This window comes from Lolium rigidum, chromosome 1, assembly GCF_022539505.1.
Source record: "Lolium rigidum isolate FL_2022 chromosome 1, APGP_CSIRO_Lrig_0.1, whole genome shotgun sequence".
Taxonomy (NCBI): Eukaryota; Viridiplantae; Streptophyta; class Magnoliopsida; order Poales; family Poaceae; genus Lolium; species Lolium rigidum.
Genome location: NC_061508.1, coordinates 131865092 through 131937180, shown reverse-complemented (window position 1 = coordinate 131937180; position 72089 = coordinate 131865092). Strand labels below are relative to the sequence as shown.

The following is a 72089-nucleotide window of genomic DNA, read 5'->3' as shown; positions in this document are numbered from 1 at the left end:
ATGGGGTGGGACCCCCAGGCGCCCTCCTGCGCCGCCTCTTCGCCTATATAAGCCCTTTCGACCTAAAAACGCGATACCTGATGTCTACGGGAGCTTCTATTCTTGTAGACAGTGTTGGGCCTCCAAGAGCAGAGGTTTGTAGAACAGCAGCAAGTTTCCCTTAAGTGGATCACCCAAGGTTTATCGATCTCAGGGAGGAAGAGGTCAAAGATATCCCTCTCATGCAACCCCGCAACCACAAAGCAAGAAGTCTCTTGTGTCCCCAACACACCTAATAGGTGCACTAGTTCGGCGAAGAGATAGTGAAATACAGGTGGTATGAATAAGTAGTAGCAACGGCACCAGAAAAGTGCTTTGCCCGAGGATAGTAAACAAGCGGTAGTAACGCAGTAAGAAACGAGTAAACAAGCAGCGATAGCGATATTTAGGAACAAGGCCTAGGGATTACACTTTCACTAGTGGACACTCTCAACATTGATCACATAACGGAATAGATAAATGCATACTCTACACTTTTGTTGGATGATGAACACATTGCGTAGGATTACACGAACCCTCAATGCCGGAGTTAACAAGCTCCACAATAATGCTCATATTTTAGTAACCTTTAGTGTAAGATAGATCAAAAGACTAAACCAAGTACTAGCATAGCATGCACACTTGTCACCTTCATGCATATGTAGGAGGAATAGATCACATCAATATTATCATAGCAATAGTTAACTTCGCAATCTACAAGAGATCATGATCATAGCATAAACCAAGTACTAACACGGTGCACACACTCGTCACCTTTACACACGTGCAGGAGGAATAAAACTACTTTAATAACATTGCTAGAGTAGCACATAGATAAATTGTGACACAAACACATTGCAATCATAAAGAGATATAAATAAGCACCTCACTATGCCATTCAACAGTGAATAAGTATTCTGCGAAATATAGCCTAAGAGACCCACACGGTGCACACACCGTCACCTTTACACACGTGGGACAAGGAGTCTCCGGAGATCACATAAGTAAAACTCACTTGACTAGCATAATGACATCTAGATTACAAGCATCATCATATGAATCTCAATCATGTAAGGCAGCTCATGAGATTATTGTATTGAAGCACATAGGAGAGAGATGAACCACATAGCTACCTGTTATCACCAGAATTTGACCGAGTCAGAGGTGGGCCGCGATCAAGATGGAGTCGAAGAATATACATAGAAGGAATACGTGAATCGGCCTTTTATACCAAGTTGGGCTAGACTGCCCATGTATCTGTAACATACTAGATCGCATCTTAGTTTAGAAGTTAGAGTTTTACCCGTGCACGGTTTAGTGCACGCCCACATTAGAAAGTCCGCTGGACTATAAATATGTATCTAGGGTTTATGGAATAAACAACCAACGTTCAACACAAACAAATCTCGGCGCATCGCCAACCCCTTCGTCTCGAGGGTTTCTCCGGTAAGCACCATGTTGCCTAGATCGCATCTTGCGATCTAGGCAGCACAAGCCTGCCCACGTTGTTCATGCGTTGCTCGTGCTGAAGCCTTTTTGATGGAGAGCAACGTAGTTATCTTAGATGTGTTAGGGTTAGCATTGTTCTTCGAATTACATGCTTTCGTTATGCAACCCTTGCGCATCTAGCCGCCCTTACACCTATCTTAGGTGTAGGGGCGGCACCCGCTTGATCATAGTTTAGTAGATCCGATCCGTTACGATTGCTCCTTGTTCATCAAGGATTAGTTTAACATCCGCAATAGTTAGGCCTTACAAAGGGTTGGAGGATCCAGCGGCGTGTAGGGTGACGTTTGCTAGCCCTAGAAAGGATGTTCCGGGGATCAACCTCGTGTTGGTTTTTAGGCCCTGTCTAGGATCGGCTTACGGTCACCGTGCGCGAGCGCGAGGCCCAATCGTGAGTAGGATGATCCGATTATGCGGTGAAAACCCTAAATCGTCGTAGATCTAATTAGCTTTATCTTGATCAAGCAGGACCACCATATATTCGGACACCTCGTTCGAATCATGGGTGAATCGGCTCTTTGAGCCGATTCACGAGATAACCTCGAGAGCCGATCGAGGCTCGTATTTAATGTTTACGTGTATGCCATGCAGGAAACTAAGCGAGGCATCATCCACACCTTCCCGACCAGGTATAGGTCGGGTGGCACGCCCTTGCGATAGCATCGGACGTGCGACCGGGAGGCTTTGCGGGCCGTCGCTGCGAGGGACCGGGGCCAGCCGCAGCCCTAGTTGTTCCCGGATCTACTGTGTTGCCCGTCTCTGCCCGCCAGGGGGTTTCTGACGTCAACACATTCTGGCACGCCCGGTGGGACCACCTTCGACATCCACGACATCGCCATCTACATCCGAGATGGCGGAAGGCACTCCGGTCAAGTACGAGGATCTGCCTGATGAGCTCAAGAAGAAACATGACGAGACCAAGGCAACCCTCAAAGCAGAACTCATCGGCTCCTTTGAGAAGACCCGTCCGCACGATATCAAGCTCGGTAGAAGCTCACGTCCGTTGCCTGGCGTCAACATGGTGGATCTCAGCCACTCCATATGCCAGCCAGAGTTCTCCGTTGGTGTCAACATGGCAGGGTTTGCAAGCCGCCATGGCAAAGATGAAGCAGAAAGCGGCCACTCCCATGGCAAGGATAAAGAGGAGGCCGATCCACGCGACCGGCCCCAAGATGATGACAGACGGTACCTGACAGAGGAGGAAGTGAGAAGCGTGCGGTATCAACGTCCACTCTCCGAGCATCTCCTCAACAAATATGAGCAGCAAGATCGACCGGCGTCGGCGCTACGACGTAGATGATGAGAGAAATTGTCGGTCTGATGCAGAGGACAGGAGGTACCGTCAGCGTGATAGAAACAACGACGGGTACAATCGTCACGCTGAAGGAAGGTCGAGGGGGCAGGATGACATGGATCGGCACTGGGACTGTCCTTTCTTCAAACATTGCTGGGACTCAGGAATGAGCCGATTGCCAACAATCGAGAACTGCCCAGAATGCAAACAAAGGAAGAAGGATGCCACTAACGTGTCCGTGTTCAAGCGTCTAGGGCCTCTCCCGCCTCGGAACAAGCATGTTGAGTCCGCTCGGGTGGAAGATCTCGAGGAACTAGAGGACGATGATGAAGAAGACAAATATCATCGGCCCAGGTGGTGCCCTGATGGGCTCAGCCGTTCCCGTAAGCGAAGGGTTCAGCGTCCGCGTGGGTTGGAAGAAGCTGAAAGATTGTACCTGCACACGCTGAGGAAGGCACGGCCTGATCTGGCCGCCAAAATTCAGCGAACCCTGGACGAAGAAGGTCGGCCACAAAGAAAAGAGTGGCGCCCCAAGCAGAGGAAAGCCGATGATGATACATAGGCTGGCACAAACATGGTCTTCATTCTTCCAACGGAGTTTAGCGCTCCAAGATTATATGAAGCACCTGTGGCGCAATTGGACTGCGGCCCGCGGCCGGTCATCTTCGAGAAGCCGAAAGAAAGAAGTTACAGGCATTTGAAGGCCCTGTACTTGCGAGGTTACATCAATGGGCAGCCTGTCAACAAGATGTTGGTAGACACCGGAGCGGCAGTTAACATTATGCCATACTCCATGCTACGTCGGTTGGGACGCTCCAGCTCGGATCTGATCAAGACCAATGTAACACCGAGCGATTTCAACGGCCAAGCATCCGACGCACAAGGTGTTCCGAATGTGGATCCGACCGTAGGAAGGAAAACTGTCCCTACGACGTTCTTTATTGTCGACAGCAAGAGTACCTACGCTGTCCTACTAGGGAGAGGTTGGATCCACGCCAACTGTTGCATTCCATCCACGATGCACCAATGCCTAATACAGTGGGATGGAGATGAAGTAGAAGTCGTCCAAGCAGATGATTCAGTTGAGGTTTCAACAGCTGGCATGGACGTTTGGGAGACATCAGGCCAAGAGCCGCTCTCAGGCATCAATTTGGACGACTGCGAGCGCATCGACGTGACAAAGAACGGGGTTAGGCTAGTTTTATCCACCGGCCTGACCGTGTAACAAAGCAAACGTCGATGGACGAACGTGGCGAGGCTGATCCTTGTGATCGGCCCCAAAAATTATGAAGGGACATTGTAAAACCTTCACCGAGCAAGCAACGTGGAGGCCGATTCCAGCAATCGGCCAAAATTATCCTCACCATCCCTTCTGCCTGGGTTCAACATGTTATCCAACAGAGCCGATACCATCAATTCTCTTGACAGAATCGGCTCGGGGGGGCACCCAGGTGGATAAAATACGAGGGTATGCAGTAGAAGTGTCTCATCCTTTGGTAATGAGTATTAAAGTATGAGGGCCGATGCATAAATCGGCCGTAAAAAATTCAAAAAATTCGAAAAAATTTGAGCACAGCCGATGCAGCAGACATCGACTTAAGGATATAAAAGCCGATGCATGGCCATCGACTCAAGAGGCATAACAGAGGGTCAATGGAGCACGAAGAGAGACTATGATGGGAGAACTCCTCAATGGAGTGGTTCAATAGTTCAATGGCTCGGATCCTCTCTTCAAGGACAATGCCGAGAGCAGCGTGGATGCGCAGATCAGGCCAAGGGTGGGGAGCCGAACTAATCAACAAGGCGCAAGGAGTAGACCGAAAAGCTCGGGGGCAGCTCACCCTGAAGTTTCTCTGCTCTGAAGAGCCGATTTTGCTGGGAATCGGCTGGCTCTACATGAATGTTCTCTCAGACATTGATCTAGCCTAGGCCCTTTTGTCTGAATGGCATGCCCTACTGAGACTCGGGGGGCAGCTGGCCTGATAGATACTCTGTTTGTTGAAAGCCGATTGGGTAGCCATCGGCTAGTTCTGTGCCACGATTTGCGTCAAGGGTGATAACCTGGTGGAACTCAAATTCATTGTTTGAAAGGATGAAGGATAGTTCATGAAGATTTGATGCGCTGGCGTCGACTTCTGAGTTTTAACCAAGATTGCAGTCAGCCTGTGGTCGAAGAGAGGGAGAATGGATTATGAGAGACCGATGCGTGGCCATCGGCTCATTGAGAATCGGTTTAAAAAGAAATCAGCAAAGTCAGATTGGGGAAACTTCTTCATTCATAAAACAGGAGCTTCTTACAGAGAAAGAGCCGATTGCTCAAAGAAGGAAGAACAAAAGAAGGGTCTATTGACCAATCTACTACTGCTAGGCCTACACTAGTGGATCCTAATCTATGGGCCATCACTGCCCTCGTCGGCATCCTCGGAACTCTCATCGGCACTGTTGCCGATGGGCTCCTCGTCGCTACTCCCGTAGCCCTCTACGGGAGCTTCATCCCCGTCTTCATCATCGCTGCTGTCGTCGTCCCACCACATGCGGAGGCGTTTTGCCGGCGGGTAGCCCTCGAGGGAGTCGTCGTCGTCGTCTTCCTCTTCCTCTTCTTCGGAGGTGAGGCCGTCGTCCCAGGGGAACCGGTCGTCCTCGCTTTCTGACTCCAGTTCCCCGTCGGCGAGGAACTGAAGATTTTCATCTCCACTGGTCAAGGACTTGTCGTCCTCGGACCAAATGGAGGAGGCGTGGCTCTCCTCGTCCCATTCTTCTGGGGCACGGATTTCTGGCGGCGTCTCACGGGAGGAGGAGGACCCGTAGGAAAGCTCGGAGGAGGAGGAGGAAGAGGACATGGTGGCACAGAGGGTTTTTTGGTGCTAATGCAAGGAGGACGAAGGAGGCGCAAACTGTTTAGAACGGTTAAATAAAGGGGATATGAGAGGGATTCAATGCCACAGCAGTTTCCGAGGAGATGTTGCCCAACAGGAAAGTTTTGCGGCCACGCGGAGAAGTGGAAGGGGCAAGGCATCATGATGAGGATTCTGCGGCAGTTTACGCTCCGCCACGACATGACCCGACGAAAGAAGAGCATAATGATTTTGGAAATGTCATTTCCAAAACCAGGGGGGCATGTGTTATCACCAGAATTTGACCGAGTCAGAGGTGGGCCGTGATCAAGATGGAGTCGAAGAATATACATAGAAGGAATACGTGAATCGGCCTTTTATACCAAGTTGGGCTAGACTGCCCATGTATCTGTAACATATTAGATCGCATCTTAGTTTAGAAGTTAGAGTTTTACCCGTGCACGGTTTAGTGCACGCCCACATTAGAAAGTCCGCTGGACTATAAATATGTATCTAGGGTTTATGGAATAAACAACCAACGTTCAACACAAACAAATCTCGGCGCATCGCCAACCCCTTCGTCTCGAGGGTTTCTCCGGTAAGCACCATGCTGCCTAGATCGCATCTTGCGATCTAGGCAGCACAAGCCTGCCCACGTTGTTCATGCGTTGCTCGTGCTCGAAGCCTTTTTGATGGCGAGCAACGTAGTTATCTTAGATGTGTTAGGGTTAGCATTGTTCTTCGAATTACATGCTTTCGTTATGCAACCCTTGCGCATCTAGCCGCCCTTACACCTATCTTAGGTGTAGGGGCGGCACCCCGCTTGATCATAGTTTAGTAGATCTGATCCGTTACGATTGCTCCTTGTTCATCAAGGATTAGTTTAACATCCGCAATAGTTAGGCCTTACAAAGGGTTGGAGGATCCAGCGGCGTGTAGGGTGACGTTTGCTAGCCCTAGAAAGGATGTTCCGGGGATCAACCTCGTGTTGGTTTTTAGGCCCTGTCTAGGATCGGCTTACGGTCACCGTGCGCGAGCGCGAGGCCCAACGGTGAGTAGGATGATCCGATTATGCGGTGAAAACCCTAAATCGTCGAAGATCTAATTAGCTTTATCTTGATCAAGCAGGACCACCATATATTCGGACACCTCGTTCGAATCATGGGTGAATCGTCTCTTTGAGCCGATTCACAGGATAACCTGAGAGCCGATCGAGGCTCGTATTTAATGTTGACGTGTATGCCATGCAGGAAACTAAGCGAGGCATCATCCACACCTTCCTGACCAGGTATAGGTCAGGTGGCACGCCCTTGCGATAGCATCGGACGTGCGACCAGGAGGCTTTGCGGGCCGTCGCTCTGAGGGACTGGGGCCAGCCGCAGCCCTAGTTGTTCCCGGCTCTACTGTGTTGCCCGTCTCTGCCCGCCAGGGGGTTTCTGACGTCAACACTACCGGTACAGCCCCGAGCCTCGATGGAGAACTACTCCCTCCTCATGGGAGCAGCAGCGGTGATGAAGATGGCGGTGGAGATGGCAGCGGTGTCGATGGAGAAGCCTTCCGGGGGCACTTCCCCGCTCCGGCAGGGTGCCGGAACAGAGACTCCTATCCCCCAGATCTTGGCTTCGCGATGGCGGCGGCTCTGGAAGGTTTTCCGTATCGTGGTTTTTCGCGTCAGGGTTTTCGCGACGGAGGCTTTATATAGGCGAAGAGGCGGCGCAGGAGGGTCGAAGGGGTGGCCACACCATATGGCGGCGCGGCCAGGGCCTGGGCCGCGCCGGCCTATGGTCTCGGGGCCCAGTGCCCCCATTCTGGTCCTTCCCGGGTGTTCTGGATGCTTCCGGTGAAAATAGGAACCTGGGTCTTGATTTCGTCCGATTCCGAGAATATTTCGTTACTAGGATTTCTGAAACCAAAAACAGCGAGAAAACAGAATCGGCACTTCGGCATCTTGTTAATAGGTTAGTTCCGAGAAAATGCACGAATATGACATAAAGTGTGCATAAAACATGTAGGTATCATCAATAATATGGCATAGAACATAAGAAATTATCGATACGTCGGAGACGTATCAAGCATCCCCAAGCTTAGTTCTGCTCGTCCCGAGCAGCTAAAACGATAACAAAGATAATTTCTGAAGTGATATGCCATCATAACCTTGATCATACTATTTGTAAACATATGTAGTGGATGCAGCGATCAAAACAATGGTAATGACATGAGTAAACAAGTGAATCATAAAGCAAAGACTTTTCATGAATAGTACTTCAAAACAAGCATCAATAAGTCTTGCATAAGAGTTAACTCATAAAGCAATAAATCAAAGTAAAGGTATTGAAGCAACACAAAGGAAGATTAAGTTTCAGCGGTTGCTTTCAACTTGTAACATGTATATCTCATGGATAATTGTCAACATAGAGTAATATAACAAGTGCAATATGCAAGTATGTAGGAATCAATGCACAGCTTCACACAAGTGTTTGCTTCTTGAGGTGGAGAGAGATAGGTGAACTGACTCAACATAAAAGTAAAAAGAATGGTCCTTCAAAGAGGAAAGCATCGATTGCTATATTTGTGCTAGAGCTTTTATTTTGAAAACATGAAACAATTTTGTCAACGGTAGTAATAAAGCATATGAGTTATGTACGTTATATCTTACAAGTTGCAAGTCTCATGCATAGTATACTAGTAGTGCCCGCACCTTGTCCTAATTAACTTGGACTACCGGATCTTTGCAATGCACATGTTTTGACCAAGTGTCACAATGGGGTACCTCCATGCCGCTTCGTACAAAGGTCTAAGGAGAAAGCTCGCATTTTGGATTTCTCGCTTTTGATTATTCTCAACTTAGACATCCATACCGGGACAACATGGACAACAGATAATGGACTCCTCTTTAATGCATAAGCATGTGGCAACAATTATTATTCTCATATGAGATTGAGGATATGTGTCCAAAACTGAAACTTCCACCATGAATCATGGCTTTAGTTAGCGGCCCAAAGTTCTTCTCTAACAATATGCATGCTCCAACCATGAAGGTGGTAGATCTCTCTTTCTTCAGACAAGACGTACATGCATAGCAACTCACATGATATTCAACAAAGAATAGTTGATGGCGTCCCCAGAAGCATGGTTATCGCACAACAAGCAACTTAATAAGAGATAAAGTGCATAAGTACATATTCAATACCACAATAGTTTTTAAGCTATTTGTCCCATGAGCTATATATTGCAAAGGTGAATGATGGAATTTTAAAGGTAGTACTCAAGCAATTTACTTTGGAATGGCGGATAAATACCATGTAGTAGGTAGGTATGGTGGACACGAATGGCATAGTGGTTGGCTCAAGGATTTTGGATGCATGAGAAGTATTCCCTCTCGATACAAGGTTTAGGCTAGCAAGGTTATTTGAAACAAACACAAGGATGAACGGTGCAGCAAAACTCACATAAAAGACATATTGTAAACATTATAAGATTCTACACCGTCTTCCTTGTTGTTCAAAACTCAATACTAGATATTATCTAGACTCTAGAGAAACCAAATATGCAACCCAAATTAGCAAGCTCTAAGTGTTTCTTCATTAATGGGTGCAAAGTATATGATGCAAGAGCTTAAACATGAGCACAACAATTTCCAAGTATCAAATTATCCAAGACATTTTAGAGTTACTACATGTGGCATTTTCCAATTCCAACCATATAACAATTTAACGAAGAAGAAACTTCGCCATGAATACTATGAGTATAGCCTAAGGACATATTTGTCCATATGCTACAGAGGAGCGTGTCTCTCTCCCATAAAGTGAATGCTAGGATCCATTTTATTCAAACAAAACAAAAAAACAAAAACAAACCGACGCTCCAAGCAAAGTGCATAAGATGTGACGGAATAAAAATATAGTTTCGGGGAGGAACCTGATAATGTTGTCGATGAAGAAGGGGATGCCTTGGGCATCCCCAAGCTTAGACGCTTGAGTCTTCTTATAATATGCAGGGGTGAACCACCGGGGCATCCCCAAGCTTAGAGCTTTCACTCTCCTTGATCATATTGCATCATACTCCTCTCTTGATCCTTGAAAACTTCCTCCACACCAAACTCGAAACAAACTCATTAGAGGGTTAGTGCATAATCAAAAATTCACATGTTCAGAGGTGACACAATCATTCTTAACACTTCTGGACATTGCATAAAGCTACTGGATATTAATGGATCAAAGAAATTCATCCAACATAGCAAAAGAGGCAATGCGAAATAAAAGACAGAATCTGTCAAAACAGAACAGTCCGTAAAGATGGATTTTATTAGGCCACCAGACTTGCTCAAACGAAAATGCTCAAATTGAATGAAAGTTGCGTACATATCTGAGGATCATGCACGTAAATTGGCTTAATTTTCTGAGCTACCTACAGGGAGGTAGACCCAGATTCGTGACAGCAAAGAAATCTGGAACTGCGCGAGTAATCCAAATCTAGTACTTACTTTACTATCAAAGACTTTAATTGGCACAACAAAACTCAAAACTAAGATAAGGAGAGGTTGCTACAGTAGTAAACAACTTCCAAGACTCAAATATAAAATAAAATACTGTAGCAAAATAACACATGGGTTATCTCCCAAGAAGTTCTTTCTTTATAGCCATTAAGATGGGCTCAGCAGTTTTAATGATGCACTCGCAAGAAATAGTATTTGAAGCAAAAGAGAGCATCAAGAAGCAAATTCAAAACATATTTAAGTCTAACATACTTCCTATGCATAGGAATCTTGTAAATAAACAAGTTCATGAAGAGCAAAGTAACAAGCATAGGAAGATAAAACAAGTGTAGCTTCAAAAATTTCAGCACATAGAGAGGTGTTTTAGTAACATGAAAATTTCTACAACCATATTTTCCTCTCTCATAATAACTTTCAGTAGCAACATGAGCAAACTCAACAATATAACTATCACATAAAGCATTCTTATCATGAGTCTCATGCATAAAATTGTTACTCTCCACATAAGCATAATCAATTTTATTAGTTGTAGTGGGAGCAAATTCAACAAAGTAGCTATCATTATTATTCTCATCAAGTGTAGGAGGCATAGTATAATCACAACAAAATTTACTCTCCATAGTAAGTGGCACCAAAAGACCACTATCATTATAATCATCGAAATAGGAGGCAAAGTATCATCAAAGAAAATTTTCTCCTCAATGCTTGGGGGACTAAAAATATCATGAAAACCAGCTTCCCCAAGCTTAGAACTTTCTATATTATTATCAACAATGGTGTTCAAAGCGTTCATACTAATATTACTACCAAGCATGCAAATAAGATTCCATAGGTTTTTTAATTTTCGCATCAAACAATCCATGTTTTAAATCAGGAAATAGAATAAGAAGCTCATTGTTGTCCATTATGCCAAACTAGTGTAAACAAGAAACAAAAAGATGCAATTGCAGGATCTAAAGGAAATAGCTTCGAGCACACACACGACGGCGCCGGAAAAATACTTATACACGGGACCGTAGTATGAGAGCCTTTTACCTTTCCTCCCCGACAACGGCGCCGAGAAAAGTGCCTGATGTCTACGGGAGCTTCTATTCTTGTAGACAGTGTTGGGCATCCAAGAGCGAGAGGTTTGTAGAACAGCAGCAAGTTTCCCTTAAGTGGATCACCCAAGGTTTATCGATCTCGGGGAGGAAGAGGTCAAAGATATCCCTCTCATGCAACCCTGCAACCACAAAGCAAGAAGTCTCTTGTGTCCCCAACACACCTAATAGGTGCACTAGTTCGGCGAAGAGATAGTGAAATACAGGTGGTATGAATAAGTAGTAGCAACGGCACCAGAAAAGTGCTTTGCCTAGGACAGTAAACAAGCAATAGTAACGCAGCGATAGTAACGCAGCAAAGCAAGCAGCGATAAGCGATATTTAGGAACAAGGCCTAGGGATTAGACTTTCACTAGTGGACACTCTCAACATTGATCACATAACAGAATAGATAAATGCATACTCTACACTCTTGTTGGATGATGAACACATTGCGTAGGATTACACGAACCCTCAATGCCGGAGTTAACAAGCTCCACAATAATGCTCATATTTTAGTAACCTTTAGTGTAAGATAGATCAAAAGACTAAACCAAGTACTAACATAGCATGCACACTCGTCACCTTCATGCATATGTAGGAGGAATAGATCACATCAATATTATCATAGCAATAGTTAACTTCGCAATCTACAAGAGATCATGATCATAGCATAAACCAAGTACTAACACGGTGCACACACTGTCACCTTTGCACACGTGCGGGAGGAATAAAACTACTTTAATAACACATCACTAGAGTAGCACATAGATAAATTGTGATACAAACACATTGCAATCATAAAGAGATATAAATAAGCACCTCACTATGCCATTCAACGGTGAATAAGTATTCTGTGAAATATAGCCTAAGAGACCCACACGGTGCACACACTGTCACCTTTACACTCGTGGGACAAGGAGTCTCCGGAGATCACATAAGTAAAACTCACTTGACTAGCATAGTGACATCTAGATTACAAGCATCATCATATGAATCTCAATCATGTAAGGCAGCTCATGAGATTATTGTATTGAAGTACATAGGAGAGAGATGAACCACATAGCTACCGGTACAACCCCGAGCCTCGATGGAGAACTACTCCCTCCTCATGGGAGCAGCAGCGGTGATGAAGATGGCGGTGGAGATGGCAGCGGTGTCGATGGAGAAGCCTTCCGGGGCACTTCCCCGCTCCGGCAGGGTGCCGGAACAGAGACTCCTGTCCCCCAGATCTTGGCTTCGCGATGGCGGCGGCTCTGGAAGGTTTTCCGTATCGTGGTTCTTCGCATCAGGGTTTTCTCGACGGAGGCTTTAAATAGGCGGAAAGGCAGCGTCAGAGGCTCGAAGAGGCGGCGGCACCATAGGCTGGCGCGGCCAGGGCCCGAGCCGCGCCACCCTATCATCCGGGGCCCACAGGGCCCCCTCTCGGCGGCTCTCGGGTGTTCCGGATGCTTCCGGTGAAAATAGGAACCCGGGTCTTCGTTTCGTCCAATTCCGAGAATATTTCGTTACTAGGATTTCTGAAACAAAAAACGAGAAAACAGGAACCGGCACTTCGGCATCTTGTTAATAGGTTAGTTCCAGAAAATGCACGAATATGACATAAAGTGTGCATAAAACATGTAGGTATCATCAATAATATGGCATAGAACATAAGAAATTATCGATACGTCGGAGACGTATCAGCCTGTCGGAGGATGAAGCCCTACGGCTGGCGCTACAGGACTCGGCCGCGCCGCAACCGCCGCCGTACAACCCCTGGGCTCCTCCACCGCCGCCACATCCCTGGGCGCCTCCGCCGTCGCCAGAGCCGCAGCCCTGGGCGCCTCCACCGCAGCCACAGCCCTAGGCGCGTCCACCTCAAGCTCCGCCGACGCGCCCGGCGTACGTTCCGCCGGTATCCAATTGGCCCTGGACGGTTCGGGAGCTCATCGTGCTCGACAGCGACGAGGAGCAGCAGTAGGCGCAGGCGTTTAGGGTTTATTTTCATGTGTTAAACTATGTAAATTTATGTTTTCATGTTATAAATAAATGATTCGAGAAAAAAAATGCGTCGAGCCGCTGGAGCCACCCCCCGACGCAAAAGGACGCGCGGTCGATTTCGACCATTTCGGCCGACGCAAACGGACCCGCGCGGACATTTTCGGACGCTAAAATGCGTCGCGCCGCTGGAGATGCCCTTACCCTACATACATAGCATTTAAGCGAAATTTTAAAAATGTCTAACCTTTCAGCCAACTTTCAACAAGCTATTGCTCCTCAGAGCATCCCAGCCGTCTTCCCGGCGAGGCCTCCAGGACGCTTTTTTTTCATCCGGATGGACGAAAATGGTCCAGTCGCGCCCCAGGTTCCTCGTTTTCGTCCGGATTAGGCCTTTCATCCGTTCGGAGAGCCCAGGCCATCCCCAGCCCCCCGTGGTGCGATCGGGGACTCCGAACGAGAGAAAAGCGGGGACAGTCCCGCTCTGTCGACGAGAGAACAGAGGAACCCACCACTTTGTCGACGCAAATCCCTCCTCCCCTCCCGTTGCTCTGTCGCCGCCGGCACCACCCCTCGCCAATCCCCCGGACGGTTGCCTCAACTCCGCCGTTCCTCCACCCAGCAGCCTATATTCCGCCGCCCGTCGTGCCCTCATCCTATTTTCCGTCACCGGCCAGCTCCCTCGCGTCGCTCCTCGTCGACACACCCGGCAGGTGTTCGTCCAATTGCCTGGCCGGACATGGACTCCGACGAGGAGGAGGAGAGATATTCGCCAAGCTTCTTGAAGAAGAAATGGCAGCCGCCGCCCAAGACGAGGAGCATCTGCTGATCCTAGCTTGCCTGTTCGGCTTGTACGTCGATTCGATCTTTGGTCGCCGTTGTGGGTCAGCACCAGGTCGTCATAAGTACAAGCCGAGGCAGCGAATGGAGGGCTACTGCATGCTCTAGGTTGACTACTTCGCCGACGATCCATTGCACGGTGTGGCTATTTTTAGGCATCGTTTCAGGATGAGCCAGAAGCTCTTCCTGAAAATTGTGTATGCCCTTTGAGAGTACGACTCCTATTTCAGATGCTAGTTGAATTGTACCGGCATGGCAGGGTTTTCTGTAATATCCCAGGTTTAGAGGCAATAGAATGAGAGAACACCAAAGTGTGCATTGCATTCATGCATAGAAAATCCAGGGAATTTTCGCGCTTTCAAATAAAACATACCACGATCCATCGAAGTTTCACTTGACTTGCTGGAATTGAAGTAGATCATCAAGTCAAGCGCTATAAACTTCATCGTGATCTTTGCTAAAACCTTTTTTTGGGTAGAGATGATTTGATCTATGGATTAGATCAAATGGAATTAGATTTACAACAACACATTCTTTAAGAATCAAACCCTAACTTATTAACACTTAAAAGTTAGCAACTACCTTTGTGTGTAATTTAATTCATTCTAAACTTATTACCAAATAAGGTAAACCACAGGGTCTAAAGTGCATAAAAGCCACACATTCTTATTTAAATCATAATTTATTAAATACATGGAATATCATAAAACTAAATCCATTTACATTACGAATTATAGTTCCAACTATTTGAATAAAACTAACTATGAGTGTTTTGAAACTCATATGACCATGCCTTGGTGAAATCAAACCCAACTATCCAAAATTGAGGAATAACCTTCAACCTTAACCTTTTGACCAATATTATAATGTAAATCCAATCAAAGATGGTATGATGACTGATACGTCTCCAACGTATCTATAATTTCTGATGTTCCATGCTTGTTTTATGATAATACCTACATGTTTTGTTCACACTTTATATCGTTTTTATGTGTTTTCCGGAACTAACCTATTGACGAGATGCCGAAGGGCCGATTGCTGTTTTCTCGCTATTTTTGGTTTCAGAAATCCTAGTAAGGAAATATTTTCGAATCGGACGAAATCAACACCGAAGATCTTAAAATTCCCGGAAGCTTCCAGAGCACCGAAGAAAGGCCGGAGGGGAGCCGGGGGGCCCCACCCCACGAGGCGGCGCGGCCAAGGGGGCGCGCCCCTAGTGTGTGGGTCCCCGGTGGCCCCTCCGACTCCGCCTCTTCGCCTATTTAGTCGTCCCCGACCTAAAACCTCGACCCCGTTCGACGAAACCGAGAGAAAACCTTCCGGAGCCGCCGCCATCGCGAAACTCCAATTCGGGGGACGAAGTCTCGTTCCGGCACGCTGCCGGGACGGGGAATTGCCCCGGAGTCATCTCCACCGCCGTCTCCACCGCCATCTTCACCGCCATTGCTGTCTCCATGATGAGGAGGGAGTAATTCACCCCTGTGGCTGAGGGCTCCGCTCGTAGCTATGTGGTTCATCTCTCTCTTTATGTGATCTAGTTGAATATCATCTATGTGCTACTCTAGTGATGTTATTAAATTACTCTATTCCTCCTGCACGGTGTAATGATGACAGTGTGTGCATCGTGTAGTACTTGGCGTGGGTTATGATTGTAATCTCTTGTAGATTATGAAGTTAACTATTGCTATGATAGTATTGATGTGATCTATGCCTCCTTCATAGTGTGATGGTGATAGTGTGCATGCTATGTTAGTTCTCGGTGTAATTGTGTTGATCTATCTTGCACTCTAAGGTTATTTAAATATGAATATCGAATATTGTGGAGCTTGTTAACTCCGGCATTGAGGGTTCGTGTAATCCTACACAATTAGTGGTGTTCATCATCCAACAAGAGGGTGTAGAGTAGTCCTATTATGTGATCATTGTTGAGAGTGTCCACTAGTGAAAGCGGGATCCCTAGGCCTTGCTTCCAAGCATCGAATCTCCGTTTGTTTACTGTTTTGTTGCATGTTTACTCGCTGCCATATTTTATTCAGATTGCTATTACCACTCATACTCATCCATATTACTTGCATCTCACTATCTCTTCGCCGAACTAGTGCACCTATACATCTGACAAGTGTATTAGGTGTGTTGGGGACACAAGAGACTTCTTGCTTTGTGGTTGCGGGGTTGCTTGAGAGGGATATCTTTGACCTCTTCCTCCCTGAGATCGATAAACCTTGGGTGATCCACTTAAGGGAAACTTGCTGCTGTTCTACAAACCTCTGCTCTTGGAGGCCCAACACTGTCTACAAGAATAGAAGCACCCGTAGACATCAAGCACTTTTCTGGCGCCGTTGCCGGGGAGGAAAGGTAAAAGGCACTCATACTCCGGTCCCAGGTAACTAAGTACTTTTCTGTTGCCGTTGTGTGTGTGCTCGAAGCTATTTCCTTTAGATCCTGCAATTGCATCTTTTTGTTTCTTGTTTTACACTAGTAAGGCATAATGGAATACAACTATGAGCTTTTTAATTTATTTCCTAAGTTAAGACATGAATTGTGTGATGCGATAATTAAAGAACCTATGGAGCCTCAATTGCATGCTAGTAGCAATGTTATTAGTATGAACGCAATCACTGCTAATGCTATGGATAAGTCTAAGCTTGGGGAAGCTAGTTTTTGTGATCTTTTTAGTTTCCCATCTTTAGGGAGAAAATTTGTTACGATAATGCTTTATCTCCCATATGCGATAACTCTAATGATGCTTGTCCACCAACTGCAAGTACTTGCTTTCAAGATACCCATGAAAATTATTGAACGTGTTATTGATAACCGCTATGAAGGGGATGGAACTGTCCATCCCGGAGATCATTTACTTGTTTTTGCATGGATTATGCGGGTTATTCAAGTGTGCAGGTATCTCTATGGATGAAGTGAGGAAGAAGCTATTCTCTTTTTCGTTGTCTGGTAAAGCGGCGCATTGGTATAAATTGTTGAAGAATAGTCATTCTCTTGGTTGGGAGGAAATTGTACCTCTCTTTTATTCTAAATTTTATCCTCCTCATGAAGTGCATATTGATAGGAATTATATTTATAACTTTTATCCTCGTGATGGAGAGAGTATTTCTCAAGCATGGGGGAGATTGAAGTCACTAATGCTCAAATGTCCCATTCATGAGCTTCCCGTAATGTTATTGTTAACAATTTTTATGCGAGGCTTTCAGGACAACACAAGGACTATCCGGATGCCTCGTTCGGAGGGATCTTTCACAAGCAAGGAGGTTGAAGCTAGGTGGGATCTTCTTGATCGGATTGAGGAGAATGTCTGAAGGATGGGAGAACAACAAAGGTGAAGAGTCGGGTATAAATTATGATTATGAATGCATTGAAGCTTTTATGGATACTGATAAATTTCGAGATATGAGTGCTACTTATGGTCTTGACTCTCAAGTTGCTGCAAATCTTTATAAAGCCTTTGCTTCTCATTTTGAATTGCCTAAAAAGAATTTTGATAAGTATCATGAACCTTTTAAAGAGGCTTGCATGAAGGATGAAATTGTTGTTAATGATTGCAATAAGCATGCTCAAACTCCTAAGAATGCTATTTCTTATAAGCATGTTAATTTTTGTGGAATGCATAGACCATGTGGAATTAATCAAATCAAAGATGAATATTGTATCCATCATATTAATGAAAAAACTAGAAAGTGGGCTAGGGCTCTAGATGATCTTGGTAAAAAAGTTTGTGCCCTCTATCCTTTTATTGTGAAGTTTGCCATGAAGTGGGTCATTTTAATTTTCAATGCTCCACCAATGATAATTTGAACCCAATGAGTGCTGAAAATTTGTATTGTGATGATGAAATTACTCCTAATCAGCATGATGAACTTACTTTATTTTTATGGTGTGAAGAGCTATCAAGAAAAATCTCTTTGTTACATATGAGTGATCTTGATATTGATGATGTCCTTCATGGGTGTTTTTCTTATTGCATTGATAATAGCCATACAAATACTTACATACAAAATATTTTAGAAGATGACACCTTGCCAAAATATGATAGGACCGTTGTGTGTTTTGAACTAATTAATGAAAAGGAGGAATCCTCCCAAGTTTCTTCTATTGTTTCTGAAAGTAAATCAGGTTATGCGGACAAGCCACCCTTCAAGCCTCTTCCTCCTAAAGAAGGGAACAAGGAGAAGGAAGAGAAGAAGAAGAAGAAGAAGAAGGGAACGAAGAAGAAGAAGAAGAAGAAGAAGAAGAAGAAGGAGAACAAAGAGAAAGAGGTAACGGCATATCCCTGCGTGAATGAGATAACGCTAGGTAACCGTAAGTATGTTGCTCCTAATGATTATTATGATAATGAATCTGAATACAATGATCTTCCTATGCCCTTTACATACATTAGTGATCATGATTTGAATGAGCACACTACTTTTGATATTGCAAATCTCTGGAAACTAATTCTGAAAATGATGATGATAATAATTGCCATAGTATCAGTGCTATCCATGCTTCCTCCCGTAATGATATAGAAAGCTCTAATCTTGGGGAAGAGGTGTTTGAAAATCTTTTTGCTACTGATAATTATGTGTTTGATACATCTCCTTCTAATAACAATGACGGTATGGTCACAGATAAACCGACTGTGAAAGATAACTATTCTATTTCTTATGATGACATTATGCCTCCGACCTTTGATGATTATTATAAAGAATGCTATGATATAGGTTATAACTATCCTTATGAAACTTGTCATAGTCATGATTGGATTACCAAAAACAATTCCCTTAATATGCAACTTGTTTACCATGTTCAAATTCTTGACAATAATCTTGCTCCAATTACTATTAATGAGAAGAACTCTTCTTATGCCAAAATTAATGATACTTCTATACATATGAGCCATGATAAGAATGTTTTAAGTGATGGGTATATTGTTGATTTCATTAATGATGCTACTGAAAGTTATTATGAGAGAGGGAAACATGGTTATATGCATCTTAATAATATTAAGTTTCCCCTCTTTATGTTGAGAATCTTGAAGTTACTCGTGTTTTATCCTCTTATGCTTGTCACTTTGTTCTTCATGAATTCATTTGTGTACAAGATTCCTTTGCATAGGAAGTGGGTTAGACTTAAATGTGTTTTGAATTTGCTTCTTGATGCTCTCTTTTTGCTTCAAATACTATTTATTCCGAGTGCATCATAAAAACTGCTGAGCCCATCTTAATGGCTATAAAAAAAGAACTTCTTGGGAGATAACCCATGTGTTTATTTTACTACAGTACTTTGTTTTATATTTGTGTCTTGGAAGTTGTTAATACTGTAGCAACCTCTCCTTATCTTAGTTTTGTTGCATTGTTGTGCCAAGTAAAGTCTTTGATAGTAAGGTTCATACTAGATTTGGATTACTGCGCAGAAACAGATTTCTTCGCTGTCACGAATCTGGGCCTAATTCTCTGTAGGTAACTCAGAAAATTATGCCAATTTACGTGAGTGATCCTCAGATATGTACGCAACTTTCATTCAATTTGAGAATTTTCATTTGAGCAAGTCTGGTGCCTCAATAAAATTCGTCTTTACGGACTGTTCTGTTTTGACAGATTCTGCCTTTTATTTCGCATTGCTTCTTTTGCTATGTTGGATGGATTTCTTTGTTTCATTGACTTCCAGTAGCTTTGGGAAATGTCCAGAAGTGTTAAGAATGATTGTGTCACCTCTGAACATGTGAATTTTGATTATGCACTAACCCTCTAATGAGTTTGTTTCGAGTTTGGTGTGGAGGAAGTTTTCAAGGGTCAAGAGAGGAGGATGATATACTATGATCAAGAAGAGTGAAAAGTCTAAGCTTGGGGATGCCCCGGTGGTTCACCCCTGCATATTTCAAGAAGACTCAAGCATCTAATCTTGGGGATGCCCAAGGCATCCCCTTCTTCATCGACAAATTATCAGGTTGCTTCTCTTGAAACTATATTTTTATTCGGCCACATCTTATGTACTTTACTTGGAGCGTATGTGTGCTTTTGTTTTTGTTTTTGTTTGAATAAATGCTTGTGTGGGAGAGAGACACGCTCCGCTGGTTCATATGAACACATGTGTTCTTAGCTTTTATTTTTCATGGCGAAGGTTGAAACTGTTTCGTTAATTGTTATATGGTTGGAAACGGAAAATGCTACATGTAGTAATTGGTAGAATGTCTTGAATAATTTGATACTTGGCAATTGTTGTGCTCATGTTTAAGCTCTTGCATCATATACTTTGCACCTATTAATGAAGAAATACATAGAGCTTGCTAAAATTTGGTTTGCATAATTGGTCTCTCTAAGGTCTAGATAATTTCTAGTAAAGAGTTTGAACAACAAGGAAGACGGTGTAGAGTCTTATAATGTTTACAATATGTTCATATGTAAGCTTTGCTGCACCTTTCATACTTGAGTTTGCTTCAAACAACCTTGCTAGCTAGCCTAGCCTTGTATTGAGAGAAATTCTTCTCATGCATCCAAATCCTTGAGCCAACCACTATGCCATTTGTGTCCACCATACCTACCTACTACATGGTATTTCTCCGCCATTCCAAAGTAAATTGCTTGAGTGCTACCTTTAAAATTTCTATTCTTTGCCTTTGCAATATATAGCTCATGGGACAAATAGCCTAAAAACTATTGTGGTATTGAATATGTACTTATGCACTTTATCTCTTATTAAGTTGCTTGTTGTGCGATAACCATGTTCCTGGGGACGCCATCAACTACTCTTTGTTGAATATCATGTGAGTTGCTATCCATGTCCGTCTTGTCTGAAGTAAGGGAGATTTACCACTCATTTAATGGTTAGAGCATGCATAATGTTAGAGAAGAACATTGGGCCGCTAACTAAAGCCATGATCCATGGTGGAAGTTTCAGTTTTGGACATATATCCTCAATCTCATATGAGAACATTAATTGTTGCTACATGCTTATGCATTAAAGAGGAGTCCATTATCTGTTGTCTATGTTGTCCCGGTATGGATGTCTAAGTTGAGAATAATCAAAGCGAGAAATCCAATGCGAGCTTTCTCCTTAGACCTTTGTACGAGGCGGCATAGAGGTACCCCTTTGTGACACTTGGTTAAAACATGTGTATTGCGATGATAATCCCGGTAATCCGAGCTAATTAGGACAAGGTGCGGGCACTATTAGTATACTATGCATGAGGCTTGCAACTTGTAGGATATAATTTACATGATACATATGCTTTATTACTACCGTTGACAAAATTGTTTCTTGCTTTCAAAACCAAAGCTCTAGCACAAATATAGCAATCAATGCTTCCCTCTGCGAAGGGCCATTCTTCTACTTTTATGTTGAGTCAGTTTACCCATTTCTCTCTATCTTGGAAGCAAACACTTGTGTTAACTGTGCATTGATTCTTACATACTTGCTTATTGCACTTGTTATATTGCTTTGCATTGACAACTATCCATGAGATATACATGTTACAAGTTGAAAGCAACCGCTGAAACTTAATCTTCCATTGTGTTGCTTCAATGTCTTTACTTTGAATTTATTGCTTTATGAGTTAACTCTTATGCAAGACTTATTGATGCTTGTCTTGAAAGTATTATTCATTCTTTGCTATATGATTCAATTGTTTACTCATTGCATTAACATTGCTTTGAATCGCTGCATTCATCTCATATGCTTTACAATAGTATGATCAAGATTATGTTGGTAGCATGTCACTTCAGAAATTATCTTTTATCGTTTACCTACTCGAGGACGAGTAGGAACTAAGCTTGGGGATGCTGATACGTCTCCAACGTATCTATAATTTCTGATGTTCCATGCTTGTTTTATGATAATACCTACATGTTTTGTTCACACTTTATATTGTTTTTATGTGTTTTCCGGAACTAACCTATTGACGAGATGCCGAAGGGCCAGTTGCTGTTTTCTGCTATTTTTGGTTTCAGAAATCCTAGTAAGGAAATATTTTCGGAATCGGACGAAATCAACACCGAAGATCTTAAAATTCCCGGAAGCTTCCAGAGCACCGGAGAAAGGCCAGAGGGGAGCCAGGGGGGCCCCACCCCACAGGGCGGCGCGGCCAAGGGGGCGCGCCCCCTAGTGTGTGGGTCCCCCGTGGCCCCTCCGACTCCGCCTCTTCGCCTATTTAGTCGTCCCTGACCTAAAACCTCGACCCCGTTCGACGAAACCAGAGAAAACCTTCCAGAGCCGCCGCCATCGCGAAACTCCATTTCGGGGGACAGAGTCTCTGTTCCGGCACGCCGCCGGGACGGGGAATTGCCCCCGGAGTCATCTCCACCGCCGTCTCCACCGCCATCTTCACCGCCATCGCTGTCTCCATGATGAGGAGGGAGTAATTCACCCCCGGGGCTGAGGGCTCCGCTATAGCTATGTGGTTCATCTCTCTCTTTATGTGATCTAGTTGAATATCATCTATGTGCTACTCTAGTGATGTTATTAAAGTACTCTATTCCTCCTCGCACGGTGTAATGATGACAGTGTGTGCATCGTGTAGTACTTGGCGTGGGTTATGATTGTAATCTCTTGTATATTATGAAGTTAACTATTGCTATGATAGTATTGATGTGATCTATGCCTCCTTCATAGTGTGATGGTGATAGTGTGCATGCTATGTTAGTTCTCGGTGTAATTGTGTTGATCTGTCTTGCACTCTAAGGTTATTTAAATATGAATATCGAATATTGTGGAGCTTGTTAACTCCGGCATTGAGGGTTCGTGTAATCCTACACAATTAGTGGTGTTCATCATCCAACAAGAGGGTGTAGAGTAGTCCTATTATGTGATCATTGTTGAGAGTGTCCACTAGTGAAAGCGGGATCCCTAGGCCTTGCTTCCAAGCATCGAATCTCCGTTTGTTTACTTGTTTTGTTGCATGTTTACTCGCTGCCATATTTTATTCAGATTGCTATTACCACTCATACTCATCCATATTACTTGCATCTCACTATCTCTTCGCCGAACTAGTGCACCTATACATCTGACAAGTGTATTAGGTGTGTTGGGGACACAAGAGACTTCTTGCTTTGTGGTTGCGGGGTTGCTTGAGAGGGATATCTTTGACCTCTTCCTCCCTGAGATCGATAAACCTTGGGTGATCCACTTAAGGGAAACTTGCTGCTGTTCTACAAACCTCGGCTCTTGGAGGCCCAACACTGTCTACAAGAATAGAAGCACCCGTAGACATCAATGACTCATCCATAATAATAAAACCATCCACAAGATATTTAGTAGCAAATGCCACTTGGCTATCCAAAAATAAATCTTATGAGAGGATAATCTCTATGCCACATGGGATGAAAATATCTACATGACTTGCTTTCGAAGCTTTGCCACCTCATGCTCATAGGATTGCTATGGATGAGGGCATGACAACCAAGCACCTTACTCATCAAACCAACACAAGAGTCACCGCCTATGTGTCATGATACTAGAGCTTGCCCAAGCCTATAGATAGAGCCACACCCTTCATCCCTTTTGCTCATCTTGTAGCATGATACATGTGAGCAAACACATACAGCCACTCCATATGAATTAGCTAGGATCAAGATGAAGAAGCTAGGAGGTGGAGGCATACCACAAGATGCAGGTTTATCAGATTTCCTGAAGAACAAGCTACTGAAGATACCAAGGTAGAATTCCTAGGCAAACCATATATTTAGAGGATCATATCATCATCTCTTGAGTAGGATCTTAGGATATTCCAGGATATTGAGAGGTGAGAGAAGTTATAATACTAACCATAGTCATGTTCATACAAGAATATTAGGGAAGTACTAAACCTAGTTGTTCAAGTCAATATTTTATATTGGAGGTGAGAACCCTATTCCAATAGCAATACCTTAGGAAACCAATTCCATAATCATCACAACTTGGTATTAATTATAAACCCTAAGAATCTAGGATGAGTGTGATGAGAGGAATATTAAAGAGGGATTAGTGAGGAATGAGTGGATCTTGTCTAATGCATAATCATAACTTGTAGATATAGATGATAAGTTAAACCATATGATTAATAGATCTCATCTATCACATAAAATAATAAGAATATCACTAGTAGTTAACCCCAGACCAATCCTCATGCCTTGTATGGAGGAGTAACCCTAGCTAGCCAATAAAACATGATCAAAGCTTATACTTATATCCAATTCTGGCTTGTGTATCCCATGGGTAATCCCAAATAAAAACCCTAGACCACATTTGAATCCAAGTACCACTTGGGATCATGAAAAGAACCCTGCCATGCCTCATGCCTACTTATATTGCAATTTAATGAAGAGTATGCAAAACCCTAAACCCTTTCACATAGGATCCACCCCACATAAAATGATATGCCATATACATTTTCTCAAACCTTAGAAACAATCATACACATGAAATCATGAACCAATCCATTCTCATTACCATTTATTTTAAACTCTAGCTATAATTATAAATATGTGCACAATCCCTATTGTTATGTACTAGCCAACCTAATAAAGTGTTCACCAAGCACATGTTATAATTTTCAATCATTAAAAACAGATTGGTTCCTAAATAAAAAGGAATTGAGATAAACACATAAACCCTATATATTTTCAATTTAGAATGACCTCACAAAATATCCATCTAATCAATATTTCAATACTTGTTACCACAAGCAAACTAGGTAGTGAGTATGATTATCCAATTGTTTTGATATTCAAATAATTTGGAAGCTGCAAAACAAACAGAAACCAAATTTGAATTCAAATCAAATTAAAAACTGAAATAGAAAAGAAGAAAAAGAGAAAAGAAAGAAACTCACCTGGTGGACCGCAGCAGCCCACACAGCAGCCCAAGTCGAAGCCAGCCCACGAAGCAAATCGACCCACGACTACCGTACCGTTTTGGGTGCATCAAAATTCGTGCGAAGGGATACGCCCTTTTCTTCTTCTTCTCCGCAGACGACACGGCGACGGCGAGCCACTGCCACCTCCTCTCTGCGGATAGAGATGATCCCGGACGCCAGAGATCATCTCAGAGCCTCACCAAATCTTCTCGCGTCCGTCTCATCCACTTCTCATCAAGATTCACGCCCAAGACACCTCCATCATCCACAAGGCATCTCGGCCACTGCCGCCGGCGAGAAGACGAACCAAACCTCGCCGAGCTCTATAAATAGGCCAGGAGCTTCTCCAGGAAACCCTAGTACCTCGCCGCCCATCCATTGCTTCTCAGACATCCTCTATCTCGCGTGTTCTTCCACTCACTGTCGCCGGCGTCGAGGAAGAACTCGACGGTACAAGCCACCCCCGGGCCAACCAAGCAGCCCTAGCGATGCGCATCATCACCAGGAGCATCCTGGAGGAGTACAACATCAAGCGGAGCAAGGAGGAGGGAGAATTTTTGGCTTTCCCTTTCCCTCGGGTTCGCCCGAAAACGCTTGATTGCCATCGTCTCCGGTCACTTCAAGCCTCACCGAGCCCACCAACATATTCAGGTGACTTTTGCGCATCTCTGGATCCCTCCAATCCTTCCTAGCATCGACCATAGCTCGATTTCAAGATTTGGCCGGCCGGCGCCGCCGCAGACCTCGTTGCCGGAGCTAGCTCCGGTGACCATTTCGAGGGGGCGCTTCCACCGTTAGATTCGCCATCGTCTTCTCGTTCTAAAGCAACAAGTAGGCCGTGTCGGGGAGCCCTAGAACGCCAGAACCGTCATCACCTGGTCGCCAGCGTCAAGCCGCCGGCGAGGGTGACGTGTCTGGTGGGGTTCGTTGATGTTTTGACTTGATCCACGCCAACGTGGCAGTCGACGTGGACATTGACCCACCAGTCAGTGTGTAGGGGTAGAATCTATCTCGGTACAATTAGCATTTTTGTTTAAATTCAAATTCCAGTAAATAACTGAAACTTCGCAAAATCATAGAAAATTCATTTGAACTCAGAAAAATCTAAATAATATATCAAAATGCTCACAAAAATAAACTCTATCCAAATAAAATATAAAACAAAAATGTGTGTCAAAATAAAAATTCACTTATTTTACCTTTATTAATTATGCCATTTCATTTATTTAAAATACAATTTGAATTCAATAATTATTGAAGTTTCCAAAATTAAATTTTAACTATTCAGTAACTAAGTAAAATGTTAAGATTAGTTTTCTTTACCATAATATCATTATTTAAATATTAGTGGTAATTCATAAACCCTAATTTGCATATTACTATTTCCTATTTTCTTTAAATAGTAATAACTCTAGAAAATATTATAAGCCAATATTATTTTGGTAGCCCAACAATTGTTTACTTAAACATCCTAAGTTAACAAGTTAAATACTTTAACTCTAATCACAATTGTTAAACCCTGATTCTTAATTAAACCTAAATAGGAGTTACTCTAATTATTAAATCTTGTGAAAATTAATAAAATGTAAAACCATCACTAATTTTGATTCAAAGTAATTAGTAACCACAACTCTATTATCAATTATCATTTTAGGAGTTATACCATAGCTTAGAAACCCTAGTTTCAATTTGAGTAAGACCTTGATCCCATTATTTCATGTGATCATCCTAAATTAGTGCAACCCTAAAACCCTAGGGGTTTAGCCCATATGATTATATCCACTTCACCTTTAGGTGTATAAACTTAATAAACAACCAATGAGTGCATACTCATGATCCACTAAAATAAAACTAGGTACAATTCACAGGAGACCATCATCTAATGTGTTTATTTTTAGTTAACACTTGTATGATTCACTAGTACCACTTAATTGAAAACCCTAGCTTGCTAACCTCACATTGACACCATTCATCACCATACCACACCATTAGGATCAACCTCAACCATCAAACCCTAGTAGAACCATGGTGATCAACCCTAACACCAATCTTGTGTAGTAATGCACATCACATGCTCCTATCCAACTAAACCCTACTTAGGAAATGATAATTCACTTAGTTTAGAAACCATTAGAGATTACTTAGTAAAGCAATTGTAAAGTCATAGTAAACCCTAACTCATAGCAACACCTTGACCATCATTCTTTGATATGATAACCATAATCAACCATAGTAATAAACCTGCTAATACTTGTTACATATAGACCAATTCTATTTAAGAACCCAACTAGTTCCTATGAGAGACCTAAATGAATCCAATAGTAAACCCTAGAAATCCATAGCTCCTATGTATAGTAGTTCTTGTTCTAATGGAACCTGTTCTTCAAAAGTTATCCTTTTGAAGTACAAATGTCAATTAAACCTTAGAAGCCCTAATTCTTCTTTGAAATACTCATTATTTCTTAATTAACATGTTCTTCAAAAGTTATTCTTTTGAAGTATAGTATAAGTAATCATCAACCATGTTCTGTAGAACTTAAAATTGACAATTGTTCTTTACATATTATTCCACCACTATTCTTTATGTGTATGATTGTTATGATATCTTATATCACTTGGTTATGATGCTAACATAACCAAACCCTAATAAGAACCTTGTTTGAGAACAATTCTAAAAGTGCAACCAACCCTAAAGAAATCTTTACAACTCATACATCCTAAATCATCGAGGTTAGGTTACGCTCGGGACGATTGCATCTCATACTATGCATTATAGCATTTTTGCCAGTTCTTTAAACATTGTCCTTACCGGACGATGATGGTATTTCAGCATTTGGAGTTCTCACGTATCGAAGCTTTTGCCCGCATAATCTTGCAGTCAAGAAAGGCAAGTTCATCGCTTGCTCATGTCATTTGATTATTTGTATCAAACTATAAGCAAAGTACTATACTTATCACTCATGCATTGAAAAGCAAAGTATTATTTTACAATTATGAATATGACTATGTGGTGGGCAATGGAACCATGGTATGTGTTGATATGGTGGAGGTTCCATTGCATGGGTACTACTCATCTAGGACTAAGTACCAATGCCGTCCAGTGATTCTAGCGCCGTACATATCGCGTTGACCATAAGATCTATAATGGCTCTGGGGAAGTCAGCTGTATCTTTTCCCTTCTGCACGCCAACGGACTGGTAGAGCTGCGGGGTGTTGGAGGCACTGCCGTAGGTTGGGATAGCCTTTTAAATCCCCATCCGTGAGTGATGTTAGCTCTAAGGTCTATGATGGATTGTCCGGAGTACACCGTGAGTAAAGCCGTATTATCGGGAGAAGTCTACTGGGGGTGTAGGGTCGGACAAAAGGGTGGGTTTGCAGCAGCGGAGAAGGCAGTGATTGGCTTGGATCTTACACCTGGCCCCACACCAAGGAAGTGTGGACGAGAAACGCATCTCGGCAAGGCATCAAGGATAAGTTCTCTTATGGGAAAAGTAACGCACCTCTGCGAGAGGATACTGAATTGTGACTCGTCACTCCCTGTTCGGGAAGGGAGCTGCGAACGCGGCAGGAAAGGAACTCCACGAAGTTCTGTTCAACTCCGTGAAGACTGACGGGCATAGTTTTCAGAATAAAATAAACCTTTTGAAGAAATGTTCATGAAAACTTGCATTGGCCTATGACTTTCTGGTCTGTGGCTGTAGCTAGTGCATGATACACCTATTTCCTAATATGAACTTGCTGAGTACGCTCGTACTCATTCCCTCCCATTTGAACCCCCTTCTTAGATCAAGGCACCGAAGTAGAAACTACCGTGGAACTCGAAGACAAAGGAGTCAACTGCAACAAGATGAAGAATCCAATCAAAGAAGTCAATGGAGTCAACTTCTGCAACAGCTAGAGTGGAAACTTAGACTAGTAATAGAAGGGAACTTTTTCCTAATCCTAGCACCTAAGTAGCTAGAATTCTATAGCAAGCCAAGTAGGTCTTAAACTTGAGTTAGCAATAAGATAGACTACGAGTCGTTCTTCTGGAGATTTATTTGAAGTTTTACCTCACTGTAAAGTAAGAGGTTGTGTTGATCTTATGTAAACAGATTGTGTATCCTTCTATAGACATACCTTGGACTCGCATATGTTTCTGTTGTACCACTCTGAGAGATGTAATATGAGTGGAACGGTGTTTCACTTGTGTTATGTCAACGACTTGTGTACTACACCATGCACTGGTACGCTGGGTCATCACATTTTCCGCCCTCCAAAAGTGCACGGTGGGTATGCGGATGCTAGCATATGGAGCTCCTGGTGATTCTACCGATGACTATCTTCTGATGGCGGAGTCCACCGCCCTTGATTGTTTCTACCGGTTCTGCAGTGCGGTGATAGTAGTGTTCGGGGACATCTACTTGAGATCACCCACTGTCAAAGACACTGCTAAGATCCTCGCTGTCAATGAAGCTCGAGGATTTCCAGGGATGCTACGCAGCATTGACTGCATGCATTGGAAATGGAAGAACCGTCTGTTTGCCTGATAGGGAATGTACAAGGGTCACAAAAAAGGCTACACTATGATACTTGAGGCAGTGGCTACCCATGATCTCTGGATTTGGCACTCCTTCTTTGGTATGCCGGGATCCAACAACGACATCAACGTCTTGCAGTGCTCGCCGGTCTTCTCCAAGCTTGTTGAGGGTCATGCGCCCCTGGTTAACTTTGTGATCAATGGCCGGCAGTACAACATGGGATAATATCTTGTATACGGTATCTATCCAAAGTGGGCAACATTTGTGAAGACTATCTCAAACCCTGGCCTTCCGAAGGAGCAGCAGTTTGCCAAGGAACAAGAAGCTTGCCGAAAGGATGTCGAGCGTGCATTTGGTGTCCTCCAGCAGAGATTTGTTGTAGTCCAGTTCCCCGCTTTGACTTGGTCCAAAGATCAGAAGTTGGAGGTGATGAAATGTTGTGTGTGCTTACACAACATGATTATCGAGGATGAGCGGAAGCATCCGGTTCCTCTGAGTGAGCTAGCTGCACCATATGACAGAGAGGGTCCTCTTGCACAGCCTAACCACCAGGTGCCAGCATCGTGGGCTGCGTTCATGGCTATGCGTCAGGAGATTCGAGACTCCACAATGCATCAACAGCTGCAGGATGGTCTGGTGGAGCACATATGGACGCTTCGAGGCAACACCAACTAGTTTCCATTTGATTTGTTTGAAAATTTGTCTTGTTTTCTTGAACTGTAAACGTTTATTTGTAATAATAAGCCAAATGTTGGCAAAACTGGTCAAATTCGCCGAGTTATGCACGAAATTTGGCATTCAGGGACGTTTTCCTCTAAAAATCCCGAACCCCGGGTGTCTACCGGGAAGACGGCTGGAACTTCGGCGCTCCCCGGGGCAAACTTTCGTCCAATCCGGCGCTAAATAGCGCCGGATTTTGGCCCGGGGAGCCCCAACGGCTGGAGATGCTCTCATAGTCACACGCCAAGGCTGCATGACTTATCCTAAATACTGAGTGATTTTTTAAAATAATACGAATTATTTATTTCATTTCAGGAATAGCGCGCGAATCAAAAAAGTCGAAAAGTGTGACCCGGTCGGACAGCTGCCGACCGGTCGGACAGCTGCGGGCCGATTGGCCAATAGCTGACCGACTGCAGGCCACGCGCAGAGCAGACCGACCGACCAGCCCTTGTCGGCCAGTAGCTAACCGATCGGTCGGTGGCCAGCCACGGCTTTATACCGTAGATGCTCCCGTGGCGCACGCATCTCCTTTTATTCGGTGCCGTTAAACGCTCCCCGCCCCTGTTCTCTTTCTTCTTCCTTCCTCCTTTCTTCTTCCTTGCTCCATGTTCGTCTGTAGCACACGAAAAAAGCTCGAAAAACTCTGCGTTTTTTTGCAGATCCCCACTGATTTAGCCAATAAAACTTCACCATTTTGCTGGTATTAGTTGAGGGAAGCCCGATCTACAGATGGGTTAGAGTTTGAAGGCGTTTGGTGGTGCTGTTAAGCAGCAATGGTGATGAAGTGGTGGAGGTTGGTGGTGGTGTAAGGGGCTGAGCTGTTCTTTGTGGATTGGTGGTGGTGCTCAGCTGTTGCGTGCTGTTCGTGCTGCTGCAGTTGGAGAGGCTGCTCACTCTACAAGGGTAAACCCTAATCTTTGCATATTATTGTTAATTGTGTAGGTTTATGTGGGCTGGTTTTAGTGTTAGTGTATGTATGTGCTGTGTAGTAGTTACGTTTGTTGACGTGGACGGAATTTTTTTTAGGTGAGCAAAGATGCCAGATGTAGTGAAGATAGTATTTTACTATGGTATGGGTAGTGTCCGATCAAATGAAATGGGAGTTGATCTAAGTGAGTTCAAATCTGTAGAGATGAATATGACTGCTCCTAGAACATGGACAATTGAGCAACTGAAGGACTGGTTGACAGAATGTTTTGGGTTTAATCCTGAAGTGCACACACTGGGTGTGCATCCATTGTGGACTAAGTCAGTATTAAACATTTTATGGTATCTGAGGCATGTAGATGATACCTCTAAGTGGGTGAGCTGGTTAAAAGAGTCTGAAAGGAGAGGAACTAACCCTGTGGCATTAGTTCTTCCGGTGGCGAAGGAGGTAGCTCCTCCTGAAGGCGGTTACAGTGGAGGAGGTGGTTACGAATCAGGCCAGAGCAGTCAAGCACCCGACGGTGGTTACGAGCCTGAACAGAGCAGCCATGCGAAAGATGTTTATAGTGGTCAGGGTGATGGTTACACAGGAGAAGACGGTGAGGTTGATGGTGACGAAGAAAATGGATACATGCAGAACCAGATGGAAGAGGAAGATACATAAGGTGAATCAGAAATTAAGATACATTACAGCTAAAATTAAAATACGGATCACTACAACGAAATTTAAGATACAACGACAAACTAAAACTGCAATTAAGATACATAGCCAGTACGACACATCACACTACTTTTCCTGCGTCCACCGTGGCCATTTTGCGGACTTGTCACCGCGTTCTTCTGCCGCTTGCGCCTCAGCACCTCTTTTCCTTAGTCTCTTCCTTTTCACTTCACGAGCCTCCCTGCGCACCTCTTCCTCTGCAAACCTACGTGCAACCTCATCATCCATCCTCTTCTGATTCACCTCGCGATTTCGAGCTTGTTCCGTCCTTAATTACTGGATTTGCCTCTCTCGCTCTGCTTTAGCATTAGCACGAGCCTTTTTTCCTGGTACTCCTCCTCAAAGAAGGTTGCCAACGCACGCCGGTGTTTATCCTCAACCTCCTGGCGCGCCTAATCCGGCTGCTCCGTGTCTATCCAGTGAAACCATCTGGAAAGGGGCGGTAGAGACTGCAACACAAACAGTAACATTAAACCATATTAATAAATAAAATTATGCCTAAATAAAATTAGGTAAAAACATAGCGGCGACCTGGTGGACGACGAAGCTGAACTTCGGGGTGAATCATGCTCATAGTTCGCACAGATGAAAAATTTCATGCCAAACTGATTAGAGAATCCTCCACATGCTTAACCTTTTCAAGACGGTCGCACCAACACCGCTCCGCTCTCACACCCGGGGGCAAACTTGCAGCCTTAGCCTTCGCCGGCCTAGACTCCTGGTCAGAGCACGACACCCTCATGGTAGCTAAGTGTGAGACGGAAGGAAAAAAGAGGGGTAGAAGCACCTGTGCAGCGAAATGTGTCGATACCTACTTTTTATAGGCAAAAATCCAAGAGCGTGGCAGGAAAATATGGCGTTAGAGCGGTGGCGGGAGAGGGAGAAAATATGGCGGGAGAGCGGTGGCGGGAGATGGAGAAAATATGGCGGGAAAGCGGTGGCGGGAAAAGAATGGGGAGAAGTGTCAGGAGATATCACTCGTAATAAACCTAAACTAAATCCATGCAAATCATCGATTTTTAGATGGCCGGTCGGTTGGTAGCTGACCAATTGATCAGCTATCGACCAACTAGTTCTCTCACCTGACAGGGTGCAGCAGACGACTCCCACTCGGGCTGCTACTGACCGATCGGCCAGCTAATGACCGACCAGATCACACTTTTCATTTTTGTTTGAAACCGCGTGCTATTTCTATAATTAAATAAATAATTCGTATTATTTAAAAAAACGCCCATTTAGGTATGCTCCTCAAAACATTTTCTCATATGATTCTACCAACGGTGGAGCCCGTGTTTGGTTGGCTGCATTATAACATTCCATCTAAGACAAAAAAAAAACCCGCACCATGTGCCTTGGCAGCAACTCAAACCAGTGATGCGGTAATCTCTTTCATTGATTCGTGATGTTACCCAGCCTATAGCACTCAATAGTCAATACTGCCAACTGAATAAGGAGTTCGGGTGAACGGTTCATCATAAGGGGGTGGCACTGCCAACTAGCAACTACCATAGTTACCGATGCACAATGAGCAAACCAAAAAAAAAACTACAACTCGTGATGCATGACAAGTTCATCATCGGAGGAGCTAGTGTATGCCACCTCCCAACATAATACAGTCTTGGCATCAATTTTAATCAACTCCTAGTTAGTGGAAAGGACATTAGAACAACTCCCAAAATATACATGACCTCGACGACCACCATCGGTCACAACACCAAAGCACTAGCAATAACAGTAGTGCTCGCGTAGCTAGACCCTCCTCTCTGGTCTTGTCATGTTAGCATAGCGGCTACCATGGGCCTTGTTGTCCGTTGATATCATCCAGGGGTTTCCGCGGAGTGAAGAGAGTCTCATTAAGCGCATGCCTAGACTCAAAGATCGTCTTCATCTGATTGTAGTTTGGTATAGGCTCGTTCAGCAAATCATTGTGCTTCGAGAATGCGAAGATCTAGAAAATAGTGTGTTAGTTCCGCTCACAAAAAAGGGAATGAGCAAGTAAAATAATAAAGTAGTGATATGCAATCTGACCATGAGTTCTGCCCTCAATTTATCCTCGTCCATCATCAAGGCAGTTCCTCTTCTTGCTTTACACACGAGAATCCACTTATGTCACCACCTCCTGTGGTGGTTGTGGACCTGAGTAGGCTTGACTGCATGGCATGTGAAGTTAATAAGATCATTGCAGACACTCTACATGTGTTGTTCTCTTAATCCTCTGGAACAGTCTATCCCACTACTCACTTGCTCAAAAACCCTATTCAGGGTGAAATCATCTCACAGAGATGGTTCCCACACCATTGAATTTTTGGGCAGATGCATATATAGCTAGATCCAGAGTTGTGTTCTCACGCAACATCCAAGAAAAATTATGCTTGCAGATTAGATTGGGAGAATGCATGATAACATAGGTAAGAGATACACTTTAAGCATTAAACTACAATGGTAAGCATAACAATCGGTTGCACATGTCCTACAATCAATCTCTAGCAAGGAAGCACGCACATAGTTGCATATCAGCAACAAAATCGAGAGAAAGAGGTTCTTACAGCCAAAGAAGTAGGATTTAGCGCAGAGGTCAAGGAAGAGGGGGACGTCGCTAGAACACCGACATTGCCCAAAATGCATGCATGCGATGAGGATGACTTGCTAGAAACGGTCGATTCGGTTGTTCCCCCATGTCATGGCACAAAGATGCATTGACGGGCGTGTAGGCCACAACCTGGAAGATGGACATCCAATCAACCCCAAGAGCTTCTCTCAACTCCATACGAGCAACCAATCACGCCTTAAATAGCATGTTCTAGCTATTTTAAGACTAAAATAACTAAGTCATTTGAGTCTAGCTATCATAACTACCGTATGTGATGGCCCAAATAAGCAGCTAAATTGGTGTGATAAAAGGGGTTATGAATGTTGAATTTTTTTTTGGCGAAACATGGTACAAACGAAGACACTCACACATACGTACATACACTCACATGTATGAACACATGCACATCCTATCCCTATGAGCATCTTCGAAAGACTTAGTTCAAGAAAATGATTTGGTGGGTTTTAAGATTGACGAAGATACTTTAGGCGCCTCGTTGTCTACAAAAACGTCGCCTTCCAATACATAATATTTCGACTTTTAATGAGAGAGTGAAGTGTCAAATATAGGATTTGAACGGTGGTGGGCTAGAGGTGTGACTGTCATCTAACCATCTAACCATAGGTGGTTCTCATTGTAGAAGGATAGAGAGGGAGAAAGATTGGCGGAATATGATGGATGTATTATTGAGCCTCATGGGCGAGTATATATAGGCGTACAGGGATCATCTTGGAGTGCAAGACAAGACACAAGATCTATCTCTATCCTAGACTACCTAAAGCGTACGTATACCAAATATATCTCTAACACTCCCCCGCAGTCGTAGCGGTAGTGACGTGAACAACGGTAGCGTCGCGGACGGTCGAGCCGGAGATAAACCGAAGTGGACCCCGGAAGGCTGACACTCCCCGCGATCACGGCGGGAGCGTCGTGGACGGAGTTGCGTCGCGGATGCTTGGACTGTAGAGGAAGCCGGTGAGGCGCGAGCGAGGTGGTAGCCTCGTATGCCGATGTCGAGGTAGCCGAGAGCGTGGGTGCTGCAACCTTGGTCGAGGGAGCCGCGCGAGGATTGCCGTGGTCGATGTCGTGGGCGGGTGCCGGTGTCGATGTAGCCGCAAGCGCGTAGTGAGCGAGGAGAGTGACGGAGACGCGTCGAGGCGGTCGTGGAGGTTGTCGATGCCGAAGTCGATGCGGTCCGAGCCGTCGAGGACGAGGTGCGGCCCTAGTTTTGCCGGAACCGGGCGCACGTCGGGGACGAAGGCATACTTCGGTTTTGCCAGAACCGAGTACACATAGAAGAAGTCGGTGACGCGGTCGAGGCAGTCATAGAGGCGATGCCGAAGAAGACGTTGTCGAAGCCGATGAAGACGAGACGTCCGGTGCGAGTTTGCCAGACTCGGGAACGTGTCGGGGACGAAGGCACTTCCGGTGTTGCCGCACCGGGCATGCGAGGGGCAGGGACCATCATGAACTTATCGCCGTGTCGGAGGGACTAGCAGAGGAGGCCTCCGGAAGCGTCGCGGTCGCGGATCGACGGAGATGCCGACGCTGCCCGCGGTTCTCGAGTAGAGTAGCAGGTGGTGTAGACGGGGACGAGGCGATGGCACGGGCGACGAAGTCGAGACGGTTGGAGACGTAGAAGGCGGCTAACCCGGCGGTGACCCGGGGTGGTCATGCGTCGGACGCCTAGACGGGAGTTGCGGTGGTCGGCGAGCCCAGGCGTGACCTGAAGTGGTCGGCGAGCCCGGCGGCGACCTGGGGTGGGGGAGCGGCGGCGGTACACGAAGTAGGCGAGGAAGACCCAGCGGCGTGACGAAGACCATGCGCGGACGGAGGCGACCCGCGCCGAAGGGGTGGCGCTGTGGTGGCCTCGGACGTCGATGCGCGGGGGACGGCGAAGGTGACCGCGTGCAGCGACGCCACGGCCCGAGGGGCCGGCGTAGCTGCGGGCGCAAGTCGGTGCAGCGGCGGGACGCCACCGGCGACGTACGCGCCTCGAAGGCGCGTCGTTGGCTAGCAGCGTGGACCAAAGGCGGCAGCGCTGCGACCCGAAGGGGCGACGCAGCGGCAACCCGATGCTCGATCGGTGGTAGGCGCGTGCTCGGGGACGTGCTTGGCGTAGACGTGTGCGGGGGCGGTTGATCAGACCGACGGTGGCGCTACACGTGCCATGGCGTGGACGACGCGCCGCAGATCGGAGTCGTTGGCGACGTTGTCGGTGATGTCCTTGGCGATGACGGCGAAGACGAACCGGCGATGGAGACCGTGCGGGCGAAACAGCTCGCTCGCGTCGCACGTAGGGGCGCCCCGTGTGCGGCACGTCCGGCTGTGCCATGCGGTTGATGACCGGTGCATGTCGATGCCGTTGTCGGAGTAGAGGCGCAAGTGGACGACGGTGATGGGCGACTCAATCCGATCTATGATCGGTAAACCAAAAAAGAAAAACGCCGGTCGAGCGACCGGCGACGCAAAAAGAAAACCAATCTACAGATTGGAAAAAAAAAAGACTCGAGGGCAGCGGATCAACGGATCGACGAACGAACCCTCATACGGATTGCGCGGCCCCCGGAGTGGATCATGGAGATTGATCTCCCCGGGGGCGGCGCGGAAACCTTGCGGCGGCTAGGTCAAGGAGCGTGCCGCTCTGATACCATGTAGAAGGATAGAGAGGGAGAAAGATTGGCGGAATGGATGTATTATTGAGCCTCATGGGCGAGTATATATAGGCGTACAGGGATCATCTTGGAGTGCAAGACAAGACACAAGATCTATCTCTATCCTAGACTACCTAAACTGTACGTATACCAAATATATCTCTAACACTCATCAACGTTGAATTTCAAAAGACCAAAATTGATTAAAAGTTTGCTTGAGGGCCAATTATATTAAAGAGCTCTTTTCCATGAGATCACATTGAGTAGTCATCATGTCTAGCAAGAAGACAACATTATTCTAAGACCCATCCGTCACACGCATGGTGCAAGTGAATCAATCCCATATAATCGCGCCCATCCGTCCAACCACGAACCAAGCCAAAGCCATGATAGTACACGAACCCTGTCCGGACGCAGGCAGCTAGCACGGGCGTATGCAGCGACACCATGATGCTCCATGATTGAAGAGAGCAAACAAACCCGTCGCCCTTGTCCCCGCTGCGCGCATCACCAGGATTGCTTCATGCCGAGCAGGTAGACAACATGCCGTAGACGATGTTGATGGCTGTAATCATGCGCGTGTGGGTGTGCAGTGTCTGTATGCATCCATCCGAAATCATTTGCCGCATGTTGTTACTCACTCCTACTCCAGGTCTAGAGCTTGTGTTAAAAGAGAAAACACAAGTCAAGCCTGGACTTGGGCCTTTTCTAGGTCACGGCGGTACTAGTAATTATCGTGCTCTTTAAAGTGAGATATCATGTCGCCCTAACCTTCCATTACTAAAACCAAACACTTGATAGTACAACCGGGGCCAGAGTAGTTCTGATGCTTCCGGTTAAATGAGTTTGTCCACATTCCTTTTTTTTTTTGGGTGTTATCATGTCCTAAGTTCATTGATCAGAAAGAAAGAAGACGATCAAGACACCCACACTGCTCGGTTGCTCGGTTTACGTTAGGTAAATCGAGCGAAAACCTAAACTAGGGCAACCCACACCTAAAACACCAAACACATTCAAGATGTTATAAGGCGGAACACAATATAGACACGCAGCTGGGCTACTCGAGCGTCACATTGCTCGCAGTGCTAACCGAAAATAGTCGCATCATTCTTATCTGCCATGAGCACTCCCGCCAACCTCGTCAGCATCGGAGAAGGATGACATGCTCGAAAAAGGAGGGCATGTGTCTATGTGAACCCACGAGTGAGACCAAAACGGCTCACCTGACGCTCCTTGTATGTGTAGGGGGCTCTTATTGTCCATGCCGCACACCCTCGTGAGCCACGGGTCTCTCTGACTAGATCGACCTCCAACACCACCGAGCCTTTAACAGGGAACGCGGTGACGAGTAGCATCATGATGTTGCAAGTGTACAGGTGCAAGTATCTAGTTTCGATAGAGGAGTATCGAATCCGCGAAGAGCTGAATTACTATGGTATTAATGTCTTTTGCTACCTTTGCTTCTTTGTACCTGCAACTTATATATGTTTGGTTCGAAGAAATAGTGTGTAGAGTGATTGGTTGTGTGTGCGAACAAGGCAATAGTAACGAAAAGAAAATGAAAGCGAGCATAGCGAATGACGATTGAGGGCCCCTTTGATTCAAAGGATTTGCATAGGAATTGTGTAGGATTTTGTTCCTATGGGAAAATTTCTTGTACATGTTGTTTGATTCATAGGACCATATCCTATAGGAAAAATTCCTATAAGAATCTTGTAGTGTAATTCCTATAGGAAAAAAGCATTAGCTCATACCTCATGGAAAAATTCCTTTGCTACAATCAAACAAACTTCATCTTCCTATAGGATTCAAGTGGACATGTCATTCCAATCCTATACCTTTCCTATTCCTATGTTTTTCCTATCCTTTAAATCAAAGGAGCCCTGAGTATTTGAAACTGCAATAAGGGTACATAGTTCTAAGGGAGTTGCGAATTCACCGCTAGCATAGTTGTAAAACGATTATGATTATAATATCTTTGTAATATGCATGCCGAGCGAAGAATCAAGCGCGCGCATTGTGCTATGCACCCCAAATAACGACAACTTGTCCTCCTATATTAGCATGTCTTGGGATTGAGGGTATCCCAATGGTTATGCTTTTAGCTCTAGGATCTCTGTTATTCCCCCATTGACAGTAGTTGATGGGATGTGATAGGTTGCTCTCATTTCCACCCCAAACCACAAATTACTTAGAATTATGATTTCCTCCAACGTACCCAAAGGTTCAAAATATTGCGGTCAACTTGACACAACATCGTTGAAGAAAACCACTTTATTTCAGTTCGTGATAGATATATAGATAGGGTGCACCTCCACCTTGTGTTTCCTGCGTTTTGGCCTTGTTATTCGGTTGTGTTTTAATTAACAATGGTGCGCTTTCACTCCCCTCCGCCTTGGACAGGCCGGGGTGCCGCCACCGCTGCCGGCACCGGCAGGGACATAGCTAGGGGCGCGCTAGATGGGGGAGGGGTGGGGGTGGGGTGGGGGCGTTGAGGTAGCGACCCGGGAGGCTCTTTTCTGTCGGTGTTACCGTGGGTGCGAAGAGTGAGAGTGTCGACATTGCATCTTCGCCCCCAACACCTGAAGCGAAACCTCTGTACGCGGCCCGAGAAAATATACGCACACACAGCCACCCACCCATCTTCGACGACGAGCACGCACGGCACGGTGCAGCGGCGAGGCGGGGCAGGCTGCGGCACCGCTTTCCGGTTAAGATCGTGGGCGCTAGTCGCGAAAGGGGAAGAAAGATACTACGTCGCGCTCCCCGGTGATGATTAACATAATTATTACCCCGGCCCCGGCCCCGGCCCATGCTGCTCCACTGCTCCTCCGCAGAATCCAAGCGGCTCCCATCCCATGCCGGGTTCGTGTTTTTGTTTAATCCTGTCCTCATGATTCGATCTCCCCTGCCTGCTCCCTTTTGCCGGGGTCTCTCACGTGCGCTCGTCAAACCGCTGTCCTCCTGCTCCAGTCGTGGTCAAAGCCCCACTCCCCCCACTCTCGCCGAGCCTCTCCTCCACTCCCCTTCCCACCTTGCTAACTGACCTCCATTGCTGCCGCTACTAGATCCTGGGAGCTGGGTGATGGAGCTGGGGCTGAGCCTTGGGGAGGCCGCCGTGGCGGATGCGGGGAGGGCGCCGGAGCTCCTGCTCGGGCTCGGGGTCGGTGCTCGGACGGGTGACGAGGGCGAGAAGCGGAGGAGGGAGGTGGCGGCCGGAGCGGGATGGTGGGCTGCCGCGGCCTCGCCGGAGCCGTCGGTCCGGCTCAGCCTCGTCTCCACCCTCGGGCTCCGGTGGCCTGCCGAGACTGGTGAGTGGGTCGGTTCTGGTGTGTTCACTCCATCGACCTGCGTGCACGCGAAAATGTCGTGACCCTGCAGTCCTTGTTTAATTGCGGCAGGGCGTTCGGAACTGTCCGCACAACGTGGGTTCGACGTCAACCGGACGCCGTCGGTGGCGCCGGGCGCCGCGGGGACGCAAGAGGAGGAGGACGACGAGGACGGGGCAGCCGCGGCCTTCTCTTCCTCGCCCAACGACAGCGGTGGCTCCTTCCCGCTGGACCTCTCCGCGCACGGCGGGCTGGAGATGGCGGCGGCGGCGCAGGCCGGGGGCGAGCGCTCGTCCTCCCGCGCCAGCGACGACGACGACGGCGCCTCCGCCCGCAAGAAGCTGCGCCTCTCCAAGGACCAGTCCGCCTTCCTCGAGGAGAGCTTCAAGGAGCACAGCACACTTAACCCCGTAAGCAGCGATCTGTCCATGAAAAATATCCAAATTTCTCTCTCGCTCACTCCGGCGTCCCTGCCAAACACTTGGTATTGACGAATTTGACGCTTCGCAGAAGCAGAAGGTGGCGCTGGCCAAGCAGCTCAACCTCCGCCCGCGCCAAGTCGAGGTCTGGTTCCAGAACCGCAGAGCCAGGTACAGAAACAAATCTCCGTGTCGCAATCCTTGGTTCGACCGAAATCCGCTCCACGTAGAAAGATCTCCTAACATTTTCTGCTCCGGCGACGACGCGCGCGCGCAGGACGAAGCTGAAGCAGACGGAGGTGGACTGCGAGTACCTCAAGCGCTGCTGCGACACGCTCACGGAGGAGAACCGCCGCCTGCACAAGGAGCTCTCCGAGCTGCGCGCGCTCAAGACGGCGCAGCCATTCTACATGAGCCTCCCGGCCACCACGCTCTCCATGTGCCCTTCGTGCGAGCGCGTCGCCTCCAACCCCGCCGCGGCCGCCACCTCCACTACCTCCAGCCCGGCGTCCAGGGCAAGCAACGCCGCTGCCGCCGCGCCCGAGCAACCGCCGTCGTCCTTCGCCGCGCTCTTCGCATCGCCCCGCGGCTTCCCGCTGGCCCCGCAGCCGCGGCCGCCGCCGCCGGCGAGCAACTGTTTGTAAATAACCCGTCGTTTCCTGGCTCCGCTTCGTTCGTTGTTGGTTCTCGTGAGAGTTTTTTGGGGGTTCCGAGGCCGTCCGTCGCCGTTACTTGGACGGCTGGGATGCGGAGAGACGAAGCTGCTTGGGTAGAGAATTGACCTCAATTTGTTTTACCGATTTCTCTGGTTAATTCCCTTTTAAAAGACCAGATGGAGGTGTTAACCCACTGGTCACTGATTCCTACTGCCGTTAAAAACTTCACAACGTGTAGTTGTACTCCCTGTGTGAAGCAAAAAAAGCTGGTTGCATTTCATTTTAACTTTTGCTGGCGATCGAAGACGGAAGCCAGTACTGTACTTATTTCACTGTATTTATGAAGCGAAGTCGTCCACGGCAGAGCAGATTTGTGAAATTATGACACTCTCCACTCCCAAGATGTGATGGTTGCTCTAGCTCGTCAAGGTTGAAACTTCGAGAACAATGACAAAAGCAGACGGCGTATTTACAACATGTCCAAAGAAAATTTCATGAATATGGGTTCTCTGATGTTTTGGCATATGAAAGCCCATGTTCCCTTTATTTTGAAATACTTTTTTGTCATATTTTAAAATATTATAAAATTTGAAATAAAAATTTCGCATGTACATCTTCATGTGCTACGCGATCATAAAGTTGTTTCATGAAAAATCAACTTATTCTATGGCGTGTGTAAAAAAGATAAAATTCGGTGCTATAATAAAGAGTGATCACAACATAAATTTTCTCTTTTCCACAGACCAAAAGTTACTGTTTTTTCTGAAATTTGACGAACACACTTATATTATGGAGATGTACATGTAAATTTTTTTATCAAAATTTTTTGACACTTCAAAAAATATTTTTATGGTAGAGAGATCATACTCACACGGGTGGTGTTTTGGAACATGGGAGCATATTCTCTCTCTATTTTGAAATGCATCTTGCATATATTTTGAATTTCAAACAAATTGAAACAAACAATTTGCACGTACATGTTCACATGCTACGCACTCACAAAGTCGTTTCATTGTCAAAAAATTTTGACACTTTGATTTTTTGGTACAGGGAACATAAGTACCCGGGAGCCGAATTGAATTTCCCGGATAAATTTTTTTTTCAGATTATTCATTCGAAACTTGTTATTTATGCATCCTTTCTCTCTATAACTCTTTTTCAAAACTTTTGAAACGCTAAAAATATGAATTTTGGGGCCCTACAATAAATTGTGTTCATGAGTATCTAGGAGCCACTACGTGTTTTTGCAACATGTCAAGTGAAAACCAACAACTTTCCTCTTCAGCGAGGACGTGGAATTGTAGCACATTGTCCATTTCATCATATTTTTTGTCGAAAGAACACTTGCTTTACACTGATTAAGAGCAACTTTAGCATGCCCTTGAAAAACATTGCACTTTCCAAATGTTGACATTTTATGAAAACCCCCACACTCTAATCAGCGCAAAGCAGGTGTCCTTTTGACACAACGCCGTGGACAGACACGGCGTAACAACTATGGTGGTAGCCCGCCGGCTTAGGAGAACAATCCCCGAGGGCGACGATAGGGGGTGGAGGGGGCGGCTAGATGGGGGACCGCTCGGGTGTAGGGGAGAAAAGAAATGAGAAAAGGAACGAAAAATAGTAAGACAATTACGTTTTAAGGAATGTGACTTTGCACAGAACCTCCAATCTCTAAAAAAAAATAGAGAAATAGCTAAAACAATCCGCGGCTCATATTAGATTTACTCTAGGGTGGAACCAAAGTCCCATAAGAAGAATACATCCCATATACACAAAAAGGGAAAAGGAAATTATGAAACCCGTACTTGTGTAGACACTATGTAAAAATCAGAGGACACGCGTCTCGGATCAAGCACGTGTGCGAACGAGCGTCAAGTATGCATGGGCTCTTCTGCCGGCCTGATTGAGCGCCTCCATGATAGCAAAAACTAGGTTCAGAACACCACCAACATGCAGGAGAAGCACTACGACAATCAAACTCTAAGTGACACAATGGATGCATGTATGGAAGATCCAAAATTCATTGAGGCAAATGCATATATGGAGTGCATGCACCATGCTCCGAAGAAAAGACCTTTAAGTGGGCGACTGAGGCATCATAACCGTGGGATCAACAACACCGTCCTCCTTGCTTCGCTACCCCTCCTACAAGCAATGAAGGGGCCACAAAGGTTCGAGGCTGAGAGGTATTTGGATAGCATCACCATGAGCCCTGCATGCGATGATGGACTCTCACCGATGGTAAAGAAAACACACCATTAAAAACATCACTTGCTCAAGAGGGACGCGAAACCCAAAACTCAAGGAAATCTTTGTTTTGCCCTAGGGAAACAAGGAAATAAGAACAAATCCAAGGTCTCCAGCAAGACATTATGGGTTTTATTCCTTAAAAAACACTTTAGTGTTGCCTTACTTGGTCTTATATGTTACATGCATTTAGTTTTGATGTAGCACGTGCTGCAGCTATTTTTTACATCTTATTGCAACCAATGAGAATAGTTGCATACCAAAATTTGTTTGCTGCATGGGCATATTTCTATGTTGTGACGAGTTTGGAAGGTTTCTTGGGAGTGAGGGAAGATTTGTTGGAGCGAGTTGCAAACGAAATGAAGATGTCGCAAGCGGGGGTTTTATGTTTCAATGATCGTATGACCCCAACTCACGGTTTTAGGTACACTGGAAGGAAGACGGCCAATCCAGCCCCGCTTTAAAATTAAGTGCAATGATCCATCAACTCACTTACCGAACAACAATAGTTTATATTACCAGAACCTGAAACATACACTTATTGCTCCAAAACGAAAGATATAATTATCATGTATAATTAACTTAGACTTGGATCGAATTAATAGTATCATGAGGACGAGCATGCGTGTTATGGCCCGCGTTTTAGTCGTCGAGTGCGAAGGCCTCTGCATCAAAGGTTTCGGACAGGCCAGCACCGGTCCTGAAAGTGAGCTTTCCAGCAGAAGACTCATCAACATAAACTTCCACCAGACTGAACCACAAGAATAGTTTCTTAGTCTTGACTCCTGTAACCTTCATCATCTTCTCGGTCTCCACGAAAGCCGTCACCTCGGTAGCGTAGGTGACTGTCTGCTTGATCTTCTTGAAGGTGTGCTCATTCTTCTTCTTCTGAACAATCCACATGAACCTGCTCGTGCGATTGTATCCGAACTCCTCGATGTCAGACAATGCAAGCAAGCCCCTCGGGAGGCCGACCTCTTCCAGAAGCTCTATCGCGTGCTTCTTGCAGATATCATGCCCCTTGACGACCTCGGCGCCGGCTCGGTGGCTGTCGGCTATCTGGGATGCCATGTTAGTGTCTAGGACTGATTTGCTAGGACGTGGTGTTGATTTTGTGAAGTGGAGTAGGCGATGAACTGATGAGAACTTGTGGTGGAATATGATCGGCGGCTGCTGCTTTTATAGGTACTGCAAGCTTAGCGTGTACAGCTTATATATTCATCCTGTGTGTGCCGTGTGCGCTAACTGAGTGAGACCGGCAGCTCTCTTAGATGGACAGTGGTCTTCCTATTCTTAGGTCAACAAGACTCAGAAGTCAGAAACTATGATTAAGTCAAAGTAACTGTCCAGCCTTTTCTGACCATGGACATGTTTCCATGAACTCCATAAACAGGAAACTGGGGGGCTGCCGGCTGGTCATGGTTGACAAAAAAATGATCATTTCTTGTTGATCTAGAGGTCGCTAATGGCGGCGATGTCAGGGAAGCAGAAGTGTTTTGAACAATGGTAAAACTCACATATACATGTAGAGTATGACAGTAGAAATGCATTGTATTGCAGCAGCTGTTCTCCCGAGCTTTCTCAGCTGCAGGAGGATGCCAACAGAATGCAACCACATGACAGGCCCACAATCTTCTGATATATTACCCCGTTTCAAAATGTAAGACTATTTAGAAAGTTAATCTAGCTTTCTAAAAAAAAAAATTATTAGCTTTCTTAAAAGGCTTACATTTCGAAACTTAGGTAGTAGTAAGTATCTTCCAATGAAGAAGGGCAGGGCACTATACATTTGTATTTGTAGCTTCATCTGCACTTCCGACTGGCGCCACAAATAAATGAGCACCCAAACCAGATGGAGAACCCCGTCATCACAGCATGCCAACTTAGCAATTGTTCTCTTGCTCATTCTACGAAAGTAGCATAACGAAACAGGAAAGAACATTAGATCTTGTGCATGGTTCGATATTTCAATGATGGTACTCATGGTGTGCCAAGCACAATTTTGGCATCATCAAACCACAAGAGGAATCCATGAGATGCATCATCAGATGTCTGCTCTTGAGTAAAGGCCTCTTCATCAACACTGATGGTTCCCTTCTTTGTACTGCCAGTACAGGTCAAGTCGAAGAGTACCAGGTAAAGTAAAAAATGACACACACCAATTTTACATATTATTGCACATGTAACAAGTTTAACCAATATACAAGGTATTGACAAGAAATCCAATGAATGCTCCCAGGCTATTCATTGGACCACTTAATTCACCTATAACAGCACTAGAGCCCTAAACAGCATGCTATCATGCAGCGGGAAAGACACTTGGCAGAAGCAACTCTTCGAGTAAAAGCACAAACCAGAAGGAGCAGGCACATCGCAAGCTTCTTTCTGCTCTTCCAGAATGACAGCTAACAGCTACCCCGCCTAACCTTATCACCTGAAAAGGGCACAAAATGGCCAAAGAACATGAGCACAACAAAACAGATAACCAGACTGTGCCCTGGGCAAGGAAATAACCATGGCAAGCCACGAAAGGAATGAATAAGCTCCCTCCGGGCTCTCCCTTCGGAGTTTCACGCCAGTGGAACTCACAAAAGCAGCGCAGCTAATGAATCAGTGGGCAAATCGTTGTGTCCAGTACCAACAAGTTCAAGAGAGTTGCTCTTTGATTCTAAACTGAAACAGTTGCTGTTAAGCAGCACTAGAAGAAAATATCACCAATACCCTCTTTGGATACATTGATATAGTGCGCTCATTTAAACTTCATTGCTGCTACTATCGAGTGCTTCCCCTGGGTTGCCACAAGTAAAGTGGGTGTTCAACAAAATAGAAATGAACAAAAAGCTTTTCTGTTTGTCAGCTTTTAGTTTTCAGCTTCATTAATTGCCCCTAAATGATACGCGAAGTTCTTTTCACCATAATGACAGGAGATCCCCACCAGTTGTTATATAACATTGGTAAAGGTAATTTCAGCTTTCATAATAACAAGCTTTTTTCCAGAGATTCGCAATAATAAGAGCATCTCCAGCCGCGTCCCCCAAAGCGTCCCCCAAACCACGCCGGATTGAGCGTTTGGGGGACGTGTTTTGTTCGTGCCGCGTTTGGGGGACGTCGCTCCCCAGCCGCGTCCCCCAAACGCCACCCCCAAACATTAAAAATACTTTTTTTTGGCTTTTTTAACACACAATCAGTTATCAAATATAACATAGTAATAAATATGTTTGCGGAGATAGTTTTCAAATTAAAATATAACAAACAATAAAACAACTAAACAAATGTAATAAATAGGGCTAGATCAAGGTGCCGCGGCATTTCCTTTGATCCTCCACAAATGCTCAACGAGATCAGCTTGAAGTTGATCATGAACATTGCTCTCACGGATCTCTGCGTGCATGGTCAGGAAATCAGCAAAATCTGAGATCAGCTTGAAGTTGATCATGAACATTGCTGTCACGGATCTCTGCGTGCATGGATCAGCAAAATCTGCAAGCAACTCATGATCAACCTCCGCAAGAGGGCCCTCACACTCATAGTGACCAACATGTGTCCTGGCATGATTTTTGCGGTCATCCTCGATGATCATGTTGTGCATGATCACACAAGCCTGCATCACCTCCCACATTTGGTCGTGAGACCAGCTTAGAGCAGGGTACCGGACAATGGCAAATTGTGCTTGAAGCACACCAAATGCCCGCTCGACATCCTTCCTACAAGCCTCCTGTTGCGTAGCAAAGTGGGAATTCTTCAGACCTGATGGATTCGAGATTGTTTTGACAAAAGTGGCCCATTTTGGATATATACTATCGGCTAGATAATAGCCGATAGGTATATTGGTGGCCATTGACCTCATAGTTGCATGGTGGAGCATGCCCTTCCACTAGTCTGCTGAACACCGGAGACTGCTGCAGCACGTTGATGTCAGCTACGTCTGGGCTAAACTTAGATGTTGATGTCATTGTGTGATTCCGCCATGCCAAAGAAAGAATGCCAAATCCAGAGGTCATAATCTGCCACAGCTTCAAGCACCACATTGCAATATCCATGACGCCCTTTGTATATACCTTGCCAAGCAAACGGGCAGTTCTTCCATGCCCAGTGCATGCAATCGATGCTTCCAAGCATTCCAGGAAATCCTCCGGCAGCATTTTGTGCCATGATCCTTGCGGTCTCTTCCTCGGTTGGCCCTCTCAAGTAGTATTTGCCAAACTTTCCCACCACAGCTCGGCAAAACTTGTACATGCACTCAATGGCAGTAGACTCACTCATGCGAAGGTAGTCGTCCTGTGTATCGGCAGGTGCTCCATATGCAAGCATCCTCATGGCGGCGGTGCACTTCTGAATCGACGAGAACCCGACAACACCTACAACGTCGAGCTTGAGCTTGAAGTAGGAGTTGAACTCTCGAACGCCGTGGAGGATATTCATGAACAGACCCTTGCTCATCCTGTACCGGCACCGAAAATTGTCGGCATGTGTTGCATCATCGGCGAAGTAGTCGTTGTGCAGCATGGCATGCCCCTCCATCCTCTGCCAGGGCTTGGACTTCTTTCTCCCCAGCCTTGATCCTCTGCGGCGCGGCCTCTTCCTCTTCTCCGCCTCGGCGTCAACCATGTCCTGGAGGGACGCGATGATCAGCAAATGCTCCCGAAGGTCATCGTCGAAGGCTTGCTCGTCCTCCAGCAGCAAAATCAATGGTTAAAATTGCGCCGAGGCAGACGATGCAACGAACAGCGGCCAATCGCACCTACCTGGCAAGTCGTCGAGCACCTTGTGTGCGCGGAGGTGGGGCGGATTTGACGCCGCGTTCTGGGACGCGATGGCGAAGCGGCGGCGGCGGAACGACCGGCGGGAGCGCCAGCACGGCAACAGTCCCGACTCTCAGAAGAGATCAGACGCCCAAACGGCCGGCAAATCCAGCGGCGGCGGAGGGGTGGGAGGCACGGGAAGGAAGGAGCGACGAGAAAAAAAGGCGCGAATCAACGATTTATGCAAATACTCGCCGACATGTGGAAGCCCACCTCGCTTTTCGTTGTGTCCGGCGTGCCCGGTGCGCCCCTGTGGGACGGGGATGGCCTCGGGGCACCGGACACCGTATCGGGGCACGCCGTACAAAAAACGGGTTTGGGGGACGCGGCTGGAAGCGTTTTTTTATCCGGCGCGCCCCAAATAGCTTTGGGGGACGCGACTGGAGATGCTCTAAGCTCAACCGACTAACTCAAATACACTATTGCAGATTGCTAACTGGTTGCTGAAATAACAGTATAAACCTTTCAAAACAGTTCTGCAAACTTCATATCCAATTAGATGTGATCACTCAGAGCGATAGCTTTAAGGAAAGAAAACAAAATACGAGAACAGGGTGATCTGCATGCTGTAGTGTCTCGGGTCTAGATCATGCTGAGTCTTAGGATCAATGTCCTGTTAGGTGTGCAATAGACACATGACTCGAATGATTCTCTAATCTGGGCCAGTTCCGACAATGTGCTCCTGTATGTGTATGAGTGTGGCATGCACATAGTTTCCATTCCATGAATTGAATAATTTCTAAGGTTGTGTGTAATAGGCACATAAATTCCATGGATCGAGTAACTATAGGCTTCAATACTAACAATTTATTGCCACAAAAATGAGAGAAATAACACAAACTTCACACTGTATGAACGTAAAAAAGAAATAGATGTGTGAGTGGGCATGGTCTGCTAAAAACAGCTATGGCACAGAAGTATATCAAGGAAAGGATGGAGATGGGAACCAACTAAGACACGATAGTAATACAAAGAGAAGTTCATTTGATATAGGCACCAGAACTCGACTTCAGGTATTATCAGATAAACAATAGCAAGTTAACTCCTGTGTTCTAAGAACATTGATGCAGAGAGTAATGGTAAATCTTATTTGAACTCATTGGCATATATGGCATTATGGATATACCTTAAAAATCTAAGTGCTACTTGCAGTAAGCCTTAAAAATATAAGTGCTAGTTGCCGCAAGCAATCCATAAAAGGATGACGGCTACTTAAATACATCAGATGTTTGGGGTTCAAACGTACTCATTTCCGGGATTTATATTTTGCAGTATAACCAATACCTATATCCCCATAGAGAGTCTATTTGCCTAGAAAACCTAATGTGGTTTACAAAAATAACTGAAAAAAATCAAACTAGCATGTAAGTGAAGCAAGAAAAATGCCTTATATTTTGCTTTTCCAGATCATTTTTCCGCAATCTGATAAATAGCATTCGGACCAACTCAAACCGACTGAGAAAAAAAGGTTCTTCAATCTGGGTAACATCCAATCTACGCTTAGAGACTGACAAATCCATACCGGTTTACTAGGCTTGTGGTGTATTGCACTGGGACCAAGGTGTTAATCGATTGGGCCAGTATAATCTGCATGGACGTGATTTAATCCCTTAATTCTCTCTCTTTCCATGTGCAAGTTAATGTTGAAGCCGAAAGATCGCTAAGAGGCCCACGGTCAGCTACCCCGTTTGGTATGCATGCAAGCTAACAAGGGGCTGGCGTGATTAAGGGGGGAGACTAGTCGCTGGTTTCCAAAAATCTCACCAATCAAAGCACGTATTAATTACCAAATCTGGCCTAATTACATGGGATTTTTCTAGTTTCACCACAAGCCTAGTAAACCGGCATAGAGGGAGTAGTTAAAATGAGTTGATTCGTACAGGCCATAAATCAAACAGTTAGACAAAAAACCTTTCGACAGTAAGTTTGCTTTACTTGAATTAAACTTCATGAAAAGAAATGCTACTCTTCTACATTATCTTGATTTTCTATGTCATGAATACCAAATCTAGCCCTTGAAACGTGTGAGAATAACACGCAATGATACTTCAACATTACGAACATATAATTTTTCAGCAGTTTCAGGTATAGTAAGCCATCTTTTAACAGGCAAAGTGTGTCATTAAATAAGAGTAAGCTGACTGAGCGGTTCAGTCATTAGCATAGGATTAACCAAACAACAAGTTTAGGTGACTACTTCAAATCATCAATAACCCTATAAGTACTTTAACAGTGAACTATGAAAGCAACAAAAAAAATGCACATTTGCATTTCAGTCACATAATTCAGGATAAGAGCAAAAGGGCACCAACACTCAACAAGAATCCATGTGTAGCACCTAACGCATTCTGACTACTAAGCAACAGCACATTGCATAAAGCACAAAGTGATACATATAACCAGCAGTATGATGTAAAAAAGTATATCGCTGATTCAAATGAAAACATGAACACATTGAGAACTAACAACTCCAGACAAATCCTTACAGTTATTCCGAAAGTGCCATAGTAAAGAATACAGAATTAGTAACAGAAAGCACATTTATCACTAAACAACTAAGCTAACACGTGATAAAAAAAAGTATAAGCTAATTCCAAGTTCAGCTACATGTGGTTTGACTATCCAAATGCTTATATATAAGATCATAAGTATTCAGGCTTATCCTCGAGCAACCAGCATAGAAGACAGAGCAGCTCTAGCCCATATCACCCAACCAACTACTGAGGCTTCACTCCATCTGATTACTCCACTAAGCAGTATTACAATGTACGAATCAAGAATAGATAATCATAGAGTAGTTGGTAAAACGGCTGTACCTGCAAGGTTTTACTTCTGGGTCAATCTAAGAAGTCCTCGTCCTGAGGGGCCTCTGACATGACAGCATCAGACTCAGGGGGCGGTGGCCAATCCAAGAAGCCCTCCTCCTGACGGGCCTCCGACATGACAGCATCGGACTCAGGGGGTGGTGGCCATTCAGACGATACAGTTTCCGCACTGTTGGCAGGCCCGCTGCCGCCTTCCCCAGTCATGGCCTGCGCAAGCTGTGTAGGCGAGGTTGCGACGGGAGCCGCCGCTGCCGCGTCATTGCTGCCTCGGTTGCGGCGGCGGTTGGTCGTGAACCGGATCGTGATCTGGGTGGTCGTCTGATCCAGCTCCGACGGTTCCGACGGATCGTGATCGGTGGACGGGAGGCAGTAGCGGCAGACGGGGCAGGAGTTGTGCATCTGCAGCCACTGCACGATGCAGGTGGAGTGGTAGAGGTGGCCGCAGGGGAGCCTCCGCGCGGCGGCGGCGAGCGGGAGGTCGTCCTTGCAGATGGCGCAGACCGCGGCGGGCTCGGACACCTGGACCGTCGGCAGGGCGGCGATGGATGCGGGCGTCGCCGGGGGCTGGCCCTGCCCGGCGATGCGGCCCTGCTGCCGGAGCGCGGACACCGCGGCGGCCGCGGCCGTGGCCACGTAGGTGGGGTCGTCGTAGAGGCGGCGGACGAGTTGGCTGAGGTGGGCGTGCGCGGCGGAGTGGGCGAGGCCGTCGAGGCCATCGGTGTCCTCCTCCCCGGAGGAGGAGGAGCCGGAGTCGGTGAGGAGGCCCGGCGGCGGCGGAGGAGGAGGCGGGGGCGGGGAGGAGGGAGACGGGTTAGGGTTCTCCTCGAGGTAGTCGCTGCGGCAGCGGGGGCAGAGCAGGAGCCGCGAGGGTGAGGGCGCGGGGGGCGGAGCGGGGAGCGAAACGGTGGCGTGGCACTCGTAGCAGTACCACACGACGGTCGCGGCCTCCGGCTCCGGCTCCGCCCCCGCCGCCGTGGCGGGCGCCGCGTCGGCCGGAGGAGGGGAGGACGCGGACATGGCTCTCTGCCTCAGGGATCGGGCCACTTTGGGGCTCCGCCTCCGGGCCGGGTCGTCGCTTGGATTTTTTTTTTTTTTCCTCTCTCCCCCTCCCTTGTGGAGGGGAATTTTATTTTTTGCCCTTATTTACTTGGGACTTCTACCATTTGCCCTTGTTTACTTTGTGATTGATTTTTTGCCACCGTTTACTTTGATCTTGTATCTTTTGCCCTTTTGAATTATTTTAAGTCATTTTCTTCTGTTTCCGGACAAGACTAAAAAAATCAATGACTAAAGTACCCCGCTCTATCTACTTCTCTTCACAACAGGCGCGCCACAGCCGCCGCCGACAAGAGGTCTAGATGCGGCGCTGCTACAGTAGACCGTCACAGATCGAGATGCTTCTTCTGGTATGAGTGGTAGGAGAGGCGAATCAAGGGGATACAGTGGGGCACTGGGGCTCGTCAACGGGAATCGCAGAAGGTCATTAGAGTGAGGAAAAACTAACAGGTGGTGGTATTGGAAAAGGCGGCGGCGGCGCAACATGAGCACCACAACGGAGTCCTTGCCGGAAAGAGCGAGAGAAATCATCCATCTTGCCTCGGCCGCGCTGCAGCGGGCACACGTTTACCTCGATGCGGTCTGGCCTGCTCCTCCCCGTCAGCGCCGCGTTGGCGCGGTACCTCCACCGGCGCAGGAGCCAGGTGTTTTCTTCGTGCGCACTGCAGCTCAGGCGACGGAGTAGGCGATGGGTTCAGCCGCGTCCGTGCCGAGGGCCACGGTTTGGGCAGTCTCGCCAGGATTAGAGAAGCAGAAGCGGCTCGCTGCCTGGCGCTCGACGGGCCGCCGCTGCCGAGATCGTGTTGGAGAAGACGAGCTGCCTCCCTGATTCGATTCCATCCGTATCAAAGTTTCCATGTGGGCAAAACCGTCATTGTGCATAGGCCCAGCCTGGCAGAGGGCAAAAGATAAAAGAGCAAACTAAACGGTGGCAAAAAATCAAGCACAAAGTAAACAGGGGCAAATAGTAGAAGTCCCAAGTAAATGAGGGCAAAAAGTAAAATCCCCCCCTTGTGGAAGTTGTGGAAAGGTTTTACCATATAACACCACTCTTGGTGCTCTATTTGCACCAAACCACAACCTTGACTTTTTGTTGCAAGGAACACCGATATTTAATTTAATTATTTGCATGAAGCATAAACGCCCATAGTTAGCTACTTTAATGAATAATTAAACCGTTGGGCCCACTGTCAGCAGGCGTGGCATCACTTACTATGGGGACCGCCGCCTCCGTCGTTCAAATCCAACCCTGTCGCCTACCAGCATTGCTCTTCCGCCTCGGTCATCTGCGTGACCCCTATTGCACCTGGCCCTACCGAACCTCGACTGCTTGTCGGTGAGGAACCGTGTAGGTATCCGCCACCCCGCCTGAGGTGTGATCCCAACCCAGATGCAACGCCGAGTCGGGATTCAACACATCTAGGTGCAGCTCCGCTGCGCATACGTCGCCTAGCTAGTCTCCTCCATCTCCATCCTCTGCGCGATGCAAGCGAGCCTCCTCTGCCACCACAAGTCTGCTGCACAGACATGCGCAAGGCATGATATTTGGTTTTATTTAGCACCCTATTTGGAATATAGCAGTGGAGGAGGCCGTCGCTATTTCTTTTAGCACACTATTTTAAACCTTGTTTGCAACCGATGCAAAGGCACCGGAGGAAAACACCGCACCCTGTACAAGCATTTCACATACACAACACACAAAAACAGACAAATCACAGGGACTCTATTGATTGCTACACGCCATTGTAGGTGATCGTCATGGACACACTCGGCACTCTCCTCCATATTGTCGGCCTCTCCTCCTCGTCCACTTGATCTATTCAACCAGTTTGTGGCCTCCGTCCATTGCCATGCTGTAGTTCACCGCAGTTCAGCATCGTCCCCTTTATGTCCTCCTAGTCATCGGCGCGCAGCTGCCACCGCCACTGCAATCTACCACTGGAACGAGGATCTGATCGTCCAATTGGTTCGTTCGACCACGGTGGCCATGTATGTCCTAACAGTAAGCCCGGTGAGCTAATTATTTATCAAACGAGTTGATTACACATTTTGTGTCCCGTGCAAATAATTAACGTAAATATTGGTGTTTTTTGCAACAAGAAGCTAAGGTTGTGGTTCTCTGCAAAAGGAGCACCAAGACCTAGTGTTATATGCTAAAACTTCCCTTGTGGGGGAGCTCGCTGCCGCTGCAAGCCTGCAACACTACCCCAAGTCCCCAAGGTCACACCTCATGCTGTCATGTGGTGATTTTTTGCTTTGATTTTTCATAATATATGTCACCTTGACCCCACATTTTCAGTGGCACATGATGTACTTCCTCCGTCCCACCAAGAATGTCGGAAGTTTGTCAAAATTTAGATGTACTACCTCCCTTTCAAGAAATAAGGCATCCTTGTTTTACATACTTTTTGTTTGACCACAAATTACTTCAAATATATAAAAATTGTTTGTATGAAATTAACATCATTAGAAAGGGTTTTTCAATACGAATCCAACGGTGCTAATTACATATAATATAATTAAAATTTTGTTGCTCAATTATTATGGGCAAAGTTCCTCTTGGAATACGCGTGCGCCTTATTCCTTGAAACGGGGGTAGTATCTACTACTATTTAGTATCTAGATACATCTAAATTTAGATAAATCTCAGACAAGTTTCATGGGTTGTAAACTGTCAAAGTGGAAAGTAAATTTCGAATTATGTAGTACAACCTCCATCTCAATCATGATGGTGCCAACAACGTCAAGACAAGGTACTAGGCGATGCCGATGGCATCATTGCGCCACCGACCATCTCTGTTCTTGAAGACGGACGTTGCATCAACGTAGCAACAAGGTTGTCATGCAACGGTCGTGGCTCATGGAGGAGCGATGCAGGTACGCACAAGGTGGGGAGGGAGAGAGGCGAGAAGGGATGCGCAGAGCGAGGCAACATGTGCGAAAGAGAGCATGCATGAAAGCCATTTTCGAATCACACATTTGATGCATTATACGGTGATGTGAGTCTGCGTCGGACGGCCCCAAAGGAGGGGATCGGAGCTTCCGGTCCTCTGGAGGACACTCAGCGTGACCCTAGCATTATTCACTAGTGTATATCATTATATGTTTGCAAAATCAAGTAGGTAAATCTTTGGGCTGACGAATGTTTTAAAAAAATCATGTTGAAAGAGTAAGACTAGTTGTATCTTTTCATTTATGATTATATTGAACTCCGTAATTACCAGATTTTGTGGAGTTTTTGCTACCTTTTTAAAAATACTACCACACGCACATGATGGCCACTCACTGTCAATATTTCTCCCTAGAATATGATTAGATACATTTATTTATGCATCATCATTTATGTTTCTGCAATCATAGTTATGTACTAACTATTATAGTTAGCCATATATAGCTTAAATGGATTGTGATTGAAACTGTTGGCCGCAGAAGCATTATGTGAAACTAAAACAGGATTCACTACGTGGGGTTTGCTCGTTGATAGAACTGAGCGTACCAGCTATTGTTGTGACTGCCTGCTCGAAGGAATATGTAACGCGTGTTGGCCCATCAGAACAAAAAAGACGCTTTGGCCGAGTGGTTAAGGCGTGTGCCTGCTAAGTACATGGGGTTTCCCCGCGAGAGTTCGAATCTCTCAGGCGTCGTTAATTTTTCGTTCTTTTTTTCTCTGCGGGTATTATACCCGCACAGGGCATTCTAAGTATGGACTGCTTTAGGAATCGACATTTTGCCAATACGACGGATTTCTTCCAGGATCTAAGCACATGTTTGGACAACAAAAACAAGTACAGCGCTTGCAGCGTCACTGCATAGATGGTTGGAAGAAAGACAGCTTATGATGAGGAAAAACGGTTTCACGATTTAGCTAGTTTTAGCTTAGTTTTTTTTTGCACTAAATTGAAAACGAAGACTAGATTTGTGGAAGTAAATCGTGAAAGAGTAACGATTGAGGAATGGAGACGTCTCTACCACTTGTGTACGAATCGTGAAAGGCTTGATGAAGCTGGAGGGTATAGGAGTAAGACCAAATCAGACTATCGTGCTCGTACTTTAGAGCATCTCTAATAGATCTCTATAAATTGATATCAGAAAATTTGTATCCCGTACACTAGAAATGCGTATAGCGGACACGGCGCCTCAAACGTTTTCTCTCCCTAAGTCTTCTTCTTCCTCTCGGATGCCTCTACACGTGCCGCATGCCCCCTACGTTGCTCCTGCCGCACGCTTGCCCCCCCCCCCCCCCGCCTGACTTACATGCGCGCATGTCCGTGCTACAGCTCACTCGCCCACAACCGCCCGCTCGTGTGCGTAGCTGATCCTCCTTCGCCTGCGCGCCACTCCACGGCGAGTTCCACAACGATTTCTGATGAGTTTCAATTTGACCAAAACTCAGTCACAATCAAATCTCCTCATCGGAAAATCGTAGACGGCAGAATCGTGTCTCTTTGTTATGGAATCAAACTCGTAAGTCGTTGATACCGATGCCAGAGATGACTCGTTTCAAGTTCACCGTGAAACATGTCCAAAAACTGGTTCTATCGGGTACTCGCGTGATTTTATCTGGCACACTAAAATAATATTTCCAATTTTGACGGTTTTCCGGGGTCTATTCCGCTCCTCTATTCGACTCATACTGTAAATATTTGGGTTCGACCACTTTTCCGGTATCCGCTAGAGATGGCCTATATCGGTTCTAAGAAACTATGTGCTTTCAAAATACTAGGATCTAAGCGCTATAGGGCATCTTCTATCGCACCCCCAAACTATGTGCTCAAACTACTAGTGTCGAGGGTGCTCCTCGGCAATGCCCTCCGATAGGGGCTTAGGGTTGGTGGAATCCTGCAGGCTGACACGAGACATCGGTTCACAGACAAGCGGGAAGAGCGATTTACCCAGGTTCGGGGCCCTCGATGAGGTAAAACCCTTACGTCCTGCCTGTCTGTTCTTGATTATGATGATAATGGGTTACAATGGGGTGCCGAATAGTTCGGCTGAGATCTCGTCGAGTTTGGCTAAGCGCTAGGGTAACCTAGCTTTAAGCTTCTGCTGGTTAAGATCGCTAAGATTGGTTATGTCCCTCGACAACCCCTCTCCTGGCCTTTATATAGGAGGCCAGGTCTCAAGAGGCCTAGTCGGGTACGACTAGGTTTACAGTAGATCTATCTCTAGACTTTCCTTGTTTGGCTTCTTCCGTGTCTTGCACTCCAAGGTATCTTCCGTTGCATCGTCCTAGCGGCTCATCTTGCCACCGAGTGTCTTTATGGGCCTCCAACTAGGAAATATAGGGTAGGCCAATATTGGTTACCCGTAGGGTAATGCCCACGTCAGTAGCCCCCGAGTGTCTAGCCGAAGGTTGTTCGGGTAGAGACTAAAGCACGCCTCCTCCCAAGGTTCTTCTCCCTGATTGTCCTTGAATCTGCATCATCTTCTTCTGTCGGGTGCACGTCAGCGCTCCCGATGGGAGTAGCCCCCGAGTCTAGGTGCGGATGCTTGCAATTCGTGCGTAGACTCAAGTTGTACCACTCGAACATTTTTCTCTGTCGTAGTTTGTCTGCAAGTCTTCGCAGGTCATCCGATACGTTTTCCTTATGCAAGGGATGATAAGTAACGTGCCCAACTTTTGTTGGTTAACTGCCGATGGCAAAACAACGTTACCCTACTCAGAATCAAGTCCCCGGGCATGATCCTGGAATGCAAAAAAGTTCTATCGGGCGCGCGTCAAGCGCTCCCGATGGGAGTAGCCCCCGAGTCTGGGCTCGGGTGCTTGTAACTGATGTCTACGTGTGCTTCTATTCTTGTAGACAGTGTTGGGCCTCCAAGAGCAGAGGTTTGTAGAACAGCAGCAAGTTTTCCCTTAAGTGGATCACCCAAGGTTTATCGAACTCAGGGAGGAAGAGGTCAAAGATATCCCTCTCAAGCAACCCCGCAATCACGATACAAGAAGTCTCTTGTGTCCCCAACACACCTAATACACTTGTCAGATGTATAGGTGCACTAGTTCGGCGAAGAGATAGTGAAATACAAGTAATATGGATGGATATGAGTGGTAATAGCAATCTGAATAAAATATGGCAGCGAGTAAACATGCAACATAACAGTAAATAAACGGAGATTCGATGGTTGGAAACAAGGCCTAGGGATCATACTTTCACTAGTGGACACTGATACGTCCAATTTGCATCACTATTTTATATCATAATTTGCTGTTATTCATTGATACATTTCATATTGGGGCACAATACTTATGTTATTTCATCTATTTTGCATGTTTCATCATTATTGGAGGATTGAACACCGGAGCCGAGATTCTCGCTGGAAAAAGCACCGTCGAACGCAATATTTCGGAAGATCAACTCTGGAAGGAAATTATACTAAAAATCCTATTTTTCAAGATGACGAAGGAAGCCAGAAGGAGGGGCCAGGAGGAGCCTGGGTGGGCCCACACCCTAGGGCGGCGCGGCCCATGCCCTGGCCGCGCCGGCCTATGGTGCAGGGGGCCCACGACCCCTTTCGCCTCCTTTTCTTCGCGAAAACCTTCGTCCCGAAAACCTAAGCCGGAAGGGGTACCTCGCGAAGAGTTACGGCCGCCTCGCGGGGCGGAGAACACCAGAGAGAAAAGAGCTCTCCGGCGGGCGGGAATCCGCCGGGAAATTCCCTCGGGAGGGGGAAATCGACGCCATCGTCACCGTCATCGAGCTGGACATCATCACCATCACCGTCATCATCATCTCCACCATCATCATCGCCATCTCCTCCGCAGCACCTCGTCACCGCCGTAGCAATTTGGGTTTGATCTTGATTGTTTGATAGGGGAAACTCTCCCGGTATCTATTCATACTTGTTGTTGATGCTATTGAGTGAAACCATTGAACCAAGTTCATGTTCAGATTGTTATTCATCATCATATCACCTCTGATCATGTTCCATATGATGTCTCGTGAGTAGTTCGTTTAGTTCTTGAGGACATGGGTGAAGTCTAAATGTTAGTAGTGAACTATGGTTGAGTAATATTCAATGGTGTGATATTTAAGTTGTGGTGTTATTCTTCTAGTGGTGTCATGTGAACGTCGACTACATGACACTTCACCATTTATGGGCCTAGGGGAATGCATCTTGTATTCGTTTGCTAATTGCGGGGTTGCCGGAGTGACGAAACCTAAACCCCGTTGGTATATCGATGCAGGAGGGATTGCGGGATCTCGGAGTTTAAGGTCTGTGGTTAGATTTATTCTTAATTACTTTCTTGTAGTTGCGGATGCTTGCAAGGGGTATAATCACAAGTATGTATTTAGTCCTAGGAAGGGCGGTACATTAGCATAGGTTCACCCACACAACACTTATCATAACAATGAAGATTATTTAGCCGTATGTAGCGAAAGCACTAGACTAAAATCCCGTGTGTCCTCGAGAACGTTTGGTCATTATAAGTAAACAAACCGGCTTGTCCTTTGTGCTAAAAAGGATTGGGCCACTCGCTGCAATTATTTCTCTCGCATTTTACTTACTCGTATTTATTTCATCTGTTACATCAAAACCTCCTGAATACTTGTCCGTGAGCATTTACGGTGAAACCTTCATCGAAACTGCTTGTCAACACCTTACGCTCCTCGTTGGGATCGACATTCTTACTTATCGAAGATACTACGATACACCCCCTATACTTGTGGGTCATCAAGACTATTTTACGGCGCCGTTGCCGGGAGTGAAGCGCTATTGGTAAGTGGAATTGGTAAGGAAAACCTTTCATTGTTGTGCTGATTTTATTTCTGCACTGCTACTATAAGTCATTATGGAGAGATCTTCTCTTCATTTTCTATTTGGGAAATCTACTACTACTGCAACGGTAGTGGATGAGGCGCCAGTGAGGAAGTAATACCATATAAAATACCTACGAAAATTATTGAACATGTTATGGATAACCGCTATGAAGGGGATGGAGCTGTCCATCCCGGTGATCATTCATTGTTTTTGCATGAATTATGCGGGTTATTCAAATGTGCAGGTATTGCTTGTGGATGAAGTGAGGAAGAAATTATTCTCCTTATCGCTGTCCGGTAAGGCGGCGCATTGGTATAAATTACTTGGATAATGGGGATTCTCTTGAATGGAATGATATTGTGCCCTGGTTTTATTCTAAGTTCTATCCTCCAAGTGAAATTCACAAAGATCGGAATCGCATATATAATTTTTGGCCTCATGATGGAGAGAGTATTGCCCAAGCGTGGGGAGATTGAAGTCTTTGATGCTCAAATGCCCCATTCATGAGCTTCACGGTAATATTATTATTGATAATTTCTATGCAAGACTTTCTTTTCAAGACAAGACCTTCTTGGATACTTCTTGTTCGGATCATTTACACGCAACAAAGAAGAGTTTAAAAGGGACCTTCTTGATCGGATCCAAGAAAATACTGAAGGTTGGGAGAACGACAAAGGTAGAGAATCGGGTATAATTTATGATTATAAATGCATTGAAGCTTTTATGGATGCTGATAAATTTCGTAATATGAGTGCTACATATGGTCTTGATTCTCAAGTCGTTGTAAATCTTTATAAAGCTTTTGCCTCTCATTATGAATTGCCAAAGAAGAATTTTGATAAGTATCATGAACCGTATAAAGATAAAATTGATTCATCTATTAATAAGTGTGTTGTAATTGAAGCTGACGATCGCGTTATTCCTGAAGCTTATATTGAAAAAACTCCTTTTCCTGCTAAAATGAAAGAGTACTCTGTTATAAATAGTGCAGTTCATAAAAGTGAAAAGAAACCTGTAGAACCTGAAGAACAAATAAAAGTTGAACCTGTTGTTGCAATAGTTAAAGATCTTGTGACTTGAAAATGTGGAGGATGGTCATATTATTTTACTGTGAAGATGCTTCTAATATTGTTTCACATCCTAATAAACCCAAACAAGCTAGTGTTCCTATGATGTCCGTTAAAATTGGTGATCATTGCTATTATGGATTATGTGATATTGGTGCAAGTGTTAGTGCTATTCCGTATGAGCTTTACACGGAGATTATGCACGAAATTGATTCTTGTGAACTTGAAGATATTGATGTGGTTATTCAGCTGGCTAATAGAGAAACTATTTCACCAATTGGTATTGTTCGAGATGTGGAAGTCTTATGCGGTAAGATTAAATATCCTGCTGACTTTTTGGTACTAGGGTCATTGCTAGTGATTATTGTCCTATTATTTTTGGTAGACCTTTTCTAAATACTTGTGGAGCTATTATAGATTGCAAGAAAGAGAAAATTTTGACTAAATTTGCTTGGTGAATCTTATGAGTTTAACTTCTCTAAATTTACTAAAACTCCTTATAAAGCTGATTTGCCTAGTAATGATTTTAAAATGGAGCGAGTGTGCATCTATTGTTCTTGTTCCTAATAATCCTTTGCGGCAACATCCGGAGGATAGCGAGAGTGAAGTTTTAGGAAAGAAAGAGAGGAGCTTGAGGAGATTTTTCTTCGCCAACCTATTCTCAAGCATGATTTACCGGTGGAAGATTTGGGTACAACACCGCCACCAAAGGAAGATCCTGTTTTTGATTTAAAGCCTTTACTCGATAATCTTAAATATGCTCATATTGATGATAAGAAAATATATCCTGTTATTATTAGTTCTAAGCTTTCGAGTTTGAAGAAGAAAGGTTATTGGGAATATTGAAGAAACACCGAGGAGCTATTGGCTACACTCTTGATGATTTAAAGGGATTTCTCCATCTATTTGCCAACATGCTATTAATATGGAAGATGATGCAAAGCCATGTTGTTGAACCTCGACGTCGTCTAATTCCGAAGATGAAGGAAGTGGTAAGGAATGAGGTATTACGACTTCTTGAAGCTGGTATTATATATCCTATTGCTGATAGTAGATGGGTTAGTCTGTGCATTGCGTTCCCAAGAAAGGAGGTATGACTGTTGTGCCTAATGATAATGATGAGCTCATTCCTCAAAGAGTAGTTGTAGGGTATAGAATGTGCATTGATTTTCGAAAAGTTAATAAAGTTACTAAGAAAGATCATTACCCTTTACCATTTATTGATCAAATGCTAGAAAGGTTATCTAAAAATACTCATTTTTGTTTTCTTGATGGTTATTACGGGTTTTCACAAATTCTTGTTAAAGCTAAAGATCAAGAGAAAATCACTTTTACTTGTCCCTATGGAACTTATGCTTATAGGCGTATGCCTTTTGGTTTATGTAATGCTCCTGCTACTTTTCAAAGATGCATGTCTGCTATTTTTCATGGTTTTTGTGAGAGTATTGTAGAGGTATTCATGGATGATTTTTACTGTCTATGGGAATTCATTTGATAGTTGTTTGCGAAATCTTGATAAAGTTTTGCAGAGATGTGAAGAAACTAACCTTGTTCTTAATTGGGAGAAATGCCATTTTATGGTTAATGAAGGAATTGTATTGGGACATAAAATTTCTGAAAGAGGTATTGAAGTTGATAGAGCTAAAGTTGAAGCAATTGAGAAGATGCCCTATCCGAGGGATGTTAAAGGTATTCGTAGTGTTCTTGGTCATGCTTGGGTTTTATAGGAGATTTATTAAAGATTTCTCCAAGATTTCAAAGCCTCTTACTAATCTCCTTCAAAAAGATGTACCATTTGTTTTTGATGATGATTGTAAGGAAGCTTTTGAAACTCTTAAGAAAGCCTTAACAAGCTGCTCCTATAGTTGAACCCCACGATTGGAATTTACCATTTGAAATTATGTGTGATGCTAGTGATTTTCTTTGTAGGTCTTTGTTCTTGGACAGCGAGTAGATAAAAAACTGAATGTTATTCATTATGCTAGTAAAACCCTTGATGCTTGCTCAAAGAAATTATGCTACAAGCTGAAAAGGAATTGTTGGCTGTAGTCTTTGCTTGTGATAAATTCAGATCTTATATTGTTGATTCAAAAGTTACTATTCATACTGATCATGCTTTGCAATTAGATACCTTATGACAAAGAAAGATGCTAAGCCGAGGCTTATTAGATGGGTACTTACAGTTACAAGAATTTGATTTTCATATTGTAGATAGGAAAGGTGTTGATAATCCTGTTGCTGATAATTTGTCTAGATTGGAAAATATTGCTTATGATCCTGTCCTGTTAATGATAGTTTTCCAAATGAACAATTGGCTGTAATAAAGGTGAGCTTGCGAGACAGTCCTTGGTATGCTGATTATGCTAACTTTATTGTTTCCAAGTACTTGGCTCCAACCTTTTCAGCTCAGCAAAGGAGGAAATTCTTTTATGACTTGAGGCATTATTTTGGGATGACCCACACTTATATAAAGAAGGAGTGGATGGTATTATGCGAAGATGTGTCCCCGAATATGAACAACAAGAGATATTGAGTAAATGTCATGGTAGTGCTTATGGAGGACATCACGCGGGAGAAAGAACCGCGCAAAGGTTTTGCAATCAGGTTTTTATTGGCCAACTCTCTTCAAGGATGCGAGAAAGTTTATTTTATCTTGTGATGAATGCCAAAGGGTTGGTAATATCTCCAGACGCAATGAAATGCCAATGAATTATACTCTTGTTATTGAACCATTTGATTGTTGGGGATTTGACTTCATGGGACCTTTTCCCTCTTCAAAAGGTAACACTCATATACTTGTTCTTCGTTGATTATGTTACTAAATGGGTGGAAGCCATACCTACAAAAAGTGCTGATGGTGAGACCTCTTTAAAGATGCTTTTAGATATTATTTTTCCTAGATTTGGAGTACCTAGATATATTATGACTGATGGAGGTTCTCATTTTATTCATGGAGGTTTTAGAAAAACTCTTGCTAAGTATGGTATTAATCATAGAATTGCTTCCGCTTATCATCCTCAAACTAGTGGTCAAGTAGAGTTATCAAATAGAGAGATTAAATCTATCTTGCGGAAAACCGTTAATAAATCTAGAAAGAATTGGGCTAGTAAATTGAAGGATGCACTATGGGCTTATAGAGCTGCTTATAAAAACCCCATGGGAATGTCACCTTATAAAATGGTTTACGGAAAAGCTTGTCATTTACCTTTAGAGTTAGAACACAAAGCTTATAGAGTGCTGTTAGAGAATTAAATAAAGATCCTAAACTTGCTAGGTGATAAGAGGTTGTTACAATTAAGTTCTCTAGATGAATGGAGAAGCGAAGCTTATGAAAATGCTAAACTCTTTAAAGAAAAAGTTAAAAAATGGCATGATAGGAGGATCATCAAAAGAGAGTTTAATATTGGGGATAAAGTCCTATTGTATCGGTCTCGTCTCGGATTCTTTGCGGGAAATTACTCTCGAAATGGGAAGGACCATATGTTGTCGAGGAGGTGTATCGCTCAGGAGCAATCAAGATTAGCTCTCTCCAAGGCAATGCTACGCAAGTGGTGAATGGACAAAGACTCAAGCATTATATCTCGGGTGATTCTTATAATGTTGATGTTGATATTATTCGAGTGGAAACACGGAAGCTTTCATCAAAGGGCAAATTGACGGTCCGCGAGAACTCGACTTTGAATAGGTAACGATACGGTAATGAAAAGTACGCAATTTACTTTCGAACTATATTTTCTGTTGTTTTGGAAAATATGAGAAATTACGAGTTCGAAACGGAGTGGAAAGGACGCACGAGGGCGTGGCACCATAGGCCGGCGCGGCCTGACCTGGGCCCGCGCCGACCTATGGTTTGGCCGCCCCGTCACCCCTTTCCGACTCTGGTTCGATCTGGTACTTTCCTTTTGCCGAGAAAATTTTTGCTATATAATCCCCCACCTAAGATCCATTAATTTATTTTTAATCGTCGTTCAAGCGCGCTATTGCACAGAGATGTCCCGCAGTAACCCGCACCAACGTCTTTAAACCTATGTCTAACGCGTGACACGGCTAGGAATGCTCTAAGCTACCAGCAACCTTCATGGTATATAGATTATACGAAAATGAACAGCTGAAATTCAATTCGGCACATGGGAGCATATGCTCTTGCCACCGGAAAAACATTTTGAAATATTCAAAAAATTCAAACAAAAAATTTCTCACTTACGTATCAACATGTTACGATGCGCACATCAAGTTTGCGAAAAACCGACATATTTTGTGACTTGTGTGAAAAAGATAAACAAAACGTCTCGTACACAACTTATTTTTACAGAAAAATTTGTCTTTTTTTACAAATGACACTCAAAATGTCGGTTTTCTGTGGAAGCACTTTGTGAGCGTGTAGAACCCGATATGTATCCACTAAATTTTATGTTCAAATTTTTTAACATTTTAAAAGTGCATTCAAAATGAAGTTTAAAAAGCGGGAGCATACGCTCCCGGAACATGCCACTCCACTTACATAATGATATTCGTTTGGAAGTTAATTAATCTGTTAATCGCTTTTTTTTTTTTTAGAAACGCGATACGGGCGCGGTATTTCACGTACGTGCGCATACACTCCTACCCTATGAACGCACACCGCACTACCCCTATGAGCACCTCCGGAGGGCGGGCCGAGTTGGATGCGAGTGTGAAGCCACCACATGGATTGGATCTTGAAATTGGCCAAACCACCACATGCGCCTCGCTATCGGCCCAGGGCATCCGCCTCATTGAATAGATATTACTTTTTATAGAACAACGCAGATGTCAAACCTGGGGTTTGAACTTCACGGTGAGCCTGAGATCTGACCGTCAGCTGTACTTAGCTATCGGAGTTAATTTGGTGGGGACTTGCACTTGAAAATAGGCATTGCTTGGAGGTGGATATGGACCTTTTCTGCGCCAAGCCAGCATGATAAGCACCATTGGAAATTAGAAGAAGACGCTTTTTTGTTTTGTGATGTCCCTTATTAAACGGATTTAAGCCTAAAAAAGGGGAAAATGATTGCTTTCCCGGGGGTTTCCCAACCGCAACCTCCTGGTGCATCACGTCGGGATAAGAGCATCGTGCGGACCATGGGACTGGCCCAGGGAGACACAGCTCCACGTGCATGGGCCCCATCTTTTCCTCTCTTTTTTTGTTTCGTGCTACGCGTGTCGCTAGGCCCCACCAAACAGGTCGTCCCCTACCTCCCGAATTCTCCAACACCCACTACTTTTTTTTCCTTTCTTCGATCTCGCGCATGGCCATGGCCGCCTGCCGTTTTCGTCCACAGCCCACGCTGCTCCGCCACTCGCCGGCGCCGCCACACCGTCGTCCGCCCCAGCACGAGCTCCGCTAGTCGACCCAGCACGAGTTCCGCACCGGCCTCCTCCTTGCAGAACGCCACCAGCCCCCAACCGTCGCTGGTGGTCCCTCCTCGCCCGCAAGGATGACGGACGACGTCGTAGCGCCCTCACCCCTCCCACTGAGGTCCGCCCTTCGCCACTCCGTCGAGCTCCTCGTCAGCTTCCTCCACGCAGGAGCTCACGGACTTGCGCGCCGGAGAAGGGGCCGCTCGGCGCTGGGGGCGCGCCAGCGGTGGAGCAGCACGGGGGACGGAGGAGGAGCAAATCGCAGCGGAGCAGAGGTTGGAGGAGATCCCGTCGATGGGCGATGTACTACCAGCGGTGGGGGCGAGGTGCTACGGCGGTGGCGTTACCGTCTCTGTTAAGGGGCTGTTGTATAATAAAAACACCGATGCTAAGATTATACAATTTTTCGGCTACAATTGTTCTGATGTTGTGCTAATTTGGTACTGAAAATTTGCTACGATGTCTTCGACGAGTTCTAAGATCATTTTTTGCTATAATACCATATAATTTGTGCTACAAACATTGTGTGATTTTGCTTTAATAGTAAATTATTTTTGCTATGTTATCTCCGGCGATGTCTCCGGTGAGGTTGACTTGTAAAAAATGTTGTCTGCTATCTTTTTTTTTTTGCTATAATTGTTTTGTTATTTTGCTACTTTAGTATAGAAATTTTGCTACGAGGTCTCTGACGAGGGTCTCCGGCGAGGTTTTCGTCAATATTTCCGATGAAATTGGGTTTTGCTACATTAGCATTTTTCTGCTACAATAGTATATTTTTTTTTTGCTACGAGCTCTCCGGTGAGGTCTTCGGCGAGCTCAGCCTTTTTATTTGATTTCGTGACTGAACCGTTTTTTCTACAATGTAGCAAAAGCGCGTTATTTTTTTGCTGCTGGGAGGTATTTTTTTGCTACATTCAGTAAAAATAGATCTGGCCGTCGAAGATGACCGATCCGATGGCTGGCGATCCGGAGGCTGGGAAATCAGATCCCCGGGACGCCCAGCAGTTTCCAAACTTATTTGGCCGTGAGTGGAATGGAGAACGGCAGTGACGTACTGTTCGGTTGATTGGGCCGAACCTGGGCCTCCATACGATACTGAACAACTACCTACGCGAATCCCCGGAACCGCAACTGCAACCGAAGACGGGGGAAGCAAATCCATCCACCGTCGAGCGGAGAGCCCTCGCATCGCATGGCGGCCGCCGCGGAGATCGCCTGATCCTAATCCTGCTCGTGAGTTTGAATCCCCCCTCCCATCGATTTCATCTTTTGCTTGCTGATGCTTCATCCCCCCGATGCCCTTCTTGTGCGTGCTCCGTCCGTAATGGCGGCTACCCTAGGGTTTCTACTTCCTAGTTACCTGCCGTCCGTTGCGGGATTGAGGCCCCGTATGGAGGGCGCACGTATGTTCGTTGGATTTCACACTGCAGCTATAAAACTGAATTTTGGGTATACATCAGAGAGGACGCTACTTTGATTTTGTTTCCTGCGGGATTAATCGTTTGGTAATGAGAACTTGTTAAACTTATTGCTTGGAGAGCAGGAGTTTATTTCGTTGGTAACGCGGCAGAGATTTCGAGACGTCGTCGGTTTCGGTTTGGTAAATAAATCTTGGAAGCCAGACAAACATGTGTGCATTTCTGTGTTCTTTCTTTGCCCACAAAATTATTCAATTATCTGTTTCTTGCTACTACCTACTATAGTATTCTTTGAGCGAAACTTCAAGCAGTACAATACGATGCCCTATCTCATTTATTTAAATGTGCGTTTGCAGACGGATTTGCTAGAGCCCAACTGCCTCAGCGTTGCGGGCTCGCTATGGCCACTGAAGAACCCGATCCAAAGAGGCGAATCAGCGAGGAATGCATCATAAACCGCCTCCCCGAAGATCTCATTGAGAAGATATTTCTGAGCCTTCCGGTGAGCACTCTGCTGAGGTGCGTCGGCGTCTGCAAGCGCTGGCTCAACTTCATCCGGGATCCCGAGTTTGTCGCAACACAACTCCGGCATGCGCACCGGTATGCCCTTCTATTCTTCCCGCAAGGTTTGGTTTGGGGCGAGCCCTACCCCAGCGAGGGTATCCTCATCGATGAAACCTGGTCACCGTCTGTATACGTGTTGCCGGTGATTGGGCCTGATGATTACCTTTTTGGCTCGTGCAATGGACTTCTTGCCTTATACACAAACACATCAACAATCAAGATAGCTAACCTTGCAACCCGTGAGTGTCTGTATCTTGAGAAACCTGCCAAGAATGCGAGAGGCCACCACTACTCTTTCTACAGCTTTGGATTCCATCCCGTGACAAAAGAATACAAGATTACACACTTCCTTGCTGATTCCGTTGAGGGCCGCCCCAGTTATAAACACTTCAGTGTCATTCAAGTTTACACGCTTGGTGGTGAGAAATGGAGAGATATCCCAACACCAGAACCTCTTAGCTTGGACAGTGCGAGAACCTCAGGGGTTGTCAGTGTTGATGGCACAGTGTATTGGTTGACTCGAGACAAGACAGCTAGCTGGCGGCATGCAGTCATGTCCTTTGATCTCAGTGATGAAAGTTTTACAACGATACAACTGCCAGCAGATTATTTGGGTCCTCGTAGGTTGTTGATCAGAGATATAGATGGGAAATTATGTATAGTAACTGCTCAAACTGATCGCTACGATTTAAAAATTCTTCTTGCTGAGCTGCACATCTGGACACTTGACAACCCAGTAGAGCAAAGGTGGAGCCGGAAGTACAATATTAAGAACCCACCAGTTTACATTCCGGGTCCACATTTTGGTCATAGGGGTAGGATCCTCACACAGAGCAACTTCAGGGCAAGTTCGTACGAGTTGATTGGTGAGAACTTTGACTATAGCTTCAGTAAGACAGCACAGCTGTTAGACGTCAGCCCCCGGAGGTTGTACAACATGCAATCCTACATCTGTGTTAAGTCCCTCGTATGTTTAGATGCATACAAGAAGGTTGGCATTGTGCGTAAACCAAAACAGCAATTAGGCTGGCAATCAAAGAAGTGGGAGGCATGGGAGAATGAGCGTCGCGAAGTAGAGAAGTTGCGGACCAACGTCCACAAAGAGGAGCATGACTTATCTGTATGTTGGCCAAACTTTATTTGCCTTGATGAATATTCTTTCATTTTTTGAAAATTTAACAGACAACGAATTTGCCATTTTGTAGGAACTCGCAGAAAGAGTGGTTAAAATGTATCAGGTGTTGGTGGATAAGCCACTTGCTATATCTGAACGTGTACGCACGGAGCTCAATCAGGTGTTGCACCACAAGCCAGAAAAACCTAATCAGGTAATTATCTACTTAATGATAGACTGGATGCTACCATACTTTTTGCATTTTAGACATTAATAATTATTTGAGCCCAAAGGTATAATAATTTTTAGAGTGTGTTGTAACTAGTGTGTTAACATATGTCCAATAGCCAAGGTTCCTCCGACGGCTTAATTGGGTGGAACAGAAACGGGACAAGCAGGAGTTACGGTTGCGTTCATATAAGATGAATCGCAGAATTCAGGTACAGTGTGCTTGTATACTAGCCAATGACTCTTGTTGAAATATGGAAAATTTGACAAATGTTGGCTTTCCTATAGGCCATTTCGCAGGCACAAGATAACATCTCTAGTATTGTAAGAAGTTATACATCCGAGCAGGTAAACTTTTGCAGGGCTTCTAACTTCTACGTTATTCATGTTTTGTCCTAGTTGCTTTTTACTCGGTTCTTTTTTCTGACTTCTCATGTTTACCATAATAACTAAGGCAATTAATTTATCTTGAGAAATAAGCAACTTAGCTGTGTTCTCCCTATTCATATAAACAAATGACTTCCCAAAAAATGTTATTATTTGCCTTGACAACGTAATCTTATGCAACTGCTTGTATTCTGTTACTTTTTGCTAGTTGGTTGTACAGCCTTGTTTAATTGAGTTATCTATCACCTCCATGTAAGATGGATTGACTGCTAAGTCGTTTTTGGGTAATAAAAATAACAAGCGGTGGCCGTCATTCCTCGAAAAAAATTGAGTTATCTAACAGAACTGGCGGTGCTTTTAATCTAGCAGTCCACATATTTTACAACATACAAAATTTAATCTATTCATTACGGTTTGAGTACATCTATGTCGTACTCTAAATTTTAACTATTATATTCAGATTCCTAAAAATTAAGTTAAAGCATTGCGAATGCATTTTCATTATCATGTTTGCTGGAATATGTTATACAGTTGGTAAATGCTGAGTTTTTTGGGGGTTTATTTTAGCATAATTAATTCTAAGATTAAGTAACGAGCATGGAGTTCTAAATCAGTGAATATTGTGAGTGGCAAAGAAGGTTATTGTTTTATAGGTTGGAAATTTTCATATTTCATCTTTATTGTGCTGGTTTGAGTTATCTTCTTGAAAATTTAACAACATTGAGCAGCTTATTTCCTGTTAAAGAAGAACAATGAGGATACCTGATCAGTTTCATATTTTATCAGGACGTTCCTAGATCCATTCGAACACTTATCTTCATATTCACTTTTGGCAGGGTGTTTCAACTTCTGGTGTTTCTTCCACTCACGATAAGAACAAAAAAGAGAACCTTCCGTGTAAAACCTAGCTTTCTTGGGACTAATGTTCCCATGTCTTGGATGTGTGCAACCATTGCCTGTGCGCTGATTCACTCTCTTGTTCCATCAGTTTATTTATTTTGTTAAATTGCACTTTGAGGTTTCTAGTTCTTGAACTGTCTAGCGCACAATGCTGCATGGCCCGAGAGATCCAATAGGAACAGCGACCTTCCTCAAGCAGAAACAATCGTGTAATTGTAGAAAACTCCATAGTGCATTTTGTGCTATTATGCTTTTATGACGCACCTTGTGACTTGATAACAAACGTTTATATGCGATCTAGATTCATCCATCGTTCTCTATATTCCTTGCACTTCTTTCCTTTGCAGCAGACGATTTTGGAAGGCAGATCATCATTAGAGGCTGCAGACACGCAAATTACGGAAATACGGAGCAAAACTGCATTCCTCAAACGAAAGAGTATTAGGCAAACCGACTGTTTACACTCTTTGAGAAAGAGAACGAAAGGTATTTTCTACTGCAGTAGTAGAAAAAAAACAGATCACTGCAGTACCCACCTGCGCTAGGTGGGCTTCCACAAACAACGATGATCCTCTATATACCGCTCCTTGCGAGACCACGCTGTCGCATGGCAGCGGCGGTCGTGGAGCTCCTCTGATCTCTCTCTGCCACCGTTTCTCAATGTATAAATTAGGAGTATGTATACATGTAAAAAGTAGGACACCACGACAAAAAGAAAATGAGAGGTATGGACGTCGGTTAGTACAAAGGATTACATTTTTGGTAATATGCAATCATATCAGGCATGGCTTTCCATGCATTTAAGAGGTTACCTAAAATCTATATTATTATGATCCATTTCGTGAAAATATAGAAATATGCAAAATTGGCACCTAACCCATCAGGGATGAAACCCCAAGTTTGATGCTTTGGTGTCTCTAAAAATGTGAAATATGTT

General features: G+C 45.2%; 4 protein-coding genes and 1 non-coding gene across 5 annotated transcripts; 3 read left to right on the top strand and 2 right to left on the bottom strand.

The window, feature by feature from the left end:
- Positions 1-40085: 40085 nt before the first annotated feature.
- LOC124674339 (homeobox-leucine zipper protein HOX27-like) lies at positions 40086-41743 on the top strand. Its single transcript, XM_047210412.1, has 4 exons — positions 40086-40311; positions 40402-40739; positions 40840-40919; positions 41026-41743. The coding sequence occupies exons 1-4, from the start codon at positions 40086-40088 to the stop codon at positions 41390-41392; spliced, it is 1011 nt and encodes a 336-aa protein (XP_047066368.1). The 3' UTR covers positions 41393-41743.
- Positions 41744-44296: 2553 nt separating this feature from the next.
- On the bottom strand, positions 44297-44725 carry LOC124674428. The gene has a single exon (XM_047210505.1). The coding sequence runs from the start codon at positions 44723-44725 to the stop codon at positions 44297-44299; it is 429 nt and encodes a 142-aa protein (XP_047066461.1).
- Positions 44726-45803: 1078 nt separating this feature from the next.
- LOC124674242 (E3 ubiquitin-protein ligase RING1-like) lies at positions 45804-52313 on the bottom strand. Its single transcript, XM_047210316.1, has 2 exons — positions 51273-52313; positions 45804-46088 (listed from the first exon to the last, which is right to left on the bottom strand). Exon 1 carries the CDS (start codon positions 52296-52298, stop codon positions 51294-51296), a length of 1005 nt encoding a protein of 334 aa, XP_047066272.1. The 5' UTR covers positions 52299-52313; the 3' UTR covers positions 45804-46088; positions 51273-51293.
- Positions 52314-55899: 3586 nt separating this feature from the next.
- Positions 55900-55981, top strand: TRNAS-GCU. Its single transcript has one exon. It is a non-coding gene; the product is annotated as a tRNA-Ser (tRNA).
- An 11735-nt stretch (positions 55982-67716) lies between these two features.
- On the top strand, positions 67717-71406 carry LOC124682402 (putative F-box/LRR-repeat/kelch-repeat protein At1g11620). The gene is made up of 6 exons (XM_047217093.1): positions 67717-67774; positions 68316-69643; positions 69729-69851; positions 69985-70077; positions 70154-70213; positions 71089-71406. The coding sequence occupies exons 2-6, from the start codon at positions 68360-68362 to the stop codon at positions 71158-71160; spliced, it is 1632 nt and encodes a 543-aa protein (XP_047073049.1). The 5' UTR covers positions 67717-67774; positions 68316-68359; the 3' UTR covers positions 71161-71406.
- The last annotated feature ends 683 nt before the right edge of the window (positions 71407-72089 follow it).

Bases quoted from the DNA above. Each gene is read 5' to 3' on its own strand.
- LOC124674242 (XM_047210316.1), bottom strand. From the start codon at position 52,298: ATGTCCGCGTCCTCCCCTCCTCCGGCCGACGCGGCGCCCGCCACGGCG.
- LOC124674339 (XM_047210412.1), top strand. From the start codon at position 40,086: ATGGAGCTGGGGCTGAGCCTTGGGGAGGCCGCCGTGGCGGATGCGGGG. The intron at 40,740-40,839 runs GTAAGCAGCGAT...GACGCTTCGCAG, and splicing joins AGCACAGCACACTTAACCCC to AAGCAGAAGGTGGCGCTGGC. The intron at 40,920-41,025 runs GTACAGAAACAA...GCGCGCGCGCAG, and splicing joins TTCCAGAACCGCAGAGCCAG to GACGAAGCTGAAGCAGACGG.
- LOC124682402 (XM_047217093.1), top strand. From the start codon at position 68,360: ATGGCCACTGAAGAACCCGATCCAAAGAGGCGAATCAGCGAGGAATGC. The intron at 69,644-69,728 runs GTATGTTGGCCA...GCCATTTTGTAG, and splicing joins AAGAGGAGCATGACTTATCT to GAACTCGCAGAAAGAGTGGT. The intron at 70,214-71,088 runs GTAAACTTTTGC...CACTTTTGGCAG, and splicing joins GAAGTTATACATCCGAGCAG to GGTGTTTCAACTTCTGGTGT.
- LOC124674428 (XM_047210505.1), bottom strand. From the start codon at position 44,725: ATGGCATCCCAGATAGCCGACAGCCACCGAGCCGGCGCCGAGGTCGTC.